Below are 72089 nucleotides of genomic sequence, written 5' to 3' on the forward strand. Positions count from 1 at the left end.
TGAAGCACTTAGTCCAGGAAAGTGCTGATGAAGAGTTTGTTGTTAAAGATGACAATGATGCCTGGTTGTAGGCAAAGAGATGGCACCCAGGAGGCCAAATCTCTGGCTTTAATTAAGTTTTCAGCATTGGACATACAGCCAATAGTCTAGAAAGTGCAAGAACAAGAGAAAGAAGCCATAATAATTGGTTGGAAGCAAGAGCAGCAACAGGTCAGATGTTTGGCCTTGGATAAATACTGTGCCTTGGATATTGAAATGAAAGTCCAAGAGATACAGGAGGAGGATGCCTTGTAGACAGACTTTGTCTATGAGGAGGAGGATAAAGATGTTGAATCAAAAAAGTTGGGAGCAGAACAAAGCAAGGAGATTGCTTCAAAGTCAGAAGGAATCAAAGAAGGAGCATCAGTAAGTTCTCAGATATAAGACCCCTTGAAAGAAGTAAATTTAGGAGAAGGTTCTATACAACAGCCCACCTATATAAGTGTTTGGCTGAATGTTCTTGACAGAGACCAGTTGTTGGTTGTTTTGAAGAAATATAAAGATTGTTTTGCATGGTCTTATAATGAACTACCAGGATTGGATAGGTCATTAGTAGAACATAGGCTCCCTATGAAGCCTAATTTCAAGCCATACAAGCAAAAACCAAGAAGAATGAGTCCAGAAGTGATTCAGAAAGTTAAGGAGGAAATTTTTAGACTCCTCAAGGCAGGCTTTATTAGGACAACCAGGTACGTTGAATGGCTATCTAATATTGTGCTTGTAGTTAAGAAGAATGGTAAAATGAGGGTATGCATCGATTTTAGAAACTTGAATCTAGCAACTCCAAAAGATGAGTATCCTATGTCTATAGTGGATTTGTTGGTAGACAGTTCAGTAGGGCATCAAGTTTTGTCAATGATGGATAGGCATTCTGATTATAACCAAATCTGTATTGTAGAGGAGGATATCCACAAGACAGCATTCAGATGTTCTGGGAATATTGGCACCTTCGAATGGGTCAAAATATCATTTGGCCTGAAGAATGCTGGAGCTACATATCAGAGGGCTATGAACAATATCTTTCATGACCTCATTGGAGGGTATTTAGAGTGTTATATTGATGATATTGTAGTGAAATCCCAATCCATGGAGGAACATTTGTTTCACCTAGAAGCAGCTTTCGAAAGAATGAGAAAGTTTAAGTTGAAACTCAATCCTCTTAAATGTGCTTTTGGCGTATCATCTGGAAACTTCTTGGGCTATGTAGTACACAAGAAAGGAATACAGATTGACCAGAACAAAGCCAAAGCCATCATTGAAGCCAGACCTCCATCAAGTAAGAAAGAATTACAAAAGTTCTTTAGACAGGTTAATTTCCTTCGAAGACCCATTTCTAATACTGCAAGGAAAACTAAAGTATTTCTTCCTTGTTAAGGCTAAAAGATGAAGAGGAGTTTGTATGGACAACAGAGCATCAAACTGCTTTCAAAGAAATCAAAGCCTACTTGGCCAACCCTCTAGTGCTAATGCCACTAAAGGGTGATAAGCCTTTGAAATTGTACATAGCTGCGGCAGAGGATTCATTGGGAGCTTTCTTAGCCCAAGACAATGAAGAAGGCAAGGAACAAGTTGTTTATTACCTTAGTAGGTTTCTAAATTCTTGTAAATGTGAATACTTAGCTGTAGAAAAGTTGTGCCTTGCATTGTATTTCGCTGCAATAAAATTAAAATACTATCTTTTGCCTACAACTGTCTTAGTAATTGCAACCACAGATTTGGTTAAGTATATGTTATCTAGACCTATGTTGAGGGGAAGAATTGGCAAATGGATATTAGCCTTATCAGAATTTCATTTAGAATATGTTCCCTAAAAGGCAGTAAAAGGACAAGTTTTAGCTAATTTTTTGGCAGACCATCCATCTCAAACAGAAAGTCAGGAATAATGGAACTTGGTATGGCTAGTGTTGAACCATGGCAAATGTGGTTCGATGAATCAAAAGCCAATGGTTTAATTGGAATTGGTATAATAATTAAGTCACCACAAGGAGTAGAAACCACACATGATTTCAGAGTGGATGAAATTACTTGTTCCAATAATCAGGCTGAATATGAAGCCTTAATAATGGGATTGGAAATACTTATTGGATTACAAGTTCATGCAGTTGACATATTTGGAGATTCTCAATTGATAGTTAACCAAGTGAAAGGAATTTTCAAATGTCAAAACATAAGCATGTTGCCATACTATGTTGTTACATTACATCTGCTTTCTCAATTTCAGATAGCAAATGTAACTCATGTTCCAAGATTCTTGAGTAATAAAGCTAATGATGTGGCTCAGAAAGCTTCGAATTTCAAGAGAAGGGATAATACTCAAAGGGACATAAGCCAAACAACATATTAAAAATTAATACCACCCTTAAATAAAAGGAATGTGGTCCTGGAAGTCAATCATAATAACTTAAAAGAACAAGATTGGAGGCATCCAATAATGCAGTATCTGGCTGGCCCATCTTTGAAGGCCAGCAGAAAAATTAAATTGTAGCCTATGCAATACATGATGTATGGTAATGCTCTCTACAAAAGAGGGGGAGATGGGTTATTGTTGGAATGTTTAGGCTTAAAGGAAGCATTGACAGCTATGGCTGAGGTTCATGAAGGCATCTGTGGTGCTCATCAGCCCGGTGTGAAGATGAGATGGCTGCTTCGAAGGCATTCCTACTATTAGCCAACTATCCTTAAAAACTGTATAGAATATGCAAGATGTTGCCAGGCATGCCAAAAGCATGGCACAATAAGGCACGTGCCCATAACTGACCTGCATGCAGTTGTGAAGCCTTGGCCATTTAGAGGATGGGCCATGGATATGATGGGGAAAATACACCCACCCTCTTCGAAGCATCATTGTTTCATCTTAGTGGCCACTGATTACTTCACTAAGCGGGTCGAAGCTAAGCCATACAAGGCTGTAGACCAGACTAAAGCCATTGGATTCATTAAGGATTTAATCCATAGATTTGGTATCCCACAGACTATAACTGTTGATAATGGGATTGTATTTGATGGGAAAATGGTAAAGTCTTTTGTGGCAGAGTTTGGAATTAGCCTTGTTAATTCCACTCCTTATTATGCACAAGCCAATGGTCAAGTTGAATCATCCAATAAGTCTTTGAAAAAAGGGATACAGAAAGTTGTGGAAGACAATCCTAGGGATTGGCATAACTTATTGTTAGATGTATTGTGGGCTTATAGGACTTCTCCAATATCAAGTACAGGAATCACTCCATATGCCTTAGTGTATGGGCATGATGCAGTGCTACCTGTGGAAATTAATGTTAAGTCCTTGAGGATGAGATGCCAAGACCAGTTAGATCTTGAGCAATACCATCAAAGTATGTGCTTGGAATTAGAAAGTATAGATGAAGCTAAGATTCTGGCATTAAATAGCATTCTTTTCCAAAAGAAGAAAACAACCAAAAACTATAATAAGAAAGTCAAGCACATTGGCTTTGATGAATGTGATTTGGTATGGAAGACAATACTTCCAATAGGGATTAAAAGCCATAAGTTTGGCAAATGGTCACCTAATTGGAAAGGACCATATCAAGTTCATAGAGTTCTGTCTTTTGGAGCATGCCATTTAAGAAATTTGAATGGATATGTTCATCCTAAAAAGATTAATGGCTGATATTTGAAGCCTTATTATCTAACCGTGTAAGAAACACAAGGAATATAATAAGTGCTAAATAAAAGAACATGAGAACACTTCAATGATAAATAAGGATTTATTTCATAAAGAGTCAAATACATGTAGCCATAGATTGGCCCAAAAGTCAGTACAGTGTTTAAACTGTTCTTTTACAATAGATGCTCTATTCTTGAGACATGGAAACAATTGAATGGCTGTAGTCATTTCTTGCTTTTGATCAGTTAGCTCTTGATTAGTGATTTGCAGCTTGGTAGTAGTCCGATCCAAAGCTTGGTTAACTGCTGATAATTCTTCCTCAAGTTGAACCTTCTTTTCCAACAGTTGAGCTTGAAATTGGGAGACAGAGGAATGTTGTTCTTTTGGTTCTGACACTTTAGCATGAACTTTAGAAACAAAACTCCGATCCCCCACCAATTTCTCCTCCTCAGCCTTGGCAACATGGCAAATGTTGATGTAAAAATCAATGGTGGCTGCTGCCTAAGATAAATAACTTAAGACAGCTATACCGGATTGCTCAACAACCTTGCAACACTGGAGGAAGTCATCTTTAATTATAGTCCTTTGTAAGGCTTCGAAAGGTATCCTCGAAAAAGATGCCAGCAGCTCCAGACAGTTGTCCAAGTCTATCGAAGGCAAGGAAGTCTTACCACTGGAGGAAGAGCTCTAAAAAATTTCTAGCAGAGAATCAGCTAGGACTAATGGCTTAGTCTCATTGCTAGTTAGTGAAGAGGTGGAAGGTATGTCAAAAAGACTAGCTGGTCTAGCCTAAAAAATGTCCACCTCATCCATTGACATGGAAGGTTCAGAAAGAGCTCTGGTAGAAGGAGGAAATGACTGCATAGGAATCGGAGAAGAAGATGGAGTATCCTTAGCAGTCTCTATGGTTTTTGCTACCAGTTGGTCAAGAGAAGAAGGACTGGAGCTAGGCAGAGATAATGAACCATGGGTTGGAGAGCTACCAATACTTTCTCTACAGGAATCAACTACTATCAAAGATGAAGTGTCAGCTAGAATTTCCTTAGGAGGGGGAAGAAAAGCAAGGCTCGAAAGAGAATCAAATTGAGTAAAATCAAAAGATAAGTGAGGGAGATATGGAGTTAAGCCAGAAAAAAGAGGAGCAGGAATACTTGGCCTCAAGAAGGGTATGGAAAATATAGGGCCAGGAAGTGGGAGAATTATTTGAATGGGCTCTACATCTTGAGGTTGTTCAACTTCGACTGAAACTGATGGAGTCTTTATTGGAAGAATAGGCAAAGTAATTGTTACTGCAAAAGAAGAAATACAAAACAATGTCAAGCCTCAGCATTGAGAATTTGAGAAAGATGAATAGAAGTACGAAGAAGCTTACTGGTTTCAGAAGTAATGGCTATGATTGGGCAGCTGCGAAGAGTATAGTGTCCAGCAGCTTGCTGTTTTCTTGTAACCTTTTTTTGGAGTGCATTGGCGGCGGCGGCTTCATCCCTGAGCATTTGTTGTTGCTTCCTCTTCTCAGCCCTTTGGAATACAATAAGCTCTTTGGAATGCTCTGCTTGCACTGCTTTAGCAGATGCTTCGTGGATAAGATCTCCAGTGAAGTTAGCAAGAAAGACAGCCATCTTCTTTCTTCTTTTTAAGGGTGTTTCTTGCTCTTGTTCTGCCTCTTCTTCTTCTACTGCTTGAACCCCAAGGTGCTTCCTCTTCAGGATCAAGTAAAAGCTTCATTTTCTTTTGTTGCTGTTTGCTCTTGAGAAGATTTAAAGCTTGGACCTTTGGGGGAGAATCTCCCTGTGAGGCACCCGCACCATCTTTAAAAAGAAGAACTAGAGGTAAGGCTAAAAGCATTTTAAAGAAGAAGAAGAGAAAAGAAACAAGGGTATATACCTTTCTTCGAGGCAGCTCAAGTAACTCTAGAAGGAGTTAAGGCAGTAGGAATAGACTGTGTGGTGGCAGGCACAGGAACTGAAGTGGTAGGAGCAGTGGAAGATGTGACAACTCCAGCTCCTTTGGGCTTGGCTTGGGGCACATCCAGCACCATTAATAGGTCTTGAGGAGGAATGGCCAAGTATACCTCTATATTAGTCACTCACCAGTTTTGGCACCTTTTCAATAGGTTACCTTGAGGAATGAAAGGGATATACTCAAACTCAATCAAGTCCTGTATAAATTTAGAAGTTGTTGCTTCTAGTCTGGATCTTCGAACCTTTAAATCCCTGCTGGTAAGACTTAAATTGGTCTGGCTGCAGAGAGGTATTGAGACCCCTTGTGAGAGGCCAAATTGCCTAGCACATTTAGTAGGACAATAGGACTCAGCAATGTACTTGTAAGCTCTGGGGTTCATAGTCCCAATGAATAACTCTCTAGGGATCAAAATAGAGGCCCGTATGTTCTTGTGATGAGGTGAAGAACAGAACCTATCACTTAGAAAGTTTTTCAACCAAGATGGGCCAATGGTAGTAGGTTCGAAGGGACGAAAGCTGTAAGAAGGAAGGGAAGCTGGAAGTTGGTGGAAAAAAGAGAAGTAAAAAGCAAAGGTAGAATGATAGAGTGAAGCGTTGGCCAGCCTCATGCCATGAATAGTAGGGTTTGGCTCAAAAAATTTAAAGCATTTAGATCGTAGCTTAGTAAAATAAGCAAAAAGCCAAAGCTGAAGTATCCAAAATGGACACCCTTGATTGGCATCCAAGGGTTTCTCACAAAAAAGAGAACAGACTCTATATACGTGACCTAGAGCGTATGGAGCTAAGGCCACCTTTTTCTGTAAAACAAGGGCTTTGGCAAGAGGGGCGAATTCTGGCATGATTCTTTGAGAAGAGGTGCAGAAAAGGAATTTGTAAAGCCAATATAGTATGAAAGAAAAGAATTCCCTATCAGTCATAGGGCCCTCCATTGTATTCTCAGCCTTGACAAAGTCACTATAGGATGAGTTAAGAGAGGGGAGGGAAAAAGGGGTTGGTAAGTCAGGATAATCTGGTCCAATGAGGGTTCCAGTGGGGGACAATCCTAATAGATGACAGATATCAAGAACAGTAGGGGATATCATCTCACATTTGAATTGAAAGAAATTAAAAGTAGAATTCCAAAAGCAAAGGGCAGCAGGTATTAAGAAAGGGTCCTCTGAGATAGTGAACCTGGATAATTGGAGGGCGTTGAAAAGACAGAGCTCTTGAAGGTCCAGAGTCCTATCAGGGACAACCCGATCATACCATTCTTGCCACTCTGGTCTCACCGTGGGCCAGCAGCGATGAGGGCGGTTCATCCTCCAGTTTTCCCAGTCAAGACCACCTTCGTAAAGGAGACAATGGTCTTCTAGACGTGGATATAAAGCTGGAAGCTCAATAGAAATCTCCTTGAAGATGGGCCCAAGCACATAATCTTACTGCTCATGATGACGAGGAATGAAGATGCGTCCGTCAATGGCGCTTTTCTCACCAGTCTTGTACTTCTCACATTCTGCGTCAATGATCCTTTTTAGGGTTACAGAAGGGCTCGCACGCTTTACGATTGGTATTTTCAACAAAGAAGAATCCATTGATAGAAAGTTTTCTCAGAGGACGAAGTTGGAAAAGAGAGTAGAGAGAAGTGGAAGGTCGGTAGAGATAAAGGGTTTGTGCGATAGACAAATAGGTGAATTCCGAGCACGAAATAAAAGGGTTTTAAAACTTTTGTGTCTGAAAATATACCTGGTCGTGTGACACAGACGGAATTCACAAAAAGTATTAAAAATACGAATGCGAAAGGTTTCCCTCAATGTTAATAGTTTTGAAGGGAAACACATCTCAAATACTAATATTAGCTTCGAAATACAACATTTGGCTTCGAAGCCAAATTTTGGCGCCGAGATCCGATAACAAATAGCTTCGAAAGTAAGGAGCCAACTTTGAAGCACATCCCACACCTAAGGATGCAAGAAAGCTCGAGTATTTGTGTACCTCAACAGGATTGAAAGCCTGTTTTAGGGTTTATTAGTGAGAATAAATCTTTCGAAGCAAAACTTGAGATCCCTTAAAGATGAAAATTGTTGTTCGAAGTACCAAAACCAATAGTTGGTTTGATAAGAAGAGATTGCTTTTCGGATTAAAACAATGCAACCCTTGAGAGGGGCTTCCATATTTTTGAAAGTATGGACTGCTGTTCGAAACAAAAATGATCAATTTAAAACTGATTGATCGTACTAACCATAAGACCATATGTTGGATATGATTAAAACAAGCTTTAAGGGGTAAGATTGTTAAATTTGAAGCACTGATTCTAAATGGAAACCAGCAAAAGTTGTCAACTGTATTCCATGAATCGGAAACGTTCTTGTTGGTTTTTTTTCAATGTTTCATTTGAGATGGTTGAATCTAGATTCGAATGATGAGATTGTTGAGTTCGAAGCCCTAAATTTGCTTGTAAAGACAAACGGAGATAAAGTCAAACCATGCCAAACAAAGAGAAAAGTCTTATTTGTATTGAAACAAAAGCAATTACATTAAAGGGCCCTCTTTGGGTACAAATTCGAGTTCATAAAAGTAATGAATAGAATAAATAACAAGATCATGGAATTTGGTCCAGCTATGGTCAATAAATTTCTGTTCTTTTTTCATTCTATCTTCTATTTTCTCCAAGCTTGGCTGCTGAAGTTGATGTGCTCTCACTTGATAAAAGAGTTCCTCAGCCTTTATTTCAAACGCTATTTCTTTTAACCCTTGTTCCAGCTCATCCATACCCAAGTCATCCCAATACGCAGAGTCTTTATTCTTGAAGTCATTATATTCTTCGATGAGGTTCTCTGCTTCGTATTGGATATGAACTCGAAGGGATGAAAGTTGGTCCAAAGATTGAGTGGTGGCCACAGAAGTCCGGTGCCAATGAAGAAGCAACAGGAGTTAGTCCAAAACATTTGGAGTTCTGCTTGGGCGATGGGGTTGAGGACGTGACCCCGAGTCATAACATCACAAGCCCATCGAAGGTTCTTGAGAGGAACATCGTCTTCAAGAACATTGAAAGGCAAGTGAGAAAATGCCGCAAGCAGAAGTTGGGCTTGCTTTCGCTGAGCTGGAGCAGGGGGAGGTGGAGGCTTATAAGGGAGAAAAACCTTGTCCGTAGAGAGGGTAAGCCTCAGTCTCTCTATCCAGCGGGGATTTTGCGAATGAAAAGATATAGAAGCTTCCATTTCGAAAGAAGGAGGAAACTGGGGGGCATTAACACAATCAAGCCAATCAGAAAAGCAAAGCCTCGCCTTCTGGGCTAAGAACAATGGGTTATACCCTTGTGCCTCTTCTGGGTGTCGGGTAGCTTGCACTATCTTTGTAGGTATGGAGGATGTGTACCATGCTACAGGCAGATTGTCCTCTAAACTGCGTCGGCGGTCGATGGGCACGTAAGGATAAACCACCGAACTTCGAGCATTAGAAAGGAATTCTAGAGGATCAGTGAATTCGACAAAGTGATGATTAACTCGCTCCCTTATCTCCCGTGCCTCAGGTTCTGACCAGCTTCTCCAACCAGAAGCCCCAGAAGAAGAAGAAGCCACAGTCTCATCCCATGCAGAAGATTGTGAATTAGAAGAAGAGCTTCCAATGTCCATTTTTGCAAAATTTTGGGTTAGAGAATTCTGAGTAGCAAGTGCGTAATCCAAAGGTTGATAGTTTACAAAAGCTTCCATGACTTGAATATAGAAAGGTGGGTAAAGGTGGCTAATCAATGCGTGAAGGTTCTTTCGAGGAAGAACAGCATCATCAGATGGCTCCTCGTATACTCGATCAATAGAAGAGAAGATTGGCTTGGCCATAAAAGATGTATCAGTCTTTTCGAATACTGAGATAGTAGGAGTGTTCAAGGGTTAGACGAGAATTTAATGCAAATGATGAATGACAGTTGCATTTCTGAGAAATGCAAAAGCCCATGCATGTTCTAAGACGTGGGAAAATACCCTGATCCACTAATGTCACCAAGTATTGGGTATATTAGTGCGGGGGGTAATGTTGGCTACATATTTTGTATAAGCCAGTTACAATTCGACACGTGGCAGAATAAGGGCAATACGGGAAGACTATTCAAGTCTTCGATCGTGATCGTACACGTGGCAGTTAGTATTAGTTCTTACAAGATCTGCGTAGCACTGGATCAGCGAAGAGATGCAAAGTGATGTGGCTTCAACGGTTACTCACATTCAAATTTAAAATTAGGAGGGAAGCCTAACTGCAGGTAATGGCATAATAGAGCTAACTATAAGGCAACATGATCAGCGATCATGGAGGAGCGATTTGACAGTTAGAAGTGCAGTTTGATGGTCATCCTCGAGAAGTATAAATAGCAGAGAAAGTCCCAGAAAAAGCCCCAGACTTAGATCCAAAAAATCAGTTTTATCTACTTTATTTCCTTTTCAGTTTTACATTTCCTGTTCTTTATATTTCTGTACTTTAAAATTCCTGCACTGTACTTCGTTCATAGGAGTAGTTTCAAGTAGATTGTTGCTGTAAACCTCTACGAGGCTGAATTGGATCATTATAAGTTTTTCGTTCTACTTAATAAAATACTGTAATTGTTCTTCATTTAATCATTGTCAGTTTATTCCTCCTATGCAAAGCCACCAGTAAAAGTCCTCTTCATTGAGGCTGAAAGAACTAAAACACAATCGTCTGATAATTGATTAGCAATTAAATTTCTGTAAGGACTGATTGATCTTTGCTGGCACGCTCACAATTACAAAAATAACCTTCGAAAGCCAAAAAAACCAACAAAAACTTATATCTCTCTCTTTTCAATTTATAATCGCATGGCAAATAACTTATTTTGTTAATTAATAATTTTTAATGATACCAGTAATTTATTTTAATTAGCAATTGTCATAATTTTATTGTTGTATAAGATAATAGTTACAAATTTCATTTTTTATATCAATTCTATTAATTAAATGATAAATTATGATAAGAGATTATTTATAATTTTCAATATCACAAAAAATAATTTATATTTTAAGCAAATTGTCGTGAATATATTTATAATTTATTATTTATATTTTTTACATTAAAATTACAAATAAATCTTCTTAAAATGGGGAGACCCCACCATAAGATATTTTTAGTAGAGCAATGTTCCATCTACTTCAAATATTGTTAATAATCTTACTAAGATATACATAGTCTAAATATCATTAGATATTTAAATATTTTAACCTTTTTTTAGAATTAATCATATTTTGTCTCTTATATTTTTAGTAATATTGCTAATATGTGTAGAATTATTATTATTGTTATAGAGGGCAAGTTTGGGTAACATTTTTTTTTTTTTGGCTGAAAAAAAAGGGTCGAGCAGGCTGTGAGTCTCCAATTCCTAGCTAAGGTGAAGCAATGTATAAGGGCGCCACATCGAGGGAAGATGAAGAGTCGAATCTGAGTGAAAACATTTTTGGATCAATCTCTAACCACTCAACCCAGCTCTTAGAGGCAAGTTTGAATGCCTATTAAAAAGGAGAAAAGACAAAAAGACACTATTAAAATTTTAATTTAATTTTTTACTTTTTCTATATTTTTTCATAAAAAATTAATTAAAATAATTAATTTTCAAAACAAGCAAGAGAAAAATATAAAAAATTAATTAAAATAATTAATTTTCAAAACAAGCAAGAGATGAAATCACGAAAAAAAAAAAAAAAACTAGTGAGTTGTGAACCAGGCCCAATGGACTAAACACAGTCTGTAGTGTTCGAATTTTGAAATAAAGAAGGTTAAATATTCTAAATATTTTATTAAATATGTAAGTGTAAACTGTATGTCAAATATTTAATAAAATTTTTAACATTTTTCTTTTGACCAATAATGGACGAGTCAATGCTAATGTATATAATTGTGTATATAATTGTAGTGTCAGAATATGACCAATAATAGTAGATTTTTATTTATTGTTGTTAAGACTTTTTTCATATTGTATTTATTTTTTGTAGAACTTTTGTCCAAGCCTATGTCTAGACTTATAGCCTTTGATAGAAAGGTGCAAAATTTTGGACATATTATTGTGCTAATTTTCTACGATGTAATAATGTTAGTAGACGAGGATGACTTTATGATTTTGTTTGTATATGTAAGATGTATTCTATAAATTGACTTTCAAGCCAACATAATAAACAATTTAAATTCTTTTCATCCTTATGTTGCCTTCACTTTAACTCCATAACTCTATCATAATTCCATAATAAAATAGTAGAAAGTTACTTTCCTTTTTTATTTTGTAATTGGCATCAGAGCTTGGTGAAGAGTTTTTGAAAGCAAATTCAAGCTATGTAAGTATTTTTCTCTACATCTAAATTTTTGATATATATAATTGTGTATGGTGTGCTTTATGTTATAAAAATAAAAAATAAAAAATAAAAAAAAATTCTTTGTCAAGTTTAGTCCTTAATTGTGTATCATTTGTATTTTATATCTTCATAATTATTAGTTTCATTTATAATTGTTGTAAAACCTATATGCTTAGTGTATGTCAATGCCCATATACTCATTAAGATCTTTTGACTATTGGTCATAATTAAGTCTTTAAGATCATAAACAGAGGTTTTAGGCACCAGATAAATATACTAGGAGGGTCTTAGGTACTAACAACAATCTATAATGACAATTAACCCTGAAGATATAATATGCTTTGGAAATACAAAAAATAATTTTAATAATAAATATGATCATAGTTTGCATATTACTAAAGAATCTGCAAATATAAATAGTATGTGTTCAAGTTTAAATAATATTACGGATATTATATGTTCTTGGTTTTCTAAATTAGATAAAAATAAAAAAATAAATCAAAATTATTTAGAAACCAAAGTTGAGTCTATAGAATCTAAAATAGACAATTTGGGTTCTATAATAAATATTGACTTAAACAAAGAAGCAAAAAACTAAATAAACAATTTGGTGAAAAAATTAAAAACTATATCCTTTATAAATAATGATGGAATGAATGGTTCAGGAGATAACTCCATTCCTAGGCTATTTTATGGTACAGAAGATATTATGGTTCTTCAAACCAATACCTATAATAGGACTGAATATGAAAATATTGTTGAAATATTGGATTATTGGAGAAAATTATATAAAGATCCAGATTTAGATATTGATGAAAGAAATAGATTACTAGACCAGATAAGAGAAACTTATCTAGAACATAAAACCATTTTACAACACTTTAATTATGATATTAATATGTCAACTAATGATGATAACAGCCAATCATCCTCATCCGAAGAAACATTAGATCAAGATATTTCACCAGAAATAAATAAAGGGAAAATAAAGGCAGAAGAGTCAATTGATCCCAAATTATTTGGCACATAGGGAGATGAAGAAAATTTTAACTTTATTCAAACAAATGAAGTTAAAAGCGATACTAACACTGGAAGTACCTCTAATCCCATACCTGAGCTAGTAATATTTAGAAAAGATAATAATCATAAGTATCTAATAGCTCAAAATAGTACTTATTTAGATTTGTCTCATGTTCCATTTAAGGATCAGCCACAAGCAATTGATGATTGGACACAATCCTTGTCCATCATTATTGCCAATTATAAAAATAGTTAGTCAAAGGAAAAATTCATTGATTATATTTCAGAAACTCTCCAGGAAGATGTGTTGCACTGGCTAAGACAGTGGGAAAAATTAGAAATTGAAAAAAGTCAAAAAATAACTTTGTTGGCAAATTTTCTAACACTTGACATCATCTTAGCTGAATTTGCAAAAATCATAAAAGAAAATTTATGTAGTTTTACAGGAAATGCTAATTTGCAAGCAGATGCGAATTATATTTTGACTAAATTAGAACTATGTAAAATTTGTCTTTTTGAAGACTATGTTCAAACTTTTAAAAAATATTATTATTTTATTGATTTACCAGTAAATCAACTCTGGTTAGATCAATTTTTCTATAAACTCCCTAATCTATGGGATGAGTTATGTATTAAAATATATCTGGATTTTCTAAAAAAAAAAGGGAAGGAAGAATATGATAATCTTGGTTTTCACATTAATTATGTTCTAAGACTGATAGCAGATCGGTGTCTAGAAGTAAAGGCAAAAAAACAAATAAAAAATTAAAATTTCAACTCACAATACGATCAAAAATATTGTGATAAAATTTTAAAAGAAAATTGAAAAATTGGTTGTAATACATTTCTTAAACGAAAAAAGATTTTCCAAAAAACACAGAAAATATAAATAGAAATCTTGAAAAAAAAACAAAACTTTTTCAAAAAAGAAAAACTATATTCGAAAAAAGAAATCAATAGGTATTTCAAAAAAGAAAACTTGTATATTTTACATTTGTAACGAAGAAAGTCACTATACACCTGAATGCCCAAAAAAATGAAAAAGTGCAAAGAAAATTATCAAAGTTCTTGAAAAACAAGATTTTGAAATAATACATGGCGAAGAAATTTCTAATGAAGAAGAAATCTTATACGAAATTTCTAGCGATGAAGAAAATTCAGATGAAGAACTAATTTTCATGATGACTAATATTAATAGTCAAGAAATATCTCAAGAAGTAGATAATATATCTCAAGAAGAATTACAAGCCATTCGACTTAGAGATGTAATCGGAGAAGAAAAAACTTTTACCGACAAAAAATTAACAAAATTCGAAAAAATGTAAGAAATTGTTGTTTCAGAAATTTATAAACTTTCAAAATTCAGTGAGAGTGTTTGAACAATACAATAGTAACACTTAAGCAAAATGGTCAGAAGAATAAAATATTAATAATCATTTTTTTGATAAAAAAAATGTTGCAAGATGAAAAAGAAATTTCATGAAATTCAATTCAATATATTAATATTGGATTAATTCAAGTAACCATAACAGCCTTATTTCGCTAAGGGATAGATACTCCTATTTTGGTAGTAATTTTTTATAAAAGATTTTTTGACCCAATGAAAGTAATCATTGGAGGAATCTAATCTAATTTGGTTAATGGAGTAGTTTGGTTTAATGTTAGACCATATTTATTTATTTCCATAAATGATCCTAATCTTCAAGACACAGGTAGAATAAGAATTAAAACACAGGATTAGGAATGAAATCAAATTCCCATGATTTGGCTATTCGGTGGAAAACAATTCACGAATTGACTAAATTTCCTGAAACAAAAACAAGATCAAACGATAATAAAATCGTTGAAATCTTTAAACCAAGACCATTTGACACGGTAATAAAACCTCGTCTAATGAATTTGAGCGATTTAGAAGTCCTTTGACAATGGTTAATCCATGACCTAATGAGATAAAGAGATCTTCTAAAACAAAAAATCCTGCACAATTACAAATGTAAGTATCAGGAAAAAATTTATATATTGAAAATATAGTTCAAAAAATTAAAAGATCAACTTCTGTATTTGAAAAAGACTTTCCTAACAAATCATTTTCAAAATAAAGCATTGGAAGAATCAAGTAATAATTCTAATCAAGAATCTATTACTTCAAACAATGTTCAAATTCCTATTTTCCCAAGAACAATAAGACAATTTGAACATATTAAGTTTGCATATATGTATCATTTTCAATCGAAAAATTATGATATTATTTTTTCCCCTGACCAAGGACAAAAAAAATACACATATGTATTGGAAACATTTAATTTTGCAGGTTATAAACCCTATAGCCTCAGTGTTCTCATAGACACAGGAGTCACAATCAGCTTATGTAAATAGAATGCCATACCAAAAGAAAAATGGACATTAATGAAACATCCAATTTTAGTAATTGGAATTGATGGCAACCATACTTCCATATAATTCAAGGCTAAAAATATAGCTATTTGATTAAATGATAGCAAGTTCATTATACAAAAAATTCTATGTTTTCCTTATATGCATGGAGATTTCCTTCTTGGCAATAATTTTATATATAAATACCTTCCAATGCAAATACAGAAAGAGCTATTTCATTAAGCATAAACAATGCCTTAATTCATATTCCCTTGTTAGAACAACATAAATACATTTGTGATAAAGAGTTTGCATCCGTTATGCATGGTGATTTAACCCCGGTTATCAAAACCATTAACGAATCACATTGGATTTATAAATTTTTAGAAGAAAATTTTGGTGAACATCCATTAAAACTATGGCAACGTAGTCCACATTATTGTAGTTTGAAATTAAAAGACCCTAATGTTATCATTAGAGTATGACCAATGATCTATACTAGACAAGATATAGATGAATTTGATATCCAACTCTAGGAACTTTTAGACAAATAGTTAACCGAAGAGACTAAAAGCCTTCACTCTAGTCTAGTTTTTACGGTAAGAAACCATGCTGAAATTAAAAAAGGAAAAGCCCGAATGGTAGTCAACTATAAACGGTTAAATGAAAATTTAGAATTTGATGAATATTTTATTATAAGAAAAGATGTTTTGATTAACTTAACCAAATGATCAAAAATCTTTAGGAAATTTGATTGTAAGAGTGGATTTTGGCAAATTCAATTGACTGAAGAGTCAAAATAATTGACAGCTTTCAATATACCTAGAGGACATTAGCACTAGAATGTTATGCCTTTTGGGTTAAATATAGCACCATAGGTATTTCAACGGTGGATGGATACAATTTTTAAAGATTTTAAAGATTGTTGTGTAGTTTATATTAATAATATACTTATCTTCTCTAAAACTAAGGAGGAGCATAAGAAACATTTAAAATTACTTTGTAAAAAATTCTAAAAACATGGAATTATTTTGTCTCTAAAAAAGATTGAACTAGACAAAGAATCAATTGAATTTTTAAGAATAATTTTAGATCAGAATGGTTTAAAATTATAGGAAAATATTGTCAAAAGTACGAGATTTTCCTGATACTCTTGAAAATATAACACAATTACAGAGTTTATTAGGTATTTTAAATTATGGACGAAATTTTATAAAAAATCTTTCAAAAATAAAAATTTCCTAGTTAATCAAATTAAGGAAAAATGTTATTTTTGAATTTTTTTGAATGGACAGCAGAAGATGCTGCTTTAATTAAAAAAATTAAAGAAAATGTTAAAACTTTACCGGATATTTATCTTCCTAAAACAGGTGATAAACTAATTTTAGAAACAGATGTCTCAGAAGCATGCTGGGGATATGTTCTTAAAGCAATACCAAGTAACTTACGGCATGATAAAGAGATACCTTTATTAGAAAATGGGATTACACCAAGGAAAAATTCAATACCCTTAAAATTACAAAAAGAAGAACTAATTTGTTGATACAATTCCGGAACATTTAAACCAAACAAACAGAAATATATTATTTTTGAAAAAGAATTACTTGCAATAAAATTGGCAATAAAAAGTTTTTACGTTTATTTAGCCCCATAAAATTTTATTGTACGCATTGATAATAAAGCAGTAAGAGATTTATTGATCAATAAAAAACCTATTGAACAAGGAAGAAGATTAGCTTGGTATAATAAAATTTCTGAATATACTTTTGAAGTGGAACATCTTAAAGGTACTAACAATTTTCTTACAGATTTTCTTAGTAGGAATTGTTTCAGAAAATTTAATTACTAAACAAGTAATTTTAATTTTTGCAGAAGACCTCTAGACCAAGAGGAAACAATGGATAAGGATAAACAACCCGCTCAAGGAGATTGGGTAACAATTGCTAAAAAAACAATTCTCAGACAAGAAAAATTTTATATTGTGTTTGCAGGAAGACAGCTGGGAATTTACACAGAATGGAATGATTGCAAAACGCGAGTTTGAGGATTTTCAGGAGCAAGCTATAAAGCATATGATAGCATGATTAAAGCTAAAAAAAACTTTTTATAGTGCATCAGTTATGCCTGTTTATCAAAAAAAATTTTGTCGAATGAGAACTAACCCAATTCCAACTTTATTCAGACATCTAAACCAGATGAATATGAAATAAAAGATTTTTTCAACCCTGATATATCTAGAGAAATTTATATAGAACTTAATGGAGTTTGGAAAACTCACATTATAGACAACAAAGTGAAATTTCAAAAACAAATAGGAGTTCTAGCCAACAAATTAGCTGAGCAAACAGCTAAATTAAAAGACTTGCAAAAACTTTGTTTCAATATCCTTAAACAAATGAATTGGAATGAAAATTTTAATTTTAAAAAATAAATAATTTTTTTCAGCTATCAAACCTCATATCAGATGAGCTTTCTGATTTAGTTTTTGAACAAATAAAAAAAACTTGTCTTTTTGAAAAAGTAAGAACTTTGGTCTCAAAAGAAATTTTTCTGTTAATCAAAAATTAAGTTGAGGATCATCGTGATAAGATTAGACAAATCTTAGAACAATCTTATGATAAATTAAATTTTAAAGATGGAATTTCCAAAATAACTATAATGGCAAATCATGACATGTGGTATTTTGAAGATATAAATTGGGGAATAACTAATCAAGTTATTTTTCAAATTTTAGATCAAATCCAATTGATAGAATATCCAATGATCATCAAAGAAATACTCTCATGGGTAGTAAAAGGCTTCTGATGGAGTAAATATTTTACTTTTTGGATCTCCAGTACCGTTGGTTGGCGGGAACGATAACATTTTTTCCAACCATACCAGATTTGGTATCTTAAAGAAACTGAAGATTTTGAATTTGAAGATGATTATTTAGATGAAGATCGCCAGAGAGAGCGATTAGAAAATATTCAAAAACTTTGTTTGACAAAACATTGGATAGACAGTCTAATATATGTTTCACACGCAGCGTCCAATATCCATGGCTCAGCAAAATTGCCATTCATGGTCATAAATGGTAGAATACTATTTGTAACCCATTTTCCTATAACATATCAAAGGTCTCCTATACAAATTAACGAGGCTCATGACATGTTATTAAATCTCAAAAAGAGAAATAATTTTGATATTCTGTTGGAACTAGTCATGACCGCGGATGATGGAGAACATTTTCGGAATGAGCAATACAACTAGCTTCTTGATTCCCCTCCATCAGAGACTGATGAAAAATATCACAATCTCATCAACAAGATAGAAGCATAGTGGACCCCACTATCAAATGTAACTGTTTCTTGATCGACTCCAACCTTATCCCGGACACGTAGAGCAACCTGTATTATTAGGCGAAAAGTGGTTAGACAAATCTTTTCAATCGACGCTATAAGACAGAAAAGACTAGCCAAATCTTATCTATTTCAGTCTATCCCTTTGAAACTTAAGGAGGGTAGTGTAGACACCCTATTTTTGACCGACCTTAAGACTCAGATGTCATCGTTTGAGCACGCGGTGATCGCGCATGTTTGTGCTCGTTTCGAGTTTCCGGAGTTTTCAGCCGAGTGCCTTGCCTCTGAACTCTTTGTGTTTTGGTTTGGTTTGTAGACCATGCCTTGTTTTCCCTTGCCTGGAGGGAGAGAGAGGTCTGTATGCCATTTTTTTATGGTCATAGACCACTTTTCCCTCTTGTAGGCTAGTTTTCGATTTCCGGAGCCTTCGGCTGAGCGCCTTGTCTTGCTTCCTTTTTGGTTTGGTTTTGAACCAAACCTTATTTTCCCTTTTCTCGAGGGAGAGAGAGGTCTGTAGACCACTTTTCCCTCTTGTAGGCTAGTTTTCGATTTTCGGAGCCTTCGGCCGAGCGCCTTGTCTTGCTTCCTTTTTTGTTTGGTTTTGAACCAAACCTTATTTTCCTTTCCCTGGAGGAAGAGAGAGGTCTTGTAGACCACCTTTTGTGGTCGTAGACCACTTTTCCCTCTTGTAGACTAGTTTCTGGTTTCCGGAGCCTTCGGCTGCGCGCCTTGTCTCGGGACCGCTTACTGTTCTTCTTTTGGCCTGGTTTTCGAACCATGCCTTGTTGCCTTGGTCTAGAGGGACACAGAGGTCTTGGAGACCACTTTTTGTGGTCATAGATCACTTTTCCCTCGTAAACCACTTTTGGTGCCCGTAGACTAGTTTTCGAGACTTCCGGCTGCGCGCCTCGACCCCCGGACTCTTGTCTTGCATCCTTTTTGGTTTGTTTTTGGCACAAACCTTGTTTTCCTTGCTTGGAGGGTGGCATGAGGGTTAGAGACCAGTTTCTCTCCCTGAAAATCACTTTTTTTCCCCGCCAGCCAGTTTTCTAGTTGGCCAACTGGTCTTGGTGGTCTTTGGACCACCAAAAATGGTAGGTCACCATGCCACCACCTTGCTTTCTTGGTATATACCACCTCTCCCCCCTTGCCAACCACTTGGTCTCCTAGCCGACCAGAAAAAGTAGTTGGCCGACCAGTAAAAGTAGCTGGCCGACCACTTCAATTGGTCGACAGCTTTCTTGCATAGTCTGCAGGTGTTGTGGATGCCAGCTATGCCAACTGTTGGGTACAGAACTCATCCTCCGTACACGTGTATGGATGAATTGATTCAAGCCTAAAGCTTCTTCAACAAGCTTGATGCTTGGTTTTCTATAAAAGGGAACCTCCTCCCTTTTGTCTCAGGTTCAGAATTTTGGCATTGAGCTATAGATACACACTTATCTCTATATTTGCTCATTCTCTCTTGTTTTGTGCTTAAAAGTCCTTTTTCTTCTTACTTTTGCACACAAACACATAGTGAAACACCACACTCTTGGAGTTGAGGCACTTAGAAGCTGCTTTTGGTGTTTTTGGATTGGTTTGAGCTTAGAAAAGTTGCTAAAGTTACAGCTTTGAAGTTGTTCTTCAAATGTGAGTTTCTAACCCCTTAAACCCTGGTTTTTATTTAAGCTTTTGGCCTTATTTTCATGCTGATTTAGGCCTAAATTTTAACTACAAAAAATTCTTATTTCAAGTGTTCTAAATGTTTGTTTAAGGCCTTGTTGGTGTTGGGGGTGGTCTACCCCCTCTTGTGCCTTATTTGGCCTCGTTTTTGTGCTATTCTTTTAAGCTATTGGGACCACCTCTTTTTGGTCTTCTCACCACTGAAACTCATAGGAATTTCAGCGATGGAAAATGTGTTTTGAGGTCCCAAATAGGAGGGGGTCATTCCTTCTCCTTGTATCTTGCAAACTAGCCTTGTATGCCTCATGTTTGAGCATGTATTTCTAGCATGTTTTGGCCATATCTCAGCATGTTTTGGTGTAGTTTTGCCATGCCTTAGCTTTGTTTTGATTTGGTTTAATAGCCCCTTGCATGCATTCTACACTTGTAGTGCATTTCCATTCACTAGCCTAACATGCATAATGCTTTTGACTATCATTCTAGCATGATTTTGGCTCAACTCCAGCAAACTTTTGTTCATGATTTACCATGATTAAGCTCTGATTTATGTTGTTTTGGTCATGCATGCCTTGCTTTGTATAGCCATAGTGCATTCTAACTCATTAGCTTTGAGTTTCCAAGTCACCAGCATGCATTGCTTGGGCTATTTGCATGACTTAGCATCATTTGATATGTGATTTCAGTATGTGTAATATGGCCATACCCTCTCATGTGTCACTCTTTCAATGCTTTGGAGAAGTCGTACTTTATGCCCTAAATATGAGCCAATATGCATTCCATCTTGCCTAGGCTTTTGGGTCACCATTTCAGTGTATATTTGGTCCTATTTTTCCACGATATAACTCTGTTTTTGGTTGGTTAGAGCATCCCTCACTTACTTCTTACACTTGTAGTGTAAGTCCTCTTTGCTAGCCTTGCATGCCTAATGAGTGAGCTTGTTATTCTAGCATGTGTTGACTTGGTATTAGCCCATTTTTTGTGTTATTTTGACATGCCATAACTCTTATTTTTGTTGGCGAAGCCATCTCATGCTTGGTCTTGGTAGGTGTAGTGTAACCTTTCTCATTGGCCTTGTATACTCCATGCTTCATGCCCTTCATGCTAGCATGTTTTAGCTCTAGTCCATGCATGTTTTAGCATCATTTTGACATGCTCTAGGACTGTTTTGGGTTGTCTTGGCCATATGCTTCATGTATTGCATAGCTATAGTGCAAGTGCCTATGCTAGTTTCAAGCTTTAAGCCCTTTTGCATGCTATACTTGTGTTGTTTGAATGATTTGGCATCATTTCACACTTGATTTCAGAGCATTTAGTGTTGTCACACTTTCATCTTTGTCACTCCTTGATCATGTTGGAGAGTTGTGCTCTTATGCCTAGTTGATGAGCTATTACATGAGCATGCATTCTTGGCTCTTTTGTGCTTGAGTTTTGGTGTGTTGGCCACTATTTTGGGCATGACTGAAGTCTGTCCATATTCGGTTTAAGTCCATATAATATGTTGTTTGCATGTTGTTGCATTGCATTGTGTTTGCATGTTGTTTGCATATTGTTACATTGTATTATTGTTTGTATACTTATGTTGCATTGCATTGTGTTTGCATGTCATTAGCATTGCTTGGTTGATCATGTTGCATTGTATTGTATTTGGATAGGATATTAGTCCAAACACGAGAAACGAGGGACGCTTCATACTTGAAGTGATGAAACGTACCTCATTTCTCGGTCGTGCGACCCTCATGATCATGCATAATAGAGGTTAAGGCTCTTATGTGTTATTTGTGCATTCATTTACATTGAATTGTGCAATCTTGGCTTCTCGGCCATCGTGCATTGCGATGCTCTGTTCGTGGCCCGAGAGTCGAGTACCGCGCTCCCTTAAGCTCAAGAAATAATAGGGAGGGTGGTTGTACATACATACCTTGCAAATACACTACTGTGCCCTTTCTTGTTCTCTGTTGCAGCAAAATGGAGTTGTGCAGAATTTTCTGGTCGACAGACCAAAAAAAGTAGCTGGCCGACCACTTTATCTGGTCTGCAGCAAATGTAAGTGGTCCACAGGTGGTCTACACTACCAAAAAGTGGTCGGTAGCCTTCCTGGAGGTCTCCATGATGGAGTAAAAGCTATATGGAGCTTTGTGCAATGTTCTGAGATTAAATGCAAACAGAGGCAAGTTGGGGCATAGCGATGGATTTCCGAATGAGGCGACCGAGCATGCATGCACTTCTCGCCCTGAGGCTCCTTTTAACTGCTTTACTTAGCTGCTTTGCTTAGTTAGCCATTTGCTTATGTACTTAAGTAGTTAATGCACTTAGCTATTTATTTGTGTTGTAATAACTAATTAGTTAATTAGGATTAGTTAATTAGCTTTGTTTTGTAATAATTAGTTTAATAAGCTTAGATTAGCTAGTTAGCTTGTTATTCGGACCCTCCGTCGAGAGGGCAAATTTTGTAATAAGTGTGCGTGTGTGTGTGAATGTCTTCCAACTCCACGTCTTTCTCCCTTTTACTTAATTAGCTTTTGATGGTTAGTTTTAGGGCATGTTTCAATTAGCATCTTTATGCTTCGCATGCGTGCATTCATTCATCTGTTTTGCATGCACCAGGCTCGGCGCATCATACAAACTGCATTGTATTTCAATACCAATTTGAATGCATGTTATCAAGTTGCATTCACATGACATCTTAGAATAACCGAGCCTATCTTAGTTGCATTTTGCATGTGTTGCATTAGGCATTCTTGACATAGCTAGAATCATACATTGATTACTAACTAGCTTCTTTTTTGGCTCGGAATGCACTGTGAGTGTTTATGCTTTAGCATCCTTGCATGCGTGTAAGTGTTACCATGTTAGCATGCTTGCTATGAGGCTATTTGCTTAAATGATATAACTGCATGAATGCCTGTGGGTGAAGGCTTGATTGCCTAAATTGGAACAATTCATTGAAATGTGCGTTTTAAGCCCACTTGAAGTGGCAAAATCATGTTTTTCTAAGCCCACTTGAGGGTGGCAAATCTGCGACTTAGCCTACTTGCAAGTAGCACCTTCAAACCACTTTCAAACCACTTTCAAAAATAAACATGAGTTGTTTTGTTCCAATCCGTGATTGAGTCTATACTTGTATGTTGTGTGCATCACATAGTAAGCTAACTAATAAACCGGAATAAGATCGCATGTGTTTTTCAAAAACAACATATCATGTTAGTAAAGGCCGATCCTTTGATCGGGCGAGCGGGGGTGTTCATTTTATGATTTCATAAATTTCTCAAAATAAAAATTTAGGTAGCGACTCTGAAATCTGGCAAAGTAGTCAATGTTTGGCGCTTTTTGATTAAAATCGATTTTCCAAAATGATTTGCCGGATTTGGACTCTTTAGTAATTTATCAGTCTCACATTGCACTTTGTGAGATTAGATTCAGAACCGTGACATGAGTCCAAACTGTAGTAGCTAAGAATTACGATTCGCGCCCTTGCGCGCGGAGCGAAGTTCCGAGCGATTTACCGGCAGACAATGTATATAATAGTGTATATAATTGTAGTGTCAGAATATTACCAATAATGTTAGGTTTTTATTTATTGTTGCCAAGACTTGTTTGATTTTGTATTTATTTTTTGTAGAACTTTTGTCCAAGTCTATGTCTAGGCTCATAGTCTTTGGTAGAAAGGTGTAAAATTTTGGACGTATTAGAGTGTTAATTTTTTACAATATAATAATATTAGTAGGTTAGGATGACTTTATGATTTTGTTTATATATGTAAAATGTATTCTATAAATTAACTTTCAAGTCAACATAATAAACAATGTAAATTCTTACTATCCTTGTGTGACATTCACTTTTAACTCCATAACTCCATAATAAAATAATAAAAAACTCCTCCTCCTCCTCCTTTTTTTATTTTTTATTTTTTATTTGTTGTCCGCATAAACAAACCGTATGTTCCAAAAAAAAAATTGTGGAAAAGGCGCTAGTTGTGCCTCGTACCCCAAATACGGAGGGAGAGATGCAAATAAAACACTCACGAAGATCTGGAAAAGGCGCGAGTTGTGCCTCGTACCCCAAATACAGGACAGGCACCCCAACCAATACCGTACCGATATATATAAAGAAAGAAAACGCAGATACAGAAAAATGGCGAAGCAGTAGAACAGCGACGCCACAAGACGTCTCTCAACTCCGAACCATTCCAAAGACGATCATCATCAACAACAATAGCACCACCGATCCTCCTTCCAAACCCTAATTACGCAATTCTCTCTCTCTCTCTCTCTCTCTCTAGATCTCGCCTTTCATCTCCGGAGCTTAAGTTGAGCTCCGAGTCTCGATTCCTCCGAAACCCTAACATGTGAAACCATAATCTCTCTCTCTCTCTCTCTACATTTGTATGCATTGTTTTTCTCTCTAGACTTGTGATGTGGTGGCGTTTATCAAGCAATGTGAGACTTGATTGTTGAGGACTATAAATCCTTGGTTTTTGTTGAATTGGGCATTGGATGGGAATGGAGCCTTTGATCGAGCTCTGTGACTTGATTGCACAGAAACCTGACCAATTCGCCGATAAACTCACCTGGATGTGCGGCAGATGCATCCAGCCTGAGTCTCTCCTCGCCGGATCTCCTAGGGTTTCTCGTGCTCAGCTCAATGCCTTGGTTGCCCTCGCTCGATTTCTCTCCAAATGCCCTAATCACACCGATCAGCGTCCCGAATACGTCGTTTCGGAGTTTCTCCGCTCGATTCCTGCTTCCTTCAATCAATCTTTCTGGCCTCAGTCGTTCGGGACCGATTCAATTGCTTCGTTTTACGCCGATTTCTTGGCTTACGTCTCGAAAGCCACTGAATTGTCGTCGGATTTCGCCGCCGATGTTGCGGAGTTCATGGGAGATATTGTGATGTCAGCCGTTGGCAATGAGACTGGAGATTTGAGGATTTCTAGGGCATTCTTGAGAGCTCTGTCTCAGAGTTTCCTGCCAATTCTAATTTCCGATGCTGATAAATTGGTTGCATATCTTCTTGATCACTTCGTGAGTGACGTCCCGAATTCATTTCAGAGTTCACCTATTTTTGCAAGTCCACAAAATCATGTATCTGGGTCGTCTAGCAGTTCAGCATCCAGAGAATCAGCGATGAATGGGTATAGCGTTGCGTGGAAGAGTAGTGTGGATCAGTTGGTAACAAGTATTGGGAGTGTTGGGTTCAATGATGGAGGAGGCAATGCCGCGGGCTATAAGCAACTGGTTGTCACTTTTGAGGGGGAGCCTGTGGAGAGGCTCGAGAAACAAGAAATTGCGTTTAAATTGATTGCACACATTTTAGATAAAGTATTCATCGATACCAAACTGTTGGACCAGGTGATGATAATCGCAAAGGAGCAGCTCCAGTCAATGTCTGCTTTTCTAAAGGTAAAATTTTGCAGGCGTACAATCTTTGATTTTTATTGTAGTGTTTAGAAATTGAGAAAGAGAATTAGCCTCATGAAGAAAAATGGGAAATGGAAAATGAAAGAGCTCATTCAATTGTTTGGTTTTGTGGGCAGATAAGGAAGAATGATTGGAATGAACAAGGAACAGTACTTAAAGCTAGAATCAATACAAAATTATCTGTTTTCCAAGCTGCAGCTAGGTTAAAAATTAAAAGTCTTGCATCCCTTAATTGTGACGGAAAGTCATCAAAGAAGTTGCTTCTCAGTACTCTTGCACTGTTGGTAGACAATGCAGAAGCTTGTTTATTTTCAGTGTGGCGAAAATTGAGAATATGTGAAGAGCTCTTCAGTTCTTTGCTTTCCGGAATTACCCAAATTTCTGTCACTCGTGGGGGTCAGCTGCTACGTGTTTTGCTAATTCGACTTAAACCTCTTGTGCTAGCCACATGTGCGCAGGTACATATCTTGGATTGATTCAGAGCTAGCTCGTCTATCTAATGGACAGTGCAGCTAATGCTGTAAACTTTTTATGCACATCATTTCTTTTTCTAAACAGGCTGACACTTGGGGCAACAGCCAGGGAGCCATGTTTGAGAGTGTACTAAAAACAAGCTGCGAGATAATTGAATTTGGTTGGAGCAAGGACCGGTCTCCTGTGGACAGTTTTATCATGGGATTAGCTACGAGTATTCGCGAACGAAATGATTATGAGGAAGAGGTTAGCCTTATAATGCTGGTTATTGAATGGCAAACACATAAATATACACCCATACACCCATACAGCCATACACAATTATATGTATAATCACATGCATATGCCGTGTTTGTGAGTTTCTGAATGCACATGGATGCTTATGCAATTGCCTATGAATGCTGTCTGTGTTTTATTTCTTCTACTTTTTATTTTTTTGGTTTAGGTGGTTATTGTTGTTGTTGTTATTATTATTATTATTATTATGTTTTAATGTGCAATTATATGATCAGTTGTTTACTATTGAAATTGCTTGTAACTGATGATCCTCGAAGTATTGGAGGAAGTTGGGTGTTAATCACATACTCTTTTGTTGTTCCTCTTTGTAGGGGTTATTTTTTCAATACTTTGTGGTTAGGCTTGTTAGGTACAATTTATTCTGCACATGATGACTTGTTTGACAATATGATGGAATGTTGAGATGAGAGGAATATAAAATGCTTACCTAGGAGGGGAAATTGTTGCCCCACTTCCTCTTCCATGTGCCGTTTGGTTCAAGCACAGTGGAAAGGTTGAACTAGGAAGGAATGAAAGAGTGGTTATTTGTTTACCATTAGACGCGTACAGGTTAATATGAGGGTGCTGTTTGAAGGCAAAAATGTAAAAGAATGTTCCTCTTTTTGGGCGTTTTGGTTCGCATTTGCATAGAAAGGAAATGGGGGACCTGTACAAAAACTCCCCTTCTTTCTTTTCCCAGTTCTGTTATAACAAAGGGTGGAAATTCTCTCCACCCCTTTCCTTTTCGTTTCTTCCTCTTCTTCTGAATATGTGGCATACCATATGCATGGGTGGGGAATGTTTTTGATTAAGGTCTGGCATACTTCAGTTTCTTTATGTCTTTCAAGTTTATGGAAGTGAAGTGGTGCATCAGTGTTTCAAAGCTCAAGTTCCTTAATAGGGTACTTATTATTTGCTCCTTTAACTAATTTAGATCTGCATAGTTGTAGTGAATATTCTATTCCTTCGTGATACATACACATTTTTGTCAAATATTACCCAATGTTTTACATCTTATAGGTTCTAACTATAGCTTAAGGATCAGAGTCTTTCAATTAGCTTTAGAGAATTTATTGTGTTCCTTGTTATGTTATTTTGGAAAGCCCATAGTTGTACCCTTTTAGTTTGTGTAAATAATGGGGTGCTTATATTGTTGTTTTCTTATTGTTAAGAATGGGAAAGAGAAGCAACCAGCTCCTGTTGTGCAGCTTAATGTTATACGCTTGCTAGCTGATCTGAATGTTTGTGTTAAGAAGCCTGAAGTGGTAGACATGATATTGCCACTATTCATTGAAACATTAGAAGAGGGGGATGCTTCAACTCCTGGCCAGTTACGTCTACGAGTAAGAAATTTTCCCTTCGGAGCTATGTTAACTTAATCTTATAATTCACTATTTGATTCATGATTCATGCATAGATTGATGGGAATTTATGGATGAATCTATTTTGGGAGAGAATGGATGGTGAATTGCATGATTCATGATGCAATTCACACTATATGATTTATACGATTTTTTGAAACTATCGAATCCAACATAGCTTGACCCCTTTTTTCCTATTATTTTTTGGTGAAAATGTTAGAATAAGCAAGAGTGTTTAATACGAAAATAACCAATATATGTACATTATTTGTTGGTATTTTGGTGATTAGAGTGTTTAATAGGATCCAATCAATTTTATTTAGACTCAATTAGTTCTTAATTTTTTTTCTATCATTTTTTTCTTTAAAAACGTTAAAATATATCTTTGAAGAATGGATAAGGCTAAATTAATTTGCACCCATGAATTATCTTTTTCTTTTTTTTTTTGGAGGGGAATTTCAAAACAGTGGGACAGACCAAAAAAAAAAAACACAGTACAAAAACATGTGGGGTGCAAGTGGTTTTGTGATGGGGTGCAAGTGAAAGGATGTGAGGGTGCAAGTGTGACTTGCATCCCTCTATGTTTTTGTAATTTTTTTTTTCTCCCACTGTGATGTAATTCCCCCTTTTTTTGGGGGGTGAAATAAACATGGTTTAATATGACATGGGTTAGGTTAGTCCGACACAACGGTTCCACGTTCACAATTGTTTTTACTTTTCTTTGAACAATAAGCAATTAAGCATACACACCTTTTAAAGTGTTTTACATTTTAAAATAAAGGGTTCTCAACTTACTTTTTCCTTTTTTGTGCTCTATTTAGGTTTCTAGGTCCATTTTTTAAATGTCGAGAGAATATATTATGGTTTTTAAATAATTTTATTGTTGGTGAGATTTGGACAGTCATCTTTTGCCGTGAAGGCATTGTATGCCTTTCTAATTAGATAGTGTAATCATGTTCTTAGATAAGAACTATGGTATAACATGTGCCAAAATCAAATTATTTTATTTATTTTTATGTATATGATTGTCCAACAATATTTTTTTGGTAGTTTGTGCTGAATCTTATGATTATCAATTTCATTCGATTTGATTCATGATTCCCAAATTTAGGATTTTGATTCATGATACAATTCTTGATTTGACAACTATGATTCAGAGGATTTTGTATGTCTTTATCTTTTCTGTCTTTTTGCATCTAAAATATTATTTATTTATTCACTGGAAATGTTTATATATCATTAATTGGGTGCCATGGTTTGTCAACACGTACTGGCTGCATTACTGCAGCTTCTTGATGCTGTTTCTTGCATAGCGAGTCTGGGATTTGAAAAGTCTTATCGTGAAACTATTGTTCTGATGACAAGAAGCTATTTGAGTAAACTCTCCAGTATTGGCTCAGCTGAAAGTAAAACCCTAGCACCAGAAGCCACAACAGAACGTGTTGAGGTACCATAGCTCTTCATATGTGTACAGTATGTGATTATCAAGTTTAATGGAATTCATTCTACTAAATGGATGCTCACTGGTTCAATCATTCTAGACTCTTCCTGCAGGATTTCTTTTAATTGCTAGTGCTCTTTCCAGTTCTAAATTGCGGTCAGACTATCGTCATCGTCTGCTATCCTTGTGCTCAGATGTAGGCTTGGCTGCTGAGTCTAAAAGTGGAAGGTAGAGTTCTTTTTAAATACAATACGATCAATGGCATTGGCATGTCATGCTTCGATGTGCAATTCCCCTTTTTAATTATCAATTAATCATATGAAAAATTGTGCTCCCTTTGATGCTTTGTTCATGTTTTACTTCCCACATCAATTTGATTCTCCTAATTTACTGTGTGTGCTTTGACATTTCTTGACCAAGACCTTAACATCTGCAGGAGTGGAGCAGATTTTCTTGGACCTCTACTTCCTGCTGTTGCTGAAATATGTTCGGATTTTGTTCCTAGTGTAGATGTGGAACCTTCAGTTCTAAAGTTTTTTCGTAACCTGTGGTTCTACATTGCTCTTTTCGGGTTGGCCCCTCCCATAATGAAAACTGAGGTTCCAATGAAGTCTGTTTCCACTACACTGAATAGCGTGGGGAGTATGGGTGTAATTGCCCTTCAAGCCGTGGGTGGACCATATATGTGGAATACTCAATGGTCTTCTGCCGTCCAGCGCATTTCTCAAGGGACCCCACCCCTTGTAAGTTTCATCTTACACAAGTATCCTTTGCCATTCTGTTTTACCCTTGATTTACTAATCTTTTCATTTTTTCCTCTGCGATAGAACTAATGTTGCTCCCCGTTTCACAAATGTTTTAGTTATCAAAGGAATTGATACAGTATATTGCTGCTTTGGAGATTGATATTGTCAAATGAATTTGCAGAGCTTTTCTGAATTCTTTAATTTTGTGCACAAAAATACATATTATGAACTTGTTTGACCAATTACCAAACCAAACCAAACCAAGCCTTAAGTCATATTAAATGGGGTTGGCTATATGAATCCTTCTTCTCCATTCTATCAAAAGGCCACATCAACCTAGGTATGCCCCTTCCCTAACACTCCCATCTACCGTCACTATATCACATCTCTTCACTACCTCTATTGGTCTCCGTTGTAAAATTAATTTTGAGAAAATTTTGTGAAAACAACTCACTTTTAGGAAAAAGATTGTCTTGCATAAACCTCAAACTTTTCATTGTTTTATTTCTAAAAACATGAAAAATGAAAATGAAAAACAAAAACAAAGAAGATGAAAAGATAACCAAACATGCCCTATATAATTGTTCTGCAAGTAGCGGTTTTTGCTTGCTGCAATGGTAAAAGTTAGCTGCTATTATTTATTTGTTTATGTTTTACTAGGTCATATGAGTCCGCATATTTTTGTAACCTTTTGATTTGCTAACAAGATCTGTAGTGTTGGTCCATGGTTCCTATTATGTGTCTTGTTTCTTGTTCTGTGTATCTTCTTTGTTAGGTTTAGAGTAGTCTTGGCAGTCAAAGACACATAGTTTCTTATTTTAAACTCCTACTCCCAGTAAGTAGGACAACTATAGAGGCCTACATAAATTTACTTCTGATTTATGTACCTAATAGAATTGAGTGAAAATCTGCATGAAGCTTTTGAAGCTTCGTGTGATGGGTAATGCAACCTTACCCTAAGACTTGATTCTTATGGAGTTCTTGCCTTAATGAGGGAAATAATTCTTTTTTGCTTTTGCGTTCTTTCTTCTTAAGATATGTATTTGGATGTTAAACTCGCCTAAGGTTTCATGCAGTAGTGGGGACCATGTAGCACGATTACAGACATGAGACATGGATAAGCTAACAACGTAAATCTTGAAAAAGTTAACATCTGGAGTGAGGACATGGACATAAGCATGCATATATACATGCAAACTTAAGATCTGGGAAGCACATAATTTTGTGCAATTCAAGTACAGACATAAATTACCATTTTTTTACTATATAAGTTTGTCATCTTTTATTGAGAATTGTGAATTATGTGCTTGACTTGTATCAGAAATGTCAACAATTCTTTTATTTCGTTTCTTTTGTCCTTATTTTCTTTGGGGGGTGCAAAGTGAGTTGTTTCCTTAATGACATAACTTCCTTTAATAAGTCCCCATGCCATGTGGGATGTGGGTAAGGTGGGCTGGCTGTTTATTAATTTGATATATCACTAATGTTTGATACTTATGCAATGGTCTAATAGAGATGTTATTGTTTATGCTGCTGTTGTAATGATAAAATTTTGACATAACAATCTGTTTTGCTCCAGGTTGTTAGCTCTGTAAAATGGCTTGAAGATGAGTTGGAGCTTAAGGCTCTTCATAATCCTGGTAGTCAACGAGGGAGTGGCAATGAGAAAGCTGCTGTAACCCAAAGAACTGCTCTTTCTGCTGCTCTAGGAGGGAGAGTTGAGGTGGCAGCAATGAGTGGCATTTCAGGTTTGGTATACTCCCTAATATTCAGTTCTGAAACACAAGTGGATTTCTATGTTTTGTGATTGTTTTGCAGGCCAACAGTGGTTGGCTTTAAATGAGTGAAGTTGGTGGTTTTGGGCTTTGCTTGATAGGCTTATGAGTTATGAAGTTATTGAAACAAGATTTCTTAGTCTAACAATTGGTGTGTGAATAGCCTTTGATTCATTATAACTTTTCCAGGTGTGAAGACTACTTATCTCCTTGCGGTAGCTTTTTTAGAGATAATACGATTTAGCAGCAACGGTGGCATTCTTAATGGTGATCCTAGTTTAACTGCTCCTAGAAGTGCCTTTGGCTGTGTGTTTGAATACCTGAAAACTCCAAACCTCATGCCGGCTGTTTCCCAGTGCTTGACAGCAATTGTCCATCGGGCTTTTGAAACAGCAGTTTTGTGGCTGGTATTTTTATTTCATTTCATTTAAGGCTTGTTGGTTTGTGGCCCTTTTCTTTTTATTGGTGTTCTCATGTTGATGATTTTGATCCTATGAGACTTGCCAAATCAGCAAAAACATGATTCATCCTCTGACAATTTTGTAGAATGACTTTGGCTTTACATGATATCTGATATTTAGTTATTGAAGTTGATTTTGTTATTCTTTAGTCTTTACCATGTTCACAAATTTTAATAATTCTAAAAGTTTGACCAAAGTTTCCTCTCTTTTTATTAAATGTGTTGAATATGATATGTGGGATGATTGTGATTGCTCTATAGTCAAAAATAATTTTGACTTTTTTGACATTTTAGCCTCCCTTGTGAAAACAATAGAAAACGAGTTGAAAATAACCCGATCTTTTATCCAATGACAAACTTGGTGTGTTCTTTCAGTTATTATTCAAATATTAAAAACCATGGACACGTAACACGATAGTGATACGCCAACACATAAATTTTTAAAAAATTGTATGACACGTGCAAACTATATAATTTTATATATTTATTATGTCATACATAAGGATAAAAATTGTTACATGTCATATAATTTAATATTTAAGTCAAAGTAAAGATAATAATTAATAAAGTTTAATTTAGAAAAATATGTATAAATTTACATTATTTTTGTTTTATCATTGGATTTCAAGTTATTTTATTCAAACTTGTAATATGTTTCATGTGTGTCCAAGTGTTGGGAAGTGTCCGATGAGTGTCGTGTTGGTGTTAGACACGACATCGTTACCTTCTTAGAAGTGTCTGTGTTTCTTAGATTAGATCACTGTAAATTGATAATTGGATTTTTTGTTTAAAAAAAAAAAAATTTGTGGCAAAGCAGTCCATTGTTGTTGAAAGTTGAACACAAGTCTACATCGTCTACATCTTTTTTTTTTTTTTGGGATAAATAATCGAACTTTATCAGAAAAGCATGAAGGTGATGCAAGGAATACAAAGAGAAAATAAATCAAGTCTGCATCTGGTCCAGATATAAAGTGAAGTGATATTCAGATTAATCAATGTTAAACTGAGACAGACAGCTAAGCAACTTAGGAACCAGTTCCCGTTGGCTTGGGTTGACAGCTTGAGGGAACCGGTCAACCCTTTTTTGGTGGAGGAATTAATCTACTTATAGAACATTGTTTCTGATAATTTGTTTTGCTTCCCAGCTAGCTTATTTTGTTTTATTGAATAAAGAAATACTGAAGAAGTATGGAAACGTGGATGTTACATAGTTTCTTTATTCTTATCTACTTAACATGCAAGAAGTGAAGTAGATTCTTTTTTTACATGTGAATCAACTTGATTAGTGAAATTAGCCGTCCATATATATATATATTAATTGACTCTGGTTATTAATGAGCTAATGGGCCTTGAATATATGACTTGATGGGCACCAAAGGTTCTTGTTATGCATTGATGGCCTAGGCTGGTGGGTCTAGAGTCTGGATGCATTTTGTACTCTGTATAAATGGTGGAGTTAGGGTCTATATTTTGTTGTTCTTTGTGCTCTGAGGGTATCCAATTCTCTGGCTCATAAAGACATGATTTCTCTTGCCAGAGGTTGCCTAAATAAATTAATCTCTTATTGGAAATATCCTCGTTACTTGTCTTCTTAGGCTTGTTCAGCCTTTTTATGTTATTGTTTTTAATGATAATATTATATTAACAGGCACCAAAAAGTGGGGCCGCAGAACCAGTACACAAAATGTGACGGAAAGATCATTTATGTTATCAACAGGAATATACAGATCCCCTAAAAAATCAATAAAAGATGACGTGCAAAAATGGAAAGACTCTTTCATCCAAGAATAATGGGATGCAAGAAGTATCCCCTTTAAACAGTTACTAGAAAGTTCCACTCCCTTTGAAAGCCCCGTGATTCCTTTCCCTGCAAATATTCCACATAATACACAGTGGGGCTTCTTTCCATCCCATGCTTTCTTGTCCCTCCGCATGCCTTCTTGTTCCCAACAAGCCAAAAGATCAGTAATAGAAAGAATCCACTGAACTCGAAATACTGAAAAAGACCAGGCTCCAAAGCTCTCTATTGGAGAACAATGTGTTGCTACATGATTTTTAAAAATATATATACATTTTGTTGGATACCTAATTTTAAAAGAAAATTTTTCTAGAAGTAACTTTAATTTTTATAGTGTAATCTATACTAGTCTACTCATATTATACCACATTTTAGGGCATGTTGCGTATTACGTTCCCGTTCCACATACGGGAATGATCCACATTCCAGGTAACATAGCTTGGATCTTCACGGGGCGTGGACCTCTGTCCTTTACTCTTTAAGTAGAAACTTTGGAGCTTTTTGAGGTAGATCCTTAGCATACCTTCTCTGGAGGTGTTTTTTTAGAATTAGTTTACGTTATAAAAGTTGGTCAGTTGAAAAGAAAATAAAGCTAAACTTGCATGCTTTAAATTTGTATTGGCTCAACTGAGTGTGGCACTGATTTTTTTGTTTTTGTTTTCATGTGGATTCATGCCCTGTCATATGTAAAGTTTAGAAGTTATAATTGTTACCCCTCCTGTACGATATTGCTTTTCTTATTTATTTTTCTCTCAGGCTTTTATTGTGCGAATGTTACTGATCTTTAGGTCTGAGTGCAGGAGGATCGGACATCTGGGGCAGGCAATGAAGCCAAGATTAGAGAGTCTACTCTTTATGCACATGCATGTTTTCTCATAAATAATATGGCTCAAAGGGAAGACCAGATTCGGGATATCTCAGTTAACTTGTTGACTCGACTTAGAGATAAGTTTCCACAGGTGAAGTTTCTTTTTCTATTTTTTTGTTTGGTTGCTGGTAAACCAGTGGTAAAATTTATGGGCAGTAACAGTTTCTGTTATATTTCAGTTTTTATTTTTGATTTGTTATTTTTTAGTTTTCATTTAGTTCAAACTTTATTCTGTGTTCATTTGACATGCTGAATACACCTAAACAGCCGAATTACACTCGTGCAGATCCTGTGGAACTCTTCCTGTCTAGATTCCCTACTATTTTCAGTGCATAATGACCCACCCTCAGCTGTTGTACATGATCCTGCATGGATGGCTAATGTTCGCTCTTTGTACCAAAGAATTGTTCGGGAATGGATTGTTATTTCACTTTCATATGCTCCATGCACTAGCCAGGGTCTTCTTCAGGTTTGTTGACTCTTGTAATTTTGAATCATCTTATAGTATGCCCTTCAGATTATTTCAATGACACAAGAAATATGACATTTGTTTTCTTTTTCTTTTTATCCACAAAATAAAATGTTAGTGGATGTTGATTTCCCGTCAGTTTCTCACAGGATGTTACTTTATATTTGTACGTGATCAGATTGTCATCTTGAATCTGTTCGAAAGAATACCAACAATATTTTGGATATTTGTATGTAATGTAATAAATTTTGTTTCTCACCCATAATTAGTTTATGTTGGTAAGTCATTATAGTGGCCTTATTGGTGTTTGGTAATGTCATATGGACCTCTGGACTCGTGTTTAGTGCCTTGTTATTTTTTAAATGCTTTTTTATTGTGACCTATATGAGACATGCCTTCATTGTCACGCAGACGCTATGGTACTACTTTGATCCTCCCAATTTTTATTGTTGTCATTTCCATAACGTTTGTTTTATTTTTAATTTTTAATTTCATTTGTTGATAGAACCTTGTTTTCTTTTTCTTTCTCTTTTTCTTATTTATTTTATACATCAGGAAAAGCTCTGTAAAGCAAACACATGGCAAAAAGCGCAGTCTGCCTCTGATGTTGTTTCTCTTCTGACTGAGATACGGATTGGTACTGGTAAAAATGATTGGAGTGGCACAAAAACTGCAAATATTCCAGCGGTGATGGCTGCTGCTGCTGCTGCATCTGGAGCAAACTTGAAATTGATGGAGGCCTTTAACTTGGAGGTGCTCAATACAGGTGTAGTTAGTGCAACAGTCAAGTGTAACCATGCTGGAGAAATTGTGGGCATGAGAAGGTTGTATGAAAGCATTGGTGGAGTTCAACCAGAGACTTCACAAACTGGCTTTGGGCTTGGTATTAACCTTCAAAAGTTGAGATCTGGAGTGTTTTCTCAGCAACCACCCCAGCAAAATGATGCTTTTAATGAGATTATGCTGACCAAGTTTGTGCGTCTACTTCAACAGTTCGTTAACATTGCAGAGAAAGGTGGGGAAGTGGATAAATCATTGTTTCGTGAAACTTGCTCCCAGGCTGCTGCATTGCTTCTTTCAAATCTGGTAATTATAGATCTCTGTCCATATGTTCTGTGTACTGAAGAATGTAATGTAATTCCTTATTTTGTTCTTATTGAATATGGTGGGTGATATTTTCAGGGTTCTGATAAAAAATCAAATATGGAGAGCTTTTCACAACTTTTACGTCTTCTTTGCTGGTGTCCAGCGTACATTTCCACTCCCGAAGCAATGGAGACTGGTATATTTATCTGGACATGGTTAGTTTCTGCTGCTCCTCAATTGGGATCTCTTGTTCTTGCTGAGCTTGTTGATGCTTGGTTGTGGACAATCGATATGAAACGAGGTCTCTTTGCATCAGAAGTGAGGTATTATGGACCTGCTGCAAAATTGAGGCCTCATCTTGCACCTGGAGAGCCAGAAATGCCACCAGAAAAGGATCCTGTCCAACAAATAATTGCTCATAGACTCTGGCTTGGATTTTTTATTGACCGTTTTGAGGTGAGAAATTGTCACATCTTTTAGCACCCCCCTGAATCACAGACATGAAAACTCAGCTGCAATTTTTGTGTTTTCCATAGTATTTATCAAATATACAGCAAACTTCAGTTGGAATGCTTTATAGTATTGTGCAATTGAGAAGTTTTTGCATTCTATGGTAGTCTTTTGATTTGAATCTGAGAATTTTTTGAACATTGTTCATCCCTTACATGTTGAAGTCAGGAATAAATATATATTTCTGTTAGCCATTACTGCCTTGGGAGCTGGAAGGATATATGTTGGATTGTGGTAATTAGCATGCATATCACAGCTGTTCTCTGTTGATAAATATCTATGTCTTAACTTTTTCATCCATGACATATCTAGTCTCGGTTTTGTATACACACTGATGAATCTTGCAAGGGCATTGAAGTATCCTCAGGCAACTGTTAATGGAAATTTACATTTGCTGGGCCACATGTGCCATGCTCATGTTCAATGAGGACAGGTTGAGTTATAATAGAATTTCAGTTGCTTATAATGATTTTTTGAACTTGATAAAATACTCATGTGCCAATTCTAATGGGTGTTAGACTCAAAATTGTTTCATTTCACTAGTATAAATTCATTCTCCTGATATAACTCTGATCATCCTTATGTGGCAAGTTATTATGTTAATGGGTGCTCAGCTAAAATTGTGAAAAGGAGATCTTTGCAGAATGTTTATGTTTAATTTTCTCATCACTTTTTATATTTATGTTATGAAAAGCCTCTTTACAGTTATTTCCTGTGGTCCAAGAACACATGTGGGAAATGGCTGCGGAGAGATGGCAGTAATACTTGCATGCGTGTGTGGCTACATTTAATTATGACAACTCATCTTCTTCGCTCGCCTTAGTTGAACCTTTATTACATTTGATTTCTTCTAGCTTTGGAAATGGTTTAGAATTTTAATAGTTCTTGTTGATTTTGTTTGCTATTTTTTCTTTAAAATGTACCCTTTCTTTATGTAAAAAACTCGTACCCTTTTTTTAGGTGCATCTAAGGAGCATTGGTTTCTTATACACATCCAACATGGGCACATTTTGTTTATGAAAGTATTTGTGCTACTTCAACTCTGTGCAGTTTAGTAGTACAGTGATTTGCTTTGTAATGTAGTTAGCATTTGGATATAAAGCGGAACAAAAAGGTGATACCCAGAATGTATGAAGTCAGTTTGCTTAATGACTTGATTTCTGTTTTGATTTATGTTGACAAATTTGGTACCACCAGCTATTTGCTTGAGGATATATCCTAACACCACAAAAGAGAAAGATGCAAGATTCAAATCCTGGATGTGGAGGGGATGCGGGAGTATGTGTTTGATTGATCTAAAATAATAGAAGGTTAAAAAATCTAGTGATGAACTTAGTAAACTTGGTTGAAAAGTTAGGTTGGAACCTTCATTTTACCTGGCATATCATGGAAAAATGAAGTCACTTGCGCCAGGTGTGCTGCAGGTTCCCTTACCTGAAATGATAAAGAAGTAATTGATTCAACCTGATCACTTATTTATTTATTTATAAAATTAGTCACAATGATTTTTTTAACCTGACGCTAATGCTGCTTTAACCTATCCCATTTTCCTATTTTTAGTTTTCATCTCAACGAAAGAAGTCGCATTCATGTACTGACATTTTTTCTTTTAATTATTCGAGAAAATTTACCTATGTTGTTAATTTTGTGGGCTTTCCCTTCTATGTCTGTTGGTATTAAAGTTGGATAAACTTTTGATTTATTCAACTTAAGTGGATGTTCAATTTTTGTGATTTTATTTTAGGTGGTTACCTGTTTCTTCTTTTCTTCTTTTTTTCCCATCCGCTAATCCATCCTGTTGTATAGGTAGTTCGACATGAAAGTGTTGAGCAACTCTTACTTCTTGGTCGGATGTTACAAGGGACCACAAAGCTTCCCTGGAACTTTTCACGCCATCCAGCTGGTACTGGAACTTTTTTTACCTTGATGCTGCTTGGGCTGAAGTTTTCCTCATGCCAGTCCCAGGGCAATCTGCAAAACTTCAGAACAGGACTTCAGCTGCTTGAAGACAGGATATATCGGTGAACAATTTAATTTTACTTGCTTTTTTTGTCTTCAGTGCATATTTTCCACAAGTGTGTTTACTTACATCAAGTACAGTTGCCATTCTTGTTTATTATGGATTTTTTATTATTATTATTTTTTTTGATAAATAATCCAAACTTTATTAAGAAGCATCAAGACGATGCAAAAAATACAAGAAAGCCCAAAAACCAAATAAAAAGGCTAAAAAAAACTAACTAATTAAATCCTCTACAAAATCCACAAAAACCAAAACATTTGGGTCGACTGTACCCGTAACCCAATTATGCAACACTAACACTAGTCTACTCTCTAACCATGCAACGAAATGGCACTCATCCCGAAACACTCTCCTATTCCGTTCGAACCAAACCAACCAAAGCAAACAATGGGAAGAAAGCACCCAAGCCTTCCAACACCGCTTCCCCACCCTAGCCCCACCCTAACTCTGTAATACTCCCAATACAGAGGCCGGTTGCACCCATGCCAAGCCAAACAAACTAACAAGAAAATTCCAGAGTGTAAACGCTATCGGACAAAGAAGAAGCAAATGATCCACCGGTTCCGCATCCCTACAACACATGCAACACCAATTGACCAATACAGCCGTCGCTGAATCAAATTATCAATAGTAAGAATACGACCCAAAGCAGTTGTCCAAATGAAAAAAGCCACCTTAGTTGGAGATCCCTTCACCCAAATACACTTCCAAGAAAACACACCAAAATCATCCCCTGCCAGCACCTCATAAAAGGAAGACACTGAGAAAACCCCTTTAGACCGCCGAACATCCCATACTACAGAATCTAAACCAACCCCCTCCTGCGGTAGCCCATACAAGAAACCCAGAAGGTCCATCAATTAGTCTAACTCCCAATCTTGCATATCTTGGCGAAGACGAACATTCCAAACAACTGACTGCCCCTTCCTCACCCTCACTGAAGCAACCATCTCCGCCCCATCCGCGGCAATGGCATAAATCAATGGAAACATAACTGCCAACGAAACCCCATCACACTACTGATCCTGCCAAAAACGAATCCTATCCCCCATCCCCACTTGAAACCGAACCTTACCCCAAAAGTCCCCTTTCCCCAACCATATCCCCTTCCACAACCCACGACCATGGGAATGAGCCACCCTCTTTGAAAACCAACCCCCCTGTCTTCCCCATACTTAGCCACAATCACCCTTCTTCACAACCGCTGCCTTTCCTTCACAAAACGCCACAACCACTTCTCCAATAGAGCCTTATTAAACACCACCAATCTTCAAACGCCCAAACCCCCCCCCCCCCCCTATGCTTAGGAATGCAAACTCTTGCGAAATCCACCAAATGATAATGACAACCCCTCCCTCCCCCACCCTACAAGAAATCCTGCTGCAGATTCTCCACCCTCTTGGCCACCACCACAGGAATCAAATGCACTGACATGAAATACGTCGGAATACTAGAAAAGACACTCTTGATCAAAGTAAGCCACCCCCTTTTGGACAAACATTGTCGCTTCTAGCCTGCCAACCGCCGTTGCACCTTGTCCACCGCCCCATCCCACACCCTTGCCTCCTTAAAGGTGGCCCCCAAAGGAAGTCCCAAATAAGAAACTGGTAAGGTAGCCACATTACAACCCAAAACTGCCACTAACACCGACAGGCCAGCCACCTTGCCGACTGGGATCAATTTCGATTTAACCAGGTTAACTTGAAGCCCTGAAATTGTCTCAAAATAAAGCAATACACACCGCAAATGGCCCACCTGAACCGCATCCGCATCACAAAAAATTAGAGCATCATCCGCATAAAAGAGATGAGAAACCACCAAAGGAACTGACTCCACCCCCACCTCAAAACCGGTTAACAAATCCCCCTGAACCGTCCTACGAATCAACCGGCTCAATGCTTCCATAATCAGAATAAATAGAAGTGGAGACAAAGGGTTACCTTGCCGTAAACCTTGCCAAGAAGGGAAAAAACCTGCCGGAGTCCCATTCACCAAGACAGACATCCGAATAGCAGAAATACAGAAATATATCCATCTCCGCCAACGCTTCCCAAAACCCATCCTCTCCAGCACATATAGAAGAAACTGCCAATTAACATTGTCATAGGCCTTCTCAATCTCCAGCGTACAAATAATCCCCACCTTCCCCTGACGAAGTCGCGAATCCACACTCATTGGCTACTAGAAAAGCATCCAAGATCTACCGACCACCCATAAAAGTATTATGAGACTTTGACACCACCCCCTCTAAAACACCACGAAGTCGATTAGCCAAAACCTTGGCCAATAACTTATAAACACTACCTAATAGACTGATATGCCGAAAGTCTCGAATGTCCTCCACACCTCCCTTTTTGGGAATCAAAGCAATAAAAGTAGCATTCAAACTTCTCTCAAACTGGCCCGTCTGATGGAACTGCGCAAACATGGCCATTACCTCCCTCTTCACCACCTCCAAACAATGCTGCAGAAAACCAATAGAGAAACCATCCGGCCTCGGAGCCTTATCCCCAGGCATACTCCTCAACGCCCCGAACACCTCCTCCTCTGTAAAAGGTTTCTCAAGCAACAAGCGCTTCTCCTTAGTAATAGAATCAAAAACCACTCCATCCAACCCCGGCCTCCAACCCTCACTCGGATCACGAAAGAGATGTTGGAAGAAGCCCACTACACCCCCCCAATATACTCTTTTGATGATAGCATCACCCCATTCACCCGTGACTTTCCTATTTGATTCACACGCCGATGAGCATTCGCCACTCGGTGGAAGAGTTTTGTATTCCGATCCCCATCTTTCAACCATAGGCATCTAAATTTCTGTTGAAAACTGATCTCCTCCACGCGAACCAACTTTGCATAATCCTGACGAGCCACATCCCTACACACCACATCTTTCGCGGAAAGTCCCTCCTCAACTTCTTTCTCGTCCAAGTCCGCCATGACTGACAAAATGTTGGCCTTTTGAACCTCCAAACGATCCAAAACCTTTACATTCCACCTTTTCAGATTAGCCTTAAGAAGTTTCAATTTCTAATTTCTGAGCCAATTGATTACTCGGTAACCCTACCCCAATATAACTCCCCCACCATGCCCCCACTCTTTCCAAAAAACCGTCCGCTTGTAACCACATATTCGCAAAACGAAATGGTGCCGGGCCACGCCGAACTCCCCCACTATCCAACAACAGTGGCCAATGATCAGAAACTGGCCGAGGCAACCGTAACTGGATCATTCGAGAAAATTGCTCCTCCCAATCCCCGGAAACCAGAAATCTATCAATCCGAGAACTTGCCCTGCCGCTAGTCCAAGTGTAACCTCCCCCTTGTAAAGGCAGGTCCACTAACTCCATCTTATCAATGAAGGAAGAGAAAGCCCTCATGGGCCTTGTCACCCGACTCCCTCCAAACTTCTCCGCTGGACTCCTCATAACATTAAAATCCCCCCCCTCCACACCAAGGCACCCCTTACCGAAATGCCACCGCCTACAATTCTTCCTAAAAAACTAGCCTCTCCGATCCTTGGACTGGCCCATACGTCCCAGTACAGACCCACTGATAACCATCGTCAAGACACCAAAACAAACAGGACAAGGAGAAACCCCCTATCTTTTTCCCCTCCTTCACCAGCACCTACTATCCCAACAAATGAGAACACCACCAGCCACCCCTAAAGCTAGTTGAAAAGCCCACTCCACATGCCTCCCCCCCATAATTCCCAAATGGTCTCCACCCCAACCACCTCCATTTTGGTCTCTTGCAAGCACACCACATCCGCCTTAGCACTCAACAATACAGACTTAACCACCACACGCTTACCTTTATCATTCAAGCCTCGCACATTCCAAGTCAAAATTTTCAACCGCATGGCAACAAAAATGGTACACCATGCTCCTTCCTCTATCGTCTCTCCTCCTCGTTCATGCCACAGTCATAATTGATAGAACACTCCAGTCTCCGTAACTCCCGAACCCTTTTATTCTTTGGACCAACCGACTGTACTGTCGTTTCACCCCAGACACCCCTTTTCTACGAGGACTCAATTGCTGTAAACAACTTCAGAGCCTCATCCTCATGCCCTCTCAAAAGAAACACCCAAAAATTTACTAACTTCAGCAATCCAAGTCAGCACCCACTCGGATACCTCCTCTGGAGACGGTAGCTGATTGAAACCCGTCTCTGGCTCAAACTCAGAATCTGAAGGTGGATAAGGCAACCTAGCGTCCACATCCTCTATCGCCAAAGGCCTCACTGCTAGAGCCATAGTGTCAACCATCTTCTCCCACTGTACCTCACGTGCTGCTACCTACGTTACATGGACTCGTCAGTTTTGGCGAAGTACCCGTGTCGATACGACACGACATGGGTACGGGTACGGGATACGGACGGGATACGACATGGAAGAAGTGGATACGGCATGGAAGAAGTAGATATGGCATATGGAAGTAAGAAGAAAGATGGCATACCTGAGATTAGGGCTACGAAAACTGCGATTAGGCCTTCGATCCTGCGATTAGGGCTCTGATCTTCTTCTTTCGAACTGTCTTCTTCTCTCTCTCACTCTCACGCTTGATTGCTCTCTTCTTCTATCTCTTCTCTCACTCTCGATTATCTTCATCTCTCTCTTCTCTGTTTCGATCAACGTCGTCTCTCCCTTCTCTCTGTTTTCTTCTCTCCCTTCTCTCTGTATTCTTCTCTTGACCGTCTTCTTTTCTTTCTTCTTTTTAGTTGGCGCCTATTATATTATATATAAATTATATCATAAATAATGTATAATATAAATTATATCATATATAATATATATTATATAATTTACCATAAATAATATATAATATAAATTATATCATAAATAATATATTGAGAACAACTCCTTTTCTTTCATCTTGAAAGTTGTCATCAGCCAACAAGTTAATAAATTTTCACCTTTTCACCTACCAATCAAAAGTCAAAAAAGCTACCATCTACCTATCAATTATATAATAATAAATTTAATTAAATAATATATATTAAAAAATTAATAAAATTAATAAAATCCATAAAATACATTATCTATTTTATATTTATTTTAACATAATTTGTTATTCCTTATTTATTATATTTTTGTTATTTATAATATATATGTCAATTAAAAGTAAAAAAAATTATATAGATAAATCAAAAAAATTATCAATAAAAGTAATACATAAGATAAAAATAATAAGTATATTTAAAAAATAACTATTTAACTTATCTTTATATAATAAATATATTTTAAAAATTAAATATTTAACGTATCTCCGTACCCATATCCTCGTTTGGATCCATATCCACGTATCCTCAATTTTTAATTTTGAAGTACCCGATCCCTAGATACGTACCCGCACCCGATACCCGCACCTGAGTCCGTGTAACATAGGCTGCTACAGAGGCCTCAGAGCTTCTATCGCTTAGGACAGCATCCCCTTGGAGCATAATCCTAACCTGCGAACCTGTCGGAGGGAACGACATCATCGCCACCGGAATCGACGCATGCTGCCCAAAAAGTGGACTCCCCATTGGACTCTGAATCTCCAACACCGACGCACGCTGCACCATCGCTCCGATTGGTGCATCCCCATTACTAGTAGAATGCCTGATCTGTCCGAGTCCATCACACAACGACCCAAAAACCCGAGCATGTGACGGGTTAGTAGAGATAGACCTGGCCTCGCCTTTACCCATTACACTTGGGCCTGCAGTATGTAAGCCCAAACCGGCCCTTCCATTTACAGGAGTGCGGTGCATTTTATCAGAATGGCCCACTTGAACACGGGCGCCCATACCACCCCTCCAGCCCACCCTACGAGAATTTGGGCCAAACTTTCTATAGCCCACAGCATTAAAGCCCACCCCTCTCCAGAAGCCCTTTTCCCTCCCTCCCTCGCAACCAAAAGTCCACCCCAGACTTCCTTTTTCCAAAATTATGATCTAATTCCCCAAATCCTCTAGCACTTGAAATGCACCCCTCTTCACGCCACTATCCCCGACTTTCCTTTCTTGGCAGAAATTTCAATGCCTCCGCCGGCGGACCATCAATGACCATCGGCCCATCTTCCAACGCCAGGGGTAACACAAACTTCCATTCATCCCATCGGAGCACGAGTCGAGGTGGAATACTGCTGGTACGCCGGACTCTAATACGGACCACACCGAGATCCGATGACAACTCGTCGACGTTGACGAAGCCACCACACTTGCCACCGATTGCTCTGTACGTGGCAAAACCACGAAGACGTAGCGGTAAACCCAACACCCTCACCCACACTGTCGTAATCGGCATGACAGACTTAGCACACAAAATCGTCGGCGATCACCACTGTAAACCCAGATCGTGGCCATTGATGACCTGTCGGCACCACAGAACACCCTCCGCTTCTCGTCGTGAAGAAAACACGAAGAGAAATTCTTGACCCCCGACTGGTTTGATCTCTACCTTCCCCGACAACCGCCACCATTGGCCGACATAGCTTAAAACCCAACACCTCTCTCCCACTGAGCCCATTGTACCCACCAAGGCCTTGTCCAACAACTCAAACCACCCCTCCTCAGCCACAACCCTTACTTCTTTCCCATCATCAACCACAAAACCTGCGGCCACCCCCACTATCAGAGCAACCCCAGGCCTCGCCACTGATTCATTCAACCGTCCTGGGCCTTTCACATCGCCATTCTTTGAAACCCAGCCATTCCCATTGGTGAAACCTTCAATAACCAGCGCCATTCCCGCCTAGCCATCCCCAAACTTAGAGGCAGGAAGAAAAATCTGATGTCTCTTGCCGGCGGTCGTGACCACAAGTTGAATCGAAGCCCCACCATTCTCCTCATTCCAATGCCAGAGTGCCACACTGCGGTGTTGCCCTTCCAAACGACCCAAAAAGGGTTGGGAGCCGAGATTACGCGAAGCCAACCGCAATTTCTTGGCAATCCAACACACTTCGAACCCGGTCAGAAGCACTTATCTCTGAAGGCCAAGCCCACGCTCTACAATCCCCAACCGGCGATGACCTTGATGGTCCTCTTATCTCCTCTTGCAATTCGAAAGAACGACCCCCTAAAAAGAGGATCCGACGCCGTGGTGTAGCCGCCGCCCTAACTGGAAACATCCTAGGTACCTACTTCATTCCGCCAGAAATCTTTTCTATTTTTGGAAACTTTAGAGAGCGTTCTATTACCCACGGATTTTTTGACGTCTTTTTGTTTATCATCTTTATTCTCCATCATTCTATGTCACTTTACCTGTCTAGAATGTCATTTTTCACCTTTTCCAGCCTACTGTTATCCGTTGCGGCCACATGCGCATAAACTAAAATTCATGCTAGGCACTATTTGAAGTACGTCCTGTGGAACTTACCCAAATCTTCATGTGTCTATGCATCGCAATGAGTGGGTAGATTTTTTTTTTTCTTTAGTTCCAACTTAACATGTATGCATTTGCATCCATTGGTTTATTCATAATTTTGAATACGTGCTTGCCATTTCAGTTTCTTTTGTGTATATGTTTATTTATATCAACACTTCCGAAGCCCTCAGATATACTAATATTCAGTTCTGCAGCTTCTATTTATAACTTTTTTTTATTTTTTTTAAGTATAATATTGCATCTGGAAATTGAGTGTCTTTTTTGGCATTTACAGAGCCTCTTTGGGCTGGTTTTCCCATGAGCCTGAATGGTATGATCTGAACAGCATAAATTTTTCCCAGAGTGAAGCTCAATCTGTCTCTGTATTTGTTCATCATCTTTTGAATGAGCAAGTGGATGCTCCCCAACTTGATCCAAAAGGACGTGGACGTGAAAACGGGAGCTCTTTGAGTGATTTGGTAAGATAATTATAGTTGCAGCATATGGAACCTGCAGCTACTAAAGTCAGCCCAAAAGTAGTCTTATTGCTTCTTTTGCTACAGTTTTTTTTTTTTGGTTCTTTTTAAATTTATTTATTTTCTGTTGGCATAGTATTTGTCTCTGCTAATTTTTGCAGTTCATCCATGAATTTCTTTGATTATATGCAGAAGGATCATTATCACCCTGTTTGGGGCCATATTGAGAACTATACTGCTGGAAGAGAAAAGCGGAAGCAGTTACTCTTGATGTTATGCCAACATGAAGCCGATAGGCTTGAAGTTTGGGCACAACCTGTTACCTCAAAGTAATCATCATCAAATTAACAGTTGTTTACTGATTGTGTCAGTCTTCTGGTTAAGGATAATGATATGATTTTGACATTCATTATATGCTATTGCATTCACATTTGTATCAGGGAAAATACACCTTCTCGTCCTAAAATTACATCAGAGAAATGGATTGAATATGCCAGAACTGCGTTTTCTGTTGATCCACGGATAGCACTATCCTTGGCCTCGAGATTCCCTACAAATACTTTCTTGAAGGCTGAAATGACTCAGCTGGTTCAGGTCTGTTATTCTTGTCTTAATTGGTGGAATTTGGAAATCCAAAAAAATTAGAACTTTATAACTATTCTTATTAGGAGGAGCATGCAAGTGACAAATGTTTGAAGTAAGCTTTGATGTAGGAAAATTGCTGTGATTGTCTGCATGAAAAAAATTTAAGGTTAGGGAAAAATGTGTGAGAATTGAGTGCATTTAAAAAACATGTAGAAAACTATTTGAAAATAGATAAGATTTGAGTTAATTTGTGGAGCAGTTTTGACTCTTCTACGTAGCTAACAGTTTGGTGTCTGGGCCTAGTGATGACTATGGGACTGCTACATGATAAGATTGAGGTATGGCTAAGAATTCATGACTTGCACACATAGCAACTCGTGTAAAGCTCAAAAAGTTACTTTTATTGTGATTTTTCTCTCTACTGTAAATGATTTAGGCCTTGTTTGTCATAACTTAAAAAAGTCAAAAAGTCACTATCCTATTTAAGTCACATCATCTTATTTAAGTCCCATTACCTCTCTACCACATCACTTCAAACCCAATTCATACCTAACCCATATTTCATAAAAAGTCAAAAAATGCACTTATTTAGATTATCCCAAACCACCCCTTAAAATCTGATCTCTGGCGAACAAGTGAGCTGATGTATCCCTAACATATTCTGATTTATTGATTAAAATAAGGTTATTGAGAGCAGTAATTGGTTGTTAATTGGTCAAATTTGAAAACAACATTGCAGGGCCATAACCAACGTCTCACTGATTAACGAAAGCGACTCTCTCTCTCTCATAAATTAAGATACTAATTAAGAAGCCTGCTTGTGCACTGTGTCTGCTATTGACCAAAGAGCTCTAAATTATTGTGTGAATATTAACCAAATCACTCTATAAACCCAAGTTCACTCAAAATTATATGTTTTTGTGCTTCCATTTGTCATTCGTTGAGTGCTTGGATATAGTACCTTTAGTTTATTTATTTATTTATTTGTTTTTTTTCTTTTTTTTTTTTTTGGGGGGGGGGGGGGAGGTTTCTTTTTTCTAAGTTGTTGGGTTCACCCCCCCCTTGCTTCCTTGACATTATACACGTCATTTAGTAGTAGACATTATACATTTAATAGTAACTGAGAAATTATTGAATTAATGGTAAGATGATTGATAAGAAAGTGATGCACTCGATGTGAATTCATCTTCTTTAATTACCCATTTTATCAATTAGGTTTTCATCTGATTTGATCAAAGGATATGCTTGTCTGGATTGTTCTAACTGTTCGTACTTTTTACACTATAGATGCATCATAATCTCATTTGAAAGTGCAATTCTCCTTTTCTTTTAAGATTTTATTTTATCATTTTTGTTTAATTCACTTCCAGGGGGGCTTGTTCGTTGAACTAACGGCAGATATTATCTATTGCAGTCGCATATATTGGAGCTCCGCTGCATACCTGAAGCATTGCCATATTTCGTTACTCCAAAGGCTGTTGATGAAAATTCATCACTTTTGCAACAACTGCCGCACTGGGCTGCTTGTTCGATCACACAAGCTCTTGAATTTCTTACTCCATCATATAAAGGTCATCCCCGTGTGATGGCTTATATTCTCAGAGTTTTGGAGTCTTATCCTCCTGAGCGAGTAACCTTTTTCATGCCACAGCTAGTACAGGCCCTACGATATGATGATGAGGTGGGTTGTCTTATAAACATGTTAATGCATGCTATACATAATATATGGGGGTTGAACCTGATAGATGGAATCTTCATCATTCAGTCCAAGGGTAGCTATTTAAGGGGGGTTAACCTGATAGATTGAGCCTGAATTCATCATGGATGGTTTGGACAGGAGACTTAGTGCTTATGGTTGGGTATATATTTCTAAAATAATCCTAGTTCCGGCGGCATTTGGGCAACACAGTTTTCAACTTGAATTGACATCTTCAGTCAGGGGTTGTATGCGAACCCAATTATGTTCTATGTTCAAAATTTTTCGGTGGATTTTTATTAAGTGCATTTGGTTATGTGTAAATTATCTATTGCTGAAAAGTCAAAAACGACTTAAAAGCTAAGAGCATGGACAGTTGCATGGAGGAGGCTTGTCATGTTGGACACTCCTAAAAGCATATCTAACACCTCTTTTATGTTTTTTAATTAAAATTTGAAATTCATAATATTAATATCGAACACTTTACAAATACTTCAGTGACGCTTCTTCAACCCTCCGAACACAAGCTATGTGATGAATCTCTTTATGCTGCACTTTCTGGAATGCAACTTATGCACTCTAAAAATATTTTGAAATATTTATTATTTGAATATATTATGTGTATTTCAATGTTCTACAATTGTTTTACATATAATGCGCAAATGGTATCCTAATGTTTATGTTATGGAATATATAGTTTTTTAATTTTAATTAGTGTTATGTTGCTTTTTTTTTATTACCTTTGAATAAACTATTCACATATTTGACATATAACAAATTTTAAACGTGTATCCCTATCATGTCCTGTATTTTTCTAAAAATTTCGTATCATATGTTTGTGCTACTTAGCTTAAAAGGTATATTTTTATTTGCTATGTAGATTAATATTAGATCCACAAATAACTAAAATTAACAAAAACTAACACTAATTCCATATAATAAATAAATAAATAAACCACACTTAAGTTAATTCTTATATAGTAAAAAGTAATAAACATTCAACATTCAATATCCAACATCCATGAAAAGCACTAAAGGAGAAGGAAAAAGAAACTAGTTGTTGTGTTCCCTTAAAACAAATTAATTAAATTAAGGGACATGCCAGCTGGTGTGTCCCGTACATGTACTCACGGTGTCCCTGTCTGACCTGAAGCTACACCCTCTTTTAAGTTCAGGTTTTGTTGGGCTTTGTCAAGTGTTCCATTGTAGGGTTGCATCAAATTGACCTCGAACTTGATTGAGGTCCTGAGTTGCAACTTTTCATACTACCATTGCTCTATTGGGTGCTATTTTTTGTATATAATTTAGGTTTATCTGATAAATAATTTTTTTATTTGCAGCAATTAGTAGAAGGTTATTTGCTTAGAGCTGCTCAAAGAAGTGACATATTTGCTCATATTCTAATATGGCATTTACAAGTATGGAAATTTTTGCTTTAGTCATGTAATTGAATAAATGGCTGCTCTTTCTTATTATATTGATGAAAGCAAATGCATTTTAAAGATAATGTGCTTCTAATGTCAAACATGTTTTAGCTTAATAGTGACAATCTGTCTGCCATAAACAGGGTGAGACAGTACCGGAATCAGGGAAAGATGAAGGATGTGCGAAGGTATGTCTATCCAAAAAATATTTATTCATTATTCTTTTTTTCTTCTTTCCTTTCGAGAACATCCGAGGCCATAGCCTGGGGGAAGAGGAAATCTTGCCTAGAATTAAACCCTTGACCTCCTACTTCGGTGCTGGTGTTTTGGCCAACTGGGCAAGCTGTAGTTAGTAGTTGGTTATCTATACATCTTGTTGATTAATTTATTTTTAGATTCAATTTTGGGTATTGGCCCACATTTTTTTGTTTATTTTGGGCATAACTTACCATGGACTTATGAATGGGTGTACTTGAAGATGTAAGTAGAGGTGTTATTCTGTAAAATCAATCCTTTACTGGTGCCAACATAATCTATGTTTTATTTGAATTGTAAGTTAGGCACCATGTTAGATGTATTGCATGTATCACATGCTTCAAAATGGCTGAGGCTTTTGAAACCAGATGATTCTAAACAAATATGAGGCCTTCTGTATGTTAAATTCCAATCTTTATAATTTTTTGAATAAACATAAATAAGTAATTGGAGTTGTGGTGGTTCTTTGTGAGCCTTAACAAATTGGACATTAATTGTTTGGAAAAATTATTTGTAGCTTTCATGACCTTGATGAATGGATTGGATCTCATTTTCACCAAAATTTTCTTCAAATTTAAACTTGATGAAGGATTGGAGATGTTCTAATGTGAATTCATTTAGTGTAAATTTTGAAGCTACTAGTACTGTCAAATTATTCACTTTCATTCTTTACCTAGTCGTATGAAGTTGATTGTTTGGGCTGATTGGTAAAGACTGGTTTTTCTGCTTCTATTGTCCATCGACTTTAACCCCTGAATGATATTTGTGTGGTATGTGTCATTTTGGATAACATAATAGATGCACTTTGTTGTTTTGTAGCAAAAAAGACAACAAAAGAAAGCCAAAAAGAACGCTTCTAGTGGGAGCAGAAGGTTATTGCCTCAAAATGCAACATCATTTTTGTTTTTAACCTTGCTCTCAGGTCTTTCAAAACTCCACCATAGATACCACCAGCACTAATACGGTCATGACATTTCTTTCTTGAAAACATAGTATAATGCAACTCATGTGTACCAATATATCTGCATGTTTAGGGGATGGATCTTTGCTATATATATCTATTGTTGGAGTTTTGTTCTACCGGTGTGCATAACTTGCATGATCTTATGACAGAATTGTGATTTCCTTTAATCATTGGAAACATTTTCACTGCCTGAGTTTTTCTCACTCTTTGCTTAATCACTTGGACGTATCCTTGTTATTTTCAGAATAGTTCGTTTCTAGAGCTATTGCCTGTTGTTAGGCAACGAATAATTGATGGATTCACTCCCAAGGCCACTGATGTTTTTCGAAGAGAATTTGATTTCTTTGATAAACTGACATCTATATCCGGTGTTCTCTTTCCACTTCCAAAGGAGGAACGGCGAGCTGGTATACGGAGGTATTTTTCTATTGTGGTTGTGTTAATTAAAATAATGCTGTGTTTTGTGGCTGTTGAAGATGGATTCTAATCTTTCTTTTTAAAACAGAGAGTTGGAGAAAATTGAAGTGGAAGGAGAAGACCTTTACCTACCTACTGCTCCTAATAAATTAGTCAGAGGTATTCAGGTTGACAGTGGAATACCCCTACAATCAGCAGCAAAAGTTCCTATTATGATCACATTTAATGTGGTGGATAAGGATGGAGATTGGAATGTTACAAAACCCCAAGCTTGCATCTTCAAGGTAACTCTATCTAGTTACTATGTATTGGGATCATGCATGTGGAGGTGAATTTGGAAGGTTGATCTTGAAAGGAAACTGATTCTTGGCAAACTTATTAGGTCCAACTAATTTTTGCAAATTGCAAGAAACTCAATCTGCAAGTTACTTGCCAGTTTCCTTATTAATTATTTTCTTTCTTTTCTCTCTCTCTTTTAAATAAATTTTTAAAGTACAAGAACCAATCCGTGTGTTTGGTTTGAGTTTTTTGGATTAAGTTTTTAAAAAACTGAGTTTTTTGATTTTCGTGTTTTTTTTTGGTTTTTGTTTTTAGTGAATATTTTTAAAATTTTATACATTTTTTTAAACTTTTTTAGATGCACCTTACTTAGATGTATCCAAAAAGTAAAAAAATTGTGAAAAAATATTTTAAAAAATTAATAAATACATAAAAATACAAAAAATGTACTGAATTCTCGTTTTTTTTTTTTTGTATTTTTGGTATTTAGTGAATTTTGAAAAGATTTTTTTCACAATTTTTTTACTTTTTAGGTATATTTATGTTAGGTATGTCTAAAAAGTAAAAAAAATTGCTTAAAATATTAAAAAAATTCAGTAAAAACAAAAAAATACGAAAAACAATAAAAGTAGAATTTTTTGAAAAGTGTTTTTGGAAAAGAGGAACCAAGCAAAGTGAATATATTCCTGATTCAAAAAATAGTTTATATTGCTAGTTTTCAGACAAGGCTAAGCTGAGTTCTTTCTGATCTAGGTCGGAGATGATTGTCGGCAAGATGTTCTTGCTTTACAAGTAATTTCACTTCTTAAAGACATATTTGAAGCTGTTGGAATTAACCTCTATTTGTTTCCTTACGGAGTTCTTCCTACTGGCCCAGAGAGAGGAATAATTGAGGTGAGCTTGTTTTACTACATCTAAATGAGAAGTTTGTTTGCGTGTGTCCTCCAAATTTTTCAGATTACATGATGTATTTTGAATCACACAAATATATGGTATACCACATTGCAACTTATGTTCTTTTTGTGAAAATTTGTTCATTGGATCACATAAGAACAATATTGTCAGGGTAACTAAAAAGGTTGGGTTCTTTGCTATTTTATTCATCCACCTCAGAAAAGGGGGTGGGGTATGTGCAATAGATTGATACATACACACTCACAAGCATATGCATACACTTGCAAATAAGGTTGGGAAAGATTTCTAATTACTTTATTCATCCTTGAAGTTGAGTTCAACAAACCAGTATTTTGAAAATTCAGAAATATTTTTTTTTCTTCTTCATTGAATTTCTTGTCCAATTTTTTCCTACATGGGTGAAAATATAGAAATGGCCAAAAGTTTCTTGTTTTTGTTGAAAAAAGGCAACCCCCTTCCCCAACCCACAAAGACAAACAAAATACTTGCAAATAATATTTTGTTTCCGGGAAGGTTGAATTTTGTGATGATTAAAAAGCAGGGGGATTTCAGTTGGTCACATGCCTCAAACATGGCACTCGTGAAAATTGGTTTTGTGAAAATTAGTTTTGTTCAATGAATTTTGTTGACACAGAATGTTCAATCAATAACTTGGACTGATTTTAATTTGATATTCCTCTAAACGTGGATTAGTAAAATTTGGAGGGCAGTCCACCTCCCTAGTTGCTTCATATTCTAGTTGCCAATCAGTACTTTCCTAGCAAATTTATTTTGTGTGGTCCAACACAGCCTGAACTACAACATGGAGCACTGCCAGCTTTTCTGTGGACCGTGCTTTACCAATATATTTACAAAACTTGACAAATGTACAAAAATTAAGGTTTCTAAGTTTGTCATCAAAACAGTATTCATCTCTCTTTAGCTTCCCTCTGCTATGACACTTAGTTGAGTAGGCTTCTTCCAATCAAATCCAATATTTGTCAAAATGCCAAAAAGACAAATTTCTTAGTTGCTTCATATTCTAGTTGCCAATTGGTACTTTCCTAGCAAATTTATTTTGTGTGGTCCAACACAGCCTGAACTACATGGAGCACTGTCAGCTTTTCTGTGGACCGTGCTTTACCAATAGATTTACGAGACTTGACAAATGTACAAAAATTAAGGTTTCTAAGTTTGTCATCAAAACAGTATTCATCTCTCTTTAGCTTCCCTCTGCTATGACACTTAGTTGAGTAGGCTTCTTCCAATCAAATCCAATATTTGTCAAAATGCCAAAAAGACAAACTAGAAACTATACTTCCACTGGCATGTACAAATTTCCTCTAAACTGCACAAAAGACAATTAATAAGGGGCAATTATGTTTCAAAAAAAAAAAGAGAGAGAGAAAGGAACACCAATCTTTTTTGTCAAGTCTCCAATTGTCCAAAAAGTTTAAGTTGTTAGGAAATTAGTCCAACAATGCATATCCTGTACCTATCAAGGAGAAAATACCCAACTTGAAAGCACTTTTTTGAGTAGTGTGTTACGCAAACATCCATGATTACCATACCATTTCTACAAGTTATACAAACATATAAGTTTGCTCTTTTTGTAGGTGCAGGTTCAAGCTAATGATACTTTATGAACTTTCTTTTTGTTTGAAAGATGGTCCATTGACATTTCATCTTGAAATCTAATCAGGCATGTCTGTTCTGCAGGTTGTACCAAATGCACCGAGCAGAAGTCAGATGGGTGAAACCACTGATGGTGGTTTGTATGAGATTTTTCAACAGGACTTTGGGCCAGTTGGTTCTCGCAGCTTTGAAACTGCTCGTGAGAATTTCATAATTAGCAGTGCTGGGTATGCCGTTGCCAGCCTTTTGCTTCAACCAAAGGATAGACACAATGGAAATCTTTTGTTTGACATGTATGCTTTATCACTTTTTGCATGAATTATGTTTACAGAAGTATTTGTGCCACTTCCAAAAGCGACTTAGTTATTATGCTCTGTTTGTTTTGGCATTTTCTGATGTTTGGTATGACAAAAAACGAAAGTCAATGGAAACTGTTTCTGTGATTAACAGGAAACTAGTTTATTTAGGCAAAGAATGCTTTCCACTTTTGAAAAGTGAAAACAAGCAACTTTATTTAGGCAGAAAATATTTTCGATTTTTGAAAGGTGGAAAACTCTTTTGGACTAAGGTCTTATCAGAAAAAATTTCCAGAAAATTTCATGACTTCTAAAACATTACAATTGAAATTTTCTGGAAATTTTTTAATTGCAATTCAAACTTCAATGCATTTGATTTTAGTAAATGTTTCAGAAAATAATGTGGCTGTCTGTCATTGCAGTGAGGGTAGACTTGTTCATATTGATTTTGGTTTTATCCTGGAAACTTCACCGGGTGGAAATATGCGTTTTGAAAGTGCGCACTTTAAGCTGAGTCATGAGATGACTCAATTACTCGATCCGTCTGGGGTAATGAAAAGTGACACTTGGAACCAGTTTGTGAGGTATTGAAAAAGGTCTTCTCTCTCTAGTCATATTTTCTGTTCTTTCCAGTTTTTCTATGTCTCAAGTCTTCAATGCTTCGCTGTGTTTCATATATGTTCACAGCCTATGCGTGAAGGGTTATCTTGCTGCCCGTCGCTACATGGATGGCATTATCAACACGGTATTGATGATGATCGACAGTGGATTGCCTTGCTTCAGCAGAGGTGACCCAATTGGAAATCTTCGCAAGAGATTTCATCCAGAAATGAGTGAGCGTGAGGCTGCCAACTTCATGATCCGCACGTGCACCGACGCCTACAACAAGTGGACCACTGCTGGGTACGACTTGATACAATATTTGCAGCAGGGCATTGAAAAATGAGCAAACTTTTCCAGGTTTGTTTTCTAATTGTATATGATGATTGCTTGTAATTCTATTGTTTTATTCAGTGTAGCTGCATTTTTTTATTTTATTTATAAATTTTTTTTCGTGGGGGATTACCGGTGAGAGGTGTGTAAAATCAGCAAACACGGAAATGAGCTGTTTGTGGTTGTGCAGTGGGATTGGAATTCCTTGTGAGGTGTGTAAAAAATACAGTTTGTAACTTCTAATCAAAATGAAATTCAGGTTTTGTTGCAATGGCCAGTCGACTTATTTTCTTCCCTAGCCTGTTTTCATGGTGGGCTCATGGAGGGTCTATTTTCATGATTCAAATTGTTTATTTGTCGAGCAAGTATTTATACAAAAATTGTGTCAAATCGAGACACATTTGTTTTTCAAAAAATGTGTTTAATATGATTTTGAGAATAAATTATTTATTTTTATCATGTGATTATTAATATTTAATTAATCTAATTAATTTAAATGCATGATTTACTGAACTTATTTTACAAATAAACAATTTAAATTATAAAAATAGACGAGTGATAGAGCCCCACATTGGGACACAAAACAACAGTATTGCCTAATTTCAGTAGAATTTCAGAGACAAATAGGATGATATGCCAGCTCATGATTTGTTCACCAGCCTGTAGCTTTTTAAAGTGCCACTCACTCCGATGATGAGGTTGCCAACCATTGTTGTTTGTGATGTACACATAACACAACACTAGAATGAGTTGGGAAGGTACGAATGAACAAACAATAATGCAGGCCATGTTTGCATCTGACATGTTATTTATGAACTCTCGTTGACTCTCTTCATGTTTGGCTATCATATGACCTCACCTCTCATATTACATTAATCATATCATTTGATGGATCTTTCTTCTTTTCTTTTCTTTTCTTTTCTTTTAATCTAAAAGATTAAGTGATTATTCTTATAATTTTTTATTTATTTTTTTATTATGTAGAATGATGTGGTTTCTTCATTTAACATTATCATTATTCTCACAATTTTACAAATATTACTGTCACATCATTCTTATCATTAAATTTATATTACATATCATTTTCTAAAAGTTATAACCTGATAGTGTAAACTACATGATTAAGTTAATGGAAGATTAAGGAGTAGTCATCTTGATTTTTGTTCATTAATGACATCATAGAAGATAGTATATCATTACACTCAATATTTATTTTTTAAGGCTGAATCTAAAATTATATCTTTTGCATCTAATTATTCTTGATGCATTCCTGTCGCTTTTTATTTTATTTTTCTAATCCAAATCTCCAACTCCGTTTGAGACCTCTAGGGCTTTTTTTTGAAGACTTTTTGTTGCGTCCCTGTGGGAAAATGGTCGATGCTTTGGTGGAAGTCCCTTCAAAGATCCTAGTAAACTTGGGCTTGGAGAGCATTTACCTTTATTTCTTGAAAAGCAATGGAATTATACATTCTAAAAAAGCACTTGGAAAAAAGAAAATAGAGATTAGAAAAAGATATAGAAAAAAAGAAGAAGAAAGGGGGGTGAATTTATTTGAGTTTTGTCAACTTGTTTTATTCTCCTTATTCATGCCAAATGTGAATGCGTCAAAAGTCCCAACTAGTATTTGGTTGATCTATTTGTCATTTTCCTTTAAGCTTAGATTTTTGGACTTCAATTATTAAAATTTTAAAATATTATACACGCATCTTATCACACAAATCCAGAGTCTATCTCTCAACATGTATATTTTTCATTCTTTCTGCCTCAACACCCCTTTGAATTTTGAAATCATCATATTAATCCAAACATGAGCAAACAAAATGAGAAAGTGACAATGGAGGATTTTGAGGAGTGAGGACAGCCCATTCTCTATTGGACATATCACTCTTTTTAATGTCATGTCATGTTCGGTGGATGTGTTCCTGCGCACACATTATTACGTGGAAAAGTTGAGACCTCTTTTTTCTTGACTTTTACTATTCTTAATGTATTGGGATTGATCAATTTTTTGTTTTTTTATTCTCCTATCACTCTCTGACATGTGTCTGTGGGGATTGTAAGAGTTAAAGAAAAAGAAGATCTTTATCATTTTTGCATTATGTGAGGTCCTTGTGGCATTGTACACGATGCCACTAACAACCAAGGTCAAGTTTGGTGGCTCTTCCTTTGCTCGTGTGTTGTGTGTTAACACATTATATGCCAAGGGCTTCTAATGTATTTTTCCATCTCTTTTGTATTAGAGGTCGAGATTTGATTCTCGTTAGAGACAAAGTAAGATTATGGTATTTTTTTTAGTTTATATATGTATAACTTATCACTCATTACAGATTTACTTGTCTTTGCTACTTAGCACTTCTTCTTTCCTACACTCTTTAGAAGCAAGTTACATATATAAATTATAATTCACATTCTTAAAAAAATCACTTGCTATAACAAAAAAAGAAGAAGTCACCATTAAAGAAAAATGTCAAGAACATCAAATATGTGTATCGATATTCCCAATGTAGGTGATGATAGACCCATCAAGATTTATGTGTATTGATAAATTTGATCTTAAAATGGTATATGCATTGTTTTCTCACGTCGTGACAATGAAAGAAAACTCTATACGAATAAAAAAATTATTTAGTGTCACCTTATATATTGGCACGAGTATATGTGAACTATTCATTTGTGTGTGCTTATAAGTTGAATTATTTTTCGGATTTTATTTATTTATTTATATTTTAGTGAATATTTTTAAACTTTGGGTCATATATGTGTATATACATTTTACTTTTTTGGTTTACTTCGTTTGGAAACTTAAGACTTTAGTTAAAAATTAAAAAATTATTATAAATTACCATATCATTTTCTCAATTTTTTTGCAAATTTTTTAATAAGAAATAAAAAAATTAGCTAAAATAGTCAATTTCTAAATGAGGTAATCACAAAATTTTAAAAACTTCCTAAAACTAAAAATAAGACAAATTTGATTGAAAAATTATAAAAATGTTGGCATATTTTTGTTTTAGTGAATTTATTTTTAAAAAATTTAATTTTTTTATATTAAGACAATCTAATCTAGAAAAATTTAAAATTTTAAAAAATTAATAATGAAAAATACTCCAATTAAAATAAACTGAAAAAATAAATCAACTTACAAACGGTTAGGGGTGGGCGCGGGTCGGTTGCGGCCACGAAACCTCCAATCCGCCATCCGTCCGCCAGATTGGCGGATTGAAGAAAATCAATCCGCATCCGTCCGCCAATCCGGCGGATGTGGATTGAGCGGATTGGCGGTTTGGCGGATGGATGCGAATCGGTTTGGCGGTTTAAAATTTTATAAATTTTCAACATAATTCAACTTGTGCACTTCCTTAAAAAAAAAAAGAAAAAAAAAAGTATTACAGTCAATTACTTAAAAAAGTATTACAATCACTGTATGCCTTATCCAAAGAAAGAAAGTTTGAAACTTTAGAATATCACGATCACTGTATGCTTCATCCACATATTACAATTACAGCATGATTCATCCCTATAAAGTATTATAATCTGTGATTCTTAAAATATAATAACAATTCAAACCACCAAAACCATAAACAGAGCAGTAGTAGAGATTGAATGTCTCTATATTGTTACATCTACATATGTTTTTGAAAACAAAAACCAACTAGCATATATCATATTTTTTATTTATTATTTTTAGAGTTAGATTTAAAAACTAAAAAATATAGATGAATAATATGTTTATTTTTTTCAATTCAAAAATATATTCAAGTTGAAAACTTTTTTTCAACAAAATATTTAAACTCTTTTTCAATTGAAAACACAAACATAATATTTAAACAAATTGAAAATACAAAGTCTTATAAATTACTACAGGTGCTCGCGATTTGGCGGTTTGGCGGTTCGGTTGCGGCCAAAAAATCTCAAATCCGCCATCCGTCCGCCAAATTGGCGGATTGCAGAAAATCAATCCGCAACCGTCCGCTCATCATCACGCATCCGTCCAAAATGTGGCGGATCGGTTCGGTTCGGTCGGTTTTGGCGGATCGGTATATCCGCTGCTCACCCCTACAAACGGTAGTTAAAGAAACCCTACATTAAACATTATCCACAATGCACCGACAGTACACTAAATCATTGTACACTAGCCTCCCCAATAATTGGAGAAAAGAATCTTTTTACTGTTTTCAGTATCTTTAGGTTCCGTTTGGGAAGAAAAAAGTCAGGTTTTTTTGGCTAAAATAACTACAAAAAACAAAATAGGCTATTTTAGTCACAAAAAATAAAACATCAAATCCAACCCATAATCATTACAATCATCTCTCACAAAAAAAGTCAAAAAAATCAAAAAGTCAAAAAGTCCTTCTCAAATCAGGCTAAAATAGTTAAAAAGCTAAAAAATCAAAAAGCCAACCCAGTTCTCAAACGGAGGCTTAGTATTGACATATAATCATAAAAACCCAAAACCAAACCTCAAGAAATCTACCAACATTAGACTAGGAAAAGTAAAGAAAACATTTTCTTTCTTCATTTTTCAATATATACAATCATTATTATTACTATTTTTTCCTTCCCCATCACTATTTCTTTCTTAATTTTTCCTTCCCCACCACATATGGCTTATCATCTCTTCCTTATCTCCTCTCACATCATCCACATTTTCTATCCTCCCTTTCCTTCTCATTGGATTCTCACATTTTCTTTCTTTCAAACCAAACAAGCAATACCCAAAGAGGTGGCACACATATAAAGGAGTTTCAAAATGCATTTTTTAAATTTCTTTTTACATTAATTGCATATGCATTGTATGATTTATACTCTAAGTATAAATCATAAAGAGAGAAATTAAAAAGTTTATATAGAAACCCATCATATCTATAAATGGCATTAAAAGCCTTCTTCAAAACACATATTAACAAAACTATCGTTGATTTAAATTTAACATTTTCTTTAGCGGTTGGCAATTCCTAACTGAATTTGACCATTGTTGTTACCATCGTCACCAACATTACTCTTCATTGTTTTATTCTTCTCTAATTCTCTCATTGTCACTCTCCACTTAAAGAATGTGCCAAACAAAGTTTGCATTTCTTCAAGAGTTTTTCCTTGTGTTTCTGGGAGCAGAGTGTAAAAAAATAACCAACCCACTATTGCAACTCCCATGAAGAGAAAGAATGCCCCACCAATTGTGATTGCCTTGTAAAGAGAGAGAAAAGTCATCGATATCATTCCACTCATCACACGGTTTACAGCCACACCCATACTTGTCCCTTGCGCCCGCAACCTCAGTGGAAAAATCTCCGAACTATATACCCACGTGATGGGCCCCATTCCGATCGAAAAAGTCGCAACGTATGATAAAACTGACAAGAACGCCAAAGTAACGGCCCAGATCAATTTCTTCTCTGAGTGATCGATGATCGACAAGGACACACCTAGAGTCGCGAGTGAGACGATCATACCACCAACGCTACTCAAAAGCAAGGGTCTACGCCCGACCCGATCCAACAAAAAAGTCGCGACTAGGATGAACATAGTCTTCACAAATCCAACGGCTACCGTAGCGAGTAGCTTAAAAGATTTCCTAGTTATACCTGCTTTCTCGAATATCTTCGGACTATACAAAACGACGGCGTCTATGCCCGAAGTTTGTTGAAAAAAGTGAATTCCCACGCCGGCTAGGAGAATGTGGCGCACAGTCGGCGTGGGGTGGAGAATCAGGTCGCGCCAGACGCCTTCGCCGTGGCTTCGCTTGGGGACAGGAACGACGTCGTCGTTGCACTCTTCGGGGATTCCGGCGGCTTCCTTGATGTCGGCGAGCCGGAGCTGAGCCTCGGCTTTGGAGTCGGAAGTCTTGTCGAGAACTCGCTTGGCGTCGCCGAGCCGACCTTGGAGAACGAGCCAGCGAGGTGACTCGGGCATGGCGAGTACACCAACGGCGAGGAATACGGATGGAATGGCGCCGATTCCGAGCATGAATCGCCACCCTAAGTGAGTTGGGAGCTTTGAAAATGCGTAGTTTGATACGTATCCAAGTAAGATACCTGCAATAAGAAACCTTTTTCAGAAGAAAAATAATAATAAAAAAATTACACTTGTTTCATTGACTTATTTTTAACCTTATTTTAAAATATATATATATATACAAAAAGCTTTTAGATTTTACTCAATAAACGCCTTTTTAAAAAGCAAGTTAAAAGTCGATGATTTTTAATCTATTTTAAATTAATAATCTTTCATATTTTTTATACGTATTTTTAAAAAAAATTTAAAAATTAATTTTTAACCACTTTTTCAAAACACCGAAAATGAATTGAAAAATTAAAAAAAAAATTTAAAAAAATTATTTTAATAATATTTTTAACGAAAAGACATAAAAGTAGACTGAAGAATTAATTTTTTTTAAAAAAACTTTTTACCTAAAATGAGGTGTTGTCAAAATAGACCAAAGCCCAAAAAAGATAAAAATAAATCACAAATATTTGATTTTTATTTTTTATTTTTTGAATTGTTTTTTTAAAAAAAATTACTTTTTAGATTTATCTTTAGACCAATTGGAAAAATAAAAATTTTGATATAATTATTAAAAAAAATACTAAAAATTTAAATTCAAAATAGGACAAATTACATATACCTCCCTCGAGGTTTAGCTAAATAACAGATACCCCTGAGGTTTATATTTTCATAACAATTTGTCCCCTAATTTATTATGCAAATATAATCTTTAGAGAGATATCTGTAATTTCTCAAACTTCAGGAGATATCTGTAATTTTATTAAACCTCGAGAGAATATATGTAATTTGCCCTTTAAAATATATATATATATATATATGATTTATTTAAAAGTTCTCAAACCGAACGAGACACAATTTTACCAAACATTAAGGCTTGTTTTTGTAAATTAATTGTGCATTGTAAAAGATGTTAATGATGCATAAAATGTTTCATTTTCATGTTTGTTTGACATTCGTTTTTATTTGTCAGTAGTTATTGCCTTCATTTGTCAGTAGTTATGATGTGAGTTAGTTGTTTAATTTTTTAATTTTGGATTAAAAAGTGTGACTTAGAATAGATTTTATAAAATAAAAAATAAAATAATTATGAATTGAATGTGACATTTTATTTTATTCAAATAAAATAATTAATTTTATTTTATATAACTATTTTAACATAAAGTAGTATCCCAAACCTAGCCATTGGCTTTACAAACCTTACAAGTGGTATGAACGGATTAATAGGTGATTATCTAGTGCTCTCGGAGTATAGGCATGTAATGTTCTATAAGGTTTTGTTTGGTAAAGAAGCATAAAAATTCATAATTTATGTTAGGATAAGAGAATAACATAAGACTAATTAATTAATTATTAATTTAAAATATAACCACATAATATTCTAAGAGTATTGAATTATTTGCCCGAATTAATTAGTGTGTCAAATTAGTACCCTAAAGACATGCCTCTTTCGCAAGGCCAGCATGGGGACACAGATAAGATTCATGAATTTAGAGGTGAGAAATGACACTTTATATTTTAAATTTAATTTTACTTTATCTTTGACTTTTTAATTATCTCATTTAATTCCGTAGAGTTTGAATTAATTTACAATTGGATTCAGTCATATAACATCGTTTAGAAATTTATGGGTTAAACCGGACCATATATAACATCGAAAAAGATTAATAGAGGGACTAAACTATTATTAATTTAACAGTAATTTTAGGTATTATGAAATTTTTTTTATTAAAATAATCATAAAAGGTGTGTGATCCTTGAATTATACTTAAAATAAAATATTACACATTAATCAAGATAATCTAAAGATTATAAATTTTTCTTAATAATTTTCATTTTCTCTTAATTCAATAAGATTTCATTTAAGATGTTTATTGTCATTGTTTTAAAAATCTTGAGCAGCTAGTGATAACATGGGAAAGGTAGGACGAAAAATATACCGGCGTTGATGAAGACTTCGGGGAAGGAGGTGAGGAAACCGCGGGAGGCGGCGGGGGAGACCTCGGCGGTGTAGACGGGGGCGATCATGAGGGCGTAGCCGACCCCAATTCCGGCGACGAATCGGCCGACCATCAGAAAGGCATAGTTGGTGGCAAAACCCATCAGAAGTGCTCCCACAAAGAAGATCACGGCGGCCAGTACGATGGTGTAGCGGCGCCCAATCCAGTCCGAGGTTCTTCCGGCGGCGGCCGACCCCAGGAGGGAGTAGACGTTGAGGATTCCCATCAGGACTTCCAGCTGGACGTCGGAGATTTTAAGGTCATCTTTGATGAACAGACCTGCTCCACTCATAACTCCTATGTCTGCTTGCAAAATCATCATCAATTGTAACTTCTTCTTTTTTTTCTTTTTCTCGAGAAAAACAAAAAAATCCAAGAAAATTTTCCCTAATCATCAAAAAGTGCACCCAAAAAAAAAAAATGAAATAGAAAAGTAGGAAGGAAGAGCATGGAAAACTAGTGACATAGATTACACATCTCGAACGTATTGAATTGTTGGTTATTTATAAGAACATAAGACTATATTACTACTATTAATATATATTTCGATGTAATTATTTAAAATGATAGTATAGATACATTTATATATGAAAAGAAAGAAGCAAAATTTTAGAGGGTGTTTAAGTGATGAACATACCATAACCGAGTAAGATGGAAGTCATGGAAGCTAAGGTGGCACACGCCAAAGCAAACATGTTTCGTTTCGGTTTTGGCGAAGGATCGAAATCTGGAATGGGTTTTTGGGGTTCGCCGGAAAACCCATTATTCTCAAGCTTCCGGTCTGCCATCCTTTGGAGAGAGGGAGAGAGAGAGAGAGAGGTGTATATGAAATGAAGGTGTGTGTTGATGATGGAGGGTTCTGAGAGAGATAAAAATGGGATGAGCTTTGTTGGTGTGGTGTGCTGTGGTGTGGTTATGGGGTGAGTTAGCTGTGCAGAGTACTTAAATGGACTGATGAGGCTTCTCTCATCATGTTGATTATTGTGGACTATAAGGTCAATTAGTGTAGTCCAATTGAAATAAAAAAATATTTTTTTTAAAAAAAATCTTAAAAAAAAAAAAAAAAAACAGGGTTTATTTTGATTGATTTCAAACTACAATGGTGTATTTTGTAAATTTTTCTTTTTAATTTATGGATTTGAAATATTCATACTATGAATTATAGTTGTACTAATATAATACTTATACTCTTAGGCTTCCTATGCAAAGTAGGGGTGGGCGCAGGTCGGTTGCGGTCACGGAACCTTCAATCCACCATCCGTCCGTCAGATTGGCGGATTGAAAAAAATCAATTCGCATCCGTTCGCCAATCCGGCGGATGTGGATTGAGCGGTTTGGCGGATGAATGCGAATCAGTTTGGCGGTTAAAAATTTTATAAATTTTCAACATAATTCAACTTGTGTACTTCCTCAAAAAAATAAGAAGAAAGTATTACAGTTAATTACTTAAAAAAATATTACAATCATTGCATGCCTCATCCAAAGTAAGAAAGTTTGAAACTTTAGAATATCACATTCACTGCATGCCTCATCCACATAAAGTAATACAATCTGTGGTTCTTAAAATATAAAAATAATTCAACCACCAAAACTATAAACAGAGCAATAATAGAGATTGTATGTCTCTGTATTGTTATATCTATATCCATTTTTGAAAACAAAAACCAACTAGCATATATCATATTTTCTATTTATTATTTTTAGAGATAGATTTAAAAACAAAAAAAATATAGATAAATAATACGTTTCTTTTTTTCAATTCACAAAAGATATTCAAGTTGAAAACTTTTTTTCAACAGAATATTTAAACTCTTTTTTAATTGAAAACATAAACAAAATATTTAAACAAACTGAAAACACAAAGTCTTATAAATTACTAGGGGTGCTCGTGGTTTGATAGTTCGGTTGTGGCCAAAGGAATCTTAAATCCGCCATCCGTCTGCCAAATTGGCGGATTGGAGAAAATCAATTCGCAACTGTCCGCTCGTCATCACACATCCGTCCAAAATGCGGCGGATCGGTTCGGTTCGATCGGTTTTGGCGGATCGGTATATTCGCTGCTCACCTGTAGCGACCCTAATTTTCTTTAGTCATTATTTATTATTATTATGGTTATTATTATCTTATTTTATTTTTGAATTTATTAATTGTGTGGTCACATGAGAGTTAATGTGATATTTAATGGATTTAATGTTGTAATTATTAATTGGGTGGTTACATGAGATTTAATGTGATATTTAATGGATTTAATGATGTAATTACTAATTGGGTGGTTACATAAGGTTTAATGTGATATTTAAGGCATTTAATGTTGTAATTAATAAATTTACTGCATATTATAATTTATTAAGCTATTATATATTGAGATTTAGGTTTATAGTATAATATTATTAGGTTAAACTAGCTCTTAGGTTATTATATATATAATAACATAGAAGTATTCAACTAGGTTTAGGAGATCAAAAGGAAAAGAGAGAGACCAAGTTGTGAGAGAGAGAGAGAGAAATCAAAGAAGACAAAGGAAAAAAGAGGAGAGGGAAGAAAAGGAAATATTAGAGTTTTGTTTTGGTGACTCTAATAGTTTCTAAATATTGTTTGATCTTCAATAAAGTATTGTGAGTACAAAACCCACTTTCCTTTATTTATGTTTAATTCGTTGTTTGTATTTATTTATTTTTATTTATCTGATGTTAGTTTGATTTTGTATTTACATAAAGATGATATATTGATTTTAATTATTCTGATTAGTGGTGTATGTAAAGTTTAGGATTTTTAGATAATTGATTGATTTTAATTACTTTGATTAGTTGTGTAGGTAAAGTTTAGGGTTTTCAGATGATTGATTAATTTTAATTATTTTGTTTAGTTGTGTATGTAAGGTTTAGGGTTTATAGATGATTGATTGATTTTAATTATTTTGATTAGTTGTTTATGTAAGGTTTAGGGTTTTTAGATGATTGATTGATTTTAATTATTTTGATTAGTGGTATATGCAAGGTTTAGGGTTTTTATATGGATTGATTTTATGATTGTAATCACACTCATGATTATATAAAATTAAAATAAACTTAGAATCCATAGATATTGGTTAGAGGATGGATTGATTCGTTGTTTTTATTTATTTACTTTTATTTGATGTTGGATTGGTTTTGTATTTGCATGTAGATGATGGATTGATTTTAATTATTTTGATTAGTTGTGTATGCCATGTTTAGGATTTTTATATGGATTTATTTTATGGTTGTAATTACACTCATGGTCATATGAAATTAAAATTAATTAAGAACCTATAGATAAATTCCTTATACTCCACCATGACTCCATGGATTGTTGTTTTATTTGAGTGATGGTGAGAAAGAGTGTATAAAAAAAAGTAAGGATTATGAGATTTATTTAAATGCCTTAGGCTCGGCATTGTTATGTTTATTCTCATGTGTGAGATGTTGTGTATATATATATTCTTGCCTCGTTCTCATGAGTAGACGAGTGTTTTGATTTGCGCACGTACATATATGCTAACCATCCGGGGAGTGTGAGTCAAACTCGGGACGATATCCCCGTGCAAGTTTGGCTTCGGAGCGGTGTTAGGTATACGGGAGGCACATGGGATATATGTGTAGGCCGGAAGGGGAGGGCCGAAGTGTTGGAGTTAAGGTATAAAGAATTTAATTATGAGATGATTGTTATAGTGTGTATTGTATTGATTTGTACAGGTTGAAAAATAGTAAACGACCTCGATAAATTATGAAATTTGAGAAAAGGCATGTATACGTGATTCTAGACAGCTTTTGTGTTTTAACTGTTTATTAAAAAGATCGATTAGAAGTTATAATCGGATGATCTTGATTATTGTAGTTTTGATTCATTTTGGCAATGTAGATTTTAGAGGTTGTTTTAACCCACGAAATGAGATCATTTTTATTGGTTTCACGTAAAATGAAGTAAAACATTATTCTGCACACTTTTCGTGTTTTGAACTTTTCCGGAAAAAAAAAAAATCATCTTAGGACACTTTTTGTTCGTTTTCAGCTTCAGATTTTTCGATTGAATTCTGTCTAGATTTTTCTATCAAGGTTTTCTCTCAACCTATTTAGTTTCTGTTAAATTCGTTCGAGCTGTCTTTTAGGAAATTTGATTATGTCCAACTTTCGTTTTTTAAGTTTTGATTAATTCTAATTATTTAAGTATGAAACGATGCATTTATATCCTTTTTCAGCAAGTTACTTATTATTAAATTATACTAACCTTATTTGTTTTGCAGGATGGTGGGTCTTACTAACTTTTCATGCATGGCTGACCCACCATATTTTTATTTCTATTTTGTCTATTTTATAATCAATTTATATTTCGTGGTGTACGGACAAGAAACTAAATGCCACCGTATCTCGGGAAACTACCCATTCGTCTCGGCGCGGTTGGAACTACTTGTCTTGTCCCATGATATGAATTAAATGTATTTTTGTCTGTGTCTGGTGGACACGTGGGTGTCAAATATTGTACTCATACCAGTATACATGTATACTGACCCATTTTGTCTCTTGGCAACTCGGGTGCGTTCTGTTTGAGCGTAGCCGAGCTTCCTTTACAGGATTAGTTGGGGCTACGGTGGTGACGTGGATTTACGATAGTGTTGGACCTGTTGTTTGGATTTCTTTTGTTTTATTGAGCTTAGGGTTGATATTAGTCTATGTATTTATTATTCTCTTTATGACTTTAGTATTGGAATAATTTAGAATGGTTTGTAACCGTACTTTATTTAAGTTGTTTTGACTAGTTGTTTTGACTAGTTGTTGGCACTTAATGTTGAGGTATTTGTTAGTAATGAGATTATGGTGGATGGTTTAGTTGGAATTTTAGTTTTTTTGTTTCACCCTTAGGATTTGGATGATGGAATATTGATTGGGGTTTAGTCCTAATTTAATATTTAATTGTCCAAATTTGGGGCGTGACAGTTTGGTATTAGAGCTCTAGGTTACCCTAGACTTGTGAGAGTTTAGGTGATCCTTGGATTGTGGAAACATGGGTTAGCTAGTTTATTTTGGTGGTTGAGTTTATTCTAAGCAGTTATGAATGAATTCTTTTTGGTGTGTTTAACTTGAAGGTGATGGCTGGAAGGTACCTTTAATCTTTTTCGAGAACCCATTAGAGTACTTTTTGATACTGGTGCCTCTCATTCTTTCATATCTAGGCAGTTTGTAGAAAGAGAACGTATTGTAACTAATTCATAGTCTAGACCTATTCGTGTTGAGACCCTTTTAGGAGGGGCAGTTACTCTTTATCAGATGTGTAAAGATTTTGAGATTGACTTTGCTGGCAAAGTCTTGTATGCAGACCTAATTATGTTAGGGTTTGAGGGGTTTGTAATTATTTTGTGTATGGCTTGGCTACGAAAACACTTTGCGACTCTAGATTGTGCTGGAAGGACTGTAAATATAGATATTCCTGGTATGCCACGGCTTATCCACACTTCTAGTGATAGAGAAGAGTCGGTGATGATGAGTTTTTTGTGCTCGGTAGAAATTCCTAAACAGGATATTAGTGAGGTAGATGTGGTGCGTGAGTTTGAAGATGTATTTCAGGAGATACCTGGACCTCCTCCTCGACGGGTAGTAGAATTTCGCATTGATCTAGTGCCAGGAACTGCACCAATTTCTAAGGCGGCATATAGAATAGCGCCTAAAGAGCTTGTGGAGATGAAGAAGCAGCTGGAAGAGATACTTTAGAAAGGGTTCATTCGTTCAAGTAACTCCCCGTGGGGAGCACCTGCGATCTTTGTCTCCAAGAAAGATGGCACTCTCCGTATGTGCATAGATTACAGAGAGCTGAACAAGGTGACTATTAAGAACAAGTATCCACTACCTAGAATTGATGATTTGTTTGATCAGTTGAAGGGGGTAGCCATTTTCTCTCAGTTTGATCTCAGAACGGGTTACCATAAGATGGGTGTGTCAGAGGAAAGTATACCGCTTACTGATTTTCGGGTCCGGTATGGGTTGTTCGAATTTCCTGTAATGCCTTTTGGTTTGACCAATGCTCCTGCCTATTTCATGGACTTGATGAACAGAATTTTTCAACCGTATCTAGATAAGTTTGTGATTATCTTTATAGATGATATCCTGGTGTATTCTAAGAATGAGGAGAAACACAGAGAACACTTGAAAGTCGTGTTGCAAACTTTGAGGGAGCAACAGTTATACGCTAAGTTCAGCAAGTGTCACTTTTGGAAGAAAGAAGTTTGATTTTTGGAGCATGTTGTATCCAATCAGAGGATAGCGGTAGATCCTGAAAAAGTGGTTGTGGTCAAAGAATGGAAGTAGCCCACGAACCCTACAGAAGTGAGAAGTTTTTTTAGGACTAGCCGGTTATTATAGAAGATTTATAGAGAAGTTTTCCACTATTGCAGCACCCATGACCAAGTTGAACCGCAAGAATGTGAAGTTCGTATGGACAGATAATTGTGAGAAAGCTTTCCAAGAGTTAAAGCAGCGGTTAACTACAGCTCTAGTGTTAACTATACCGGTACAAGGGGAAAAGTTAGTAGTGTTTACTGATGCGAGTGGAACTGGGTTGGGATGTGTATTGATGCAGCATTAGAAGGTTGTATCTTATGCTTCTCGACAGCTAAAACCTCATGAGAGACGATACCCTACTTATGACCTAGAGTTGGCAGCAGTTGTTTTTGCGTTGAAAGTGTGGCGACACTACTTGTTTGGGGAACGCTTTGAGTTGCACACAGATCACAAGAGCCTCAAATATCTCTTTTCTCAAAAAGAGTTGAACATGAGGCAACAGAGGTGGGTTGAATTCGTTAGTAATTATAATTTCGAGATCCTTTACCACCTGGGAAAAAGAAATGTAGTCGCTGATGCACTTAGTCGACAACATAGGATTATAGCTTCTTTGATGATTCAAGAATGGAAGTCCTTGGAGTTAATTTCGATGCATGATATTCAACCAATAGAGAGTGCTGAGAGGGCATACATTGGTAGTTTGACCGTGCAGCCGACGTTACTGGGTAAAGCTCGTCAGTTGCAGAATTTAGATGGGTTTCTCGTTAGCAAGCTCGATGACCTTGTAGTGGATTTGATCGATGATTGTCCTACTGACTGGTCTGTGGACTTAGATGGGGGATTGCGACTCAAGGGCAGGTTGTGTGTACCCAATATTGTTGAATTGAGGAAAGAGATTATGGATGATGCCCATAGGTCCCGATATACCATTCACCCTGGTGGGACTAAGATGTATCATGACCTGAAGAGGACGTTTTGGTGGCAAGGTATGAAGAAAGACGTAGGAGAGTATGTTTCTCGATGTTATGTGTGCCAACAGGTTAAGGCAGAACATCAATGACCATTTGGACTGTTGCAGCCTCTTGAGATCCCTACTTGGAAATGGGAGTGCATCTCTATGGATTTCGTGGATGGATTGCCGCGGTCTAAGCGAGGCAATGAATCTATTTGGGTGATAGTGGATCGACTCATAAAGTCTGCTCATTTATTCCTATCAGTGTTCACCGAACTGCGGATAAACTAGCTAGGCTATATATTTGGGAAGTGGTGCGACTTCATGGCGCACCTGTTTCTATAGTTTCAGATCGTGATCCGTTGTTTGTGGCAGTGTTTTAGGAGAGTTTTCAACATGCTTTGGGTGCTAGGTTAGACTTGAGCACGGTTTATCATCCCTAGACAGATGGGCAAATTGAGCGGGTAAATCAGATCTTGGAGGATATGTTGAGAGCTTGTGTCCTCAATCTTGGTGGTAGCTGGAAAGAACACTTGCTATTGGTGGAGTTTGCTTATAATAATAGCTATCACTCCAGTATTGGGATGGC

The 72089-nt window shown here is 36.2% G+C and overlaps 3 protein-coding genes across 4 annotated transcripts; 2 read left to right on the forward strand and 1 right to left on the reverse strand.

Moving 5' to 3' along the window:
* The first annotated feature begins 24297 nt into the window (after window positions 1-24297).
* On the forward strand, window positions 24298-56529 carry LOC114293769 (phosphatidylinositol 4-kinase alpha 1). Of its 2 annotated transcripts, XM_028237887.2 has the most exons (26): window positions 24298-25746; window positions 25881-26222; window positions 26323-26484; window positions 27687-27857; window positions 29164-29322; window positions 29417-29544; window positions 29753-30059; window positions 31642-31810; window positions 32027-32244; window positions 34896-35054; window positions 35250-35432; window positions 35988-36518; window positions 36615-36974; window positions 38835-39049; window positions 46700-46883; window positions 47073-47209; window positions 47321-47474; window positions 48880-49146; window positions 50502-50579; window positions 50729-50773; window positions 52049-52221; window positions 52310-52505; window positions 53254-53394; window positions 55114-55322; window positions 55748-55909; window positions 56013-56529. In XM_028237887.2, the coding sequence occupies exons 1-26, from the start codon at window positions 24841-24843 to the stop codon at window positions 56269-56271; spliced, it is 6015 nt and encodes a 2004-aa protein (XP_028093688.2). In that variant the 5' UTR covers window positions 24298-24840; the 3' UTR covers window positions 56272-56529. The 2 variants fall into 2 exon arrangements, with proteins under 2 accessions (XP_028093688.2, XP_028093689.2); XM_028237888.2 differs by lacking the exon at window positions 50502-50579.
* A 4570-nt stretch (window positions 56530-61099) lies between these two features.
* LOC114293766 (putative polyol transporter 2) lies at window positions 61100-65414 on the reverse strand. The gene is made up of 3 exons (XM_028237884.2): window positions 64896-65414; window positions 64199-64561; window positions 61100-62290 (listed from the first exon to the last, which is right to left on the reverse strand). The coding sequence occupies exons 1-3, from the start codon at window positions 65044-65046 to the stop codon at window positions 61197-61199; spliced, it is 1608 nt and encodes a 535-aa protein (XP_028093685.2). The 5' UTR covers window positions 65047-65414; the 3' UTR covers window positions 61100-61196.
* A 4126-nt stretch (window positions 65415-69540) lies between these two features.
* LOC145812593 (uncharacterized) lies at window positions 69541-69981 on the forward strand. Its single transcript, XM_082907606.1, has one exon. It carries the CDS (start codon window positions 69541-69543, stop codon window positions 69979-69981), a length of 441 nt encoding a protein of 146 aa, XP_082763732.1.
* The last annotated feature ends 2108 nt before the right edge of the window (window positions 69982-72089 follow it).

Source organism: Camellia sinensis, chromosome 2 (assembly GCF_055761805.1).
Source record: "Camellia sinensis isolate YWXY chromosome 2, ASM5576180v1, whole genome shotgun sequence".
In the NCBI taxonomy this organism is placed as follows: Eukaryota; Viridiplantae; Streptophyta; class Magnoliopsida; order Ericales; family Theaceae; genus Camellia; species Camellia sinensis.

What these genes read in the sequence shown, in the direction of transcription:
- LOC114293769 (XM_028237887.2), top strand. Translation starts at nt 24,841, where the DNA reads ATGGGAATGGAGCCTTTGATCGAGCTCTGTGACTTGATTGCACAGAAA. An exon ending in TTTTTATTGACCGTTTTGAG is followed by an intron (nt 36,975 to 38,834) that starts GTGAGAAATTGT and finishes CCTGTTGTATAG; the next exon opens with GTAGTTCGACATGAAAGTGT. An exon ending in GGAGCTCTTTGAGTGATTTG is followed by an intron (nt 46,884 to 47,072) that starts GTAAGATAATTA and finishes GATTATATGCAG; the next exon opens with AAGGATCATTATCACCCTGT.
- LOC114293766 (XM_028237884.2), bottom strand. Translation starts at nt 65,046, where the DNA reads ATGGCAGACCGGAAGCTTGAGAATAATGGGTTTTCCGGCGAACCCCAA. An exon ending in TTCCATCTTACTCGGTTATG is followed by an intron (nt 64,562 to 64,895) that starts GTATGTTCATCA and finishes TTTTGCAAGCAG; the next exon opens with ACATAGGAGTTATGAGTGGA. An exon ending in CGAAGTCTTCATCAACGCCG is followed by an intron (nt 62,291 to 64,198) that starts GTATATTTTTCG and finishes TTCTTATTGCAG; the next exon opens with GTATCTTACTTGGATACGTA.
- LOC145812593 (XM_082907606.1), top strand. Translation starts at nt 69,541, where the DNA reads ATGTGTAAAGATTTTGAGATTGACTTTGCTGGCAAAGTCTTGTATGCA.